Raw genomic sequence first — 69,149 nt, forward strand, 5'->3', positions numbered from 1 at the left:
AAATAAAAAAACTTGTTTTTCACCACAGATTTTTCTGTTTTATGTTGGATATCATGATAACTGCACTATATACAGTTCTGGGACCTGTTTTATTCGATTTATCATGTCAAAAAAACATAAGAAACCATCAAGTTTACCCCTTATATAATGCCTTAAAAATTTCAGTATAACCTCATTTCACTGGGGAAAATGAAATTCAGGTGGAATTTTTCACTAGCTGTAACAATAACAAAGCATTTTCGGATATATGAATTTTTTTGTTTATTTAAAACTAGAATCAATTCCCAAATTATTTCCCTTTTCTCCTGAATCATCCTATATATATATATATTTGGTTTATTGGTTTATAATATATATATATATATATATATATATATATATATTTGGTTTATTGGTTTACAATATATATATATATATATAAATTATAAACCAAACTGATCCACCTAAGTACAGAAATATACATTAAATAAGATAACACTTACCCTATTTCATATTTTACAAAAAGATGAGGGTTTCCACGAAAATGTTTTTGTAAAATATGAAATAAATTAAGTGTTATCTTATTTATGTATATTTCTGTACTTAGGTGGATCAGTTTGGTTTATAACATGCATATTGGTACAGAGGAATGTGAGTATTGACTTTAGAAAAAAAAGGTAGAGATATATATATATATGTTGAAGAGGCTAGAGAATCGATTGAGTTACTAGAGGAAATAGCCATAAGGACAGGACTACAGATATCTTACGAGAAGACGGAATACATGGAATACCGACATCACAAGGAGAAAGAAATAAAAACAAAAGGAGGGAATATCAGGAGAGTCGATCGTTTCAAATATCTTGTTGAAATTATTCAAGCTAACGGACTCGATAAGGCAGCTAACACAAAAAGGACCAGGAAATTAGAAAGAGCATACGGGATAACAAAGAATATCTACAACAAAAAGAGTATATCATACAGATAAAAAATAAGACACTACACTACCGTGCTCAAACCAGAGGCACTCTACGCATCAGAATGTTTGATACTCAGGAAAAAGAATGAACTGAAGGAAATGGAAATACGTGAAAGAAGAATCTTGAGGAAAATATTGGGACCAAGAAAACTAGAAGACGGATCTTATAGACTAAGAAGTAACGTAATCTTACAGACTAAGATTTTTTGTATAGATATTAAAATTTTTTGTTCAAAAAACTAGTTCTGAAAAACTTATTAGAAAATTAAAGGTAGTAACTTGGCAAGAAAAAATATAGTCGTTGAAGTCAGCTCCTAAAGAATAACACCTAATATTAAAGTGATTCATTTTTTTTAAATTTATTACAATAAATATATTAATAGAAAAAAAAATCTTGTTCAATTATATCTTTACTACAAATTTTCTTAGTACTGTGAGTTATCTTTTTCATTTCAGTGTGTACAATCAAATTACATAATGTGTAATGAATGTTATTGTTCTGTCTTACATTTATTACCCATTTTGCTTTATTTGAATTTCCAGTTCTGATCATCTTATTGTACTGTCCATTCTGAATTTGGATCTTTTTTAATATGAAATTTAATATGGTTTAAGTTATATAAACAATAATAAAAATTATGTGTTTATTACCCATTTAACAAAGTTTTTGTACGTCAAATGTAAAAAAGGGTTTTATTTTAACCTAATTTATTGGTTTTCATCCCAGAACTCTCAAAAACTACTGCAGATACTCCTGGGACATATTCTATTCGATTTTTCTGGTCAAAAACCATACAAAATCACTAATTCCTGCCCCATTAACTAATGTCCTAAAAATTTCAGGACGACCTCATTTCACTTGTATAGCTGAAATCCGAGCAAAATCTTTCACTACCCGTAATTTGCAAACGAAGCAATTTAGGACATATATTTATACAAACATTTTCCATTACTTTGACGCATAGAAAAGGTTATAAAAGTCCCAAATCCCGGTAGAACTTTGTGACACACTGTGTATATATAACATTACATTTAAAACTGAAACCAAATAAATGTCTTATTTTATATTTTTATTATTATATAGAAATTTTGATCACAAAAAATAAGAATATTTATTAATGGCAGTTTGCAAAAAAGATTCTCTCCTCCACCGTGCACTTTTCGTTTCATTACAATAAGTGAGCTGAAGGTTTTTACCCCGTCTTTGTCACCGACCTGTATATAAAATGCAAACAACAGTCTAGTACACTGGAGACAACAGTTGGCGAGGGGCAAACTTTCAGCTCATGTATTGCACGAGTATATTAGGTCTACTTCACATATACCCTTCTATTTAGGCAAAATATATTTTTAAGTTTCTAAAATAATATTAAATCGACTTTTAAACTTAATTTTATAACAACATAATTTTTATTATAAAAAGAATGTTTGCACAGATAGAGAAAGCTAATTTCATGATTATTTTGGGGGGATTATAATACAAAAAAAATTAAACCACTCTATTCAAATTTCTTAAAATTGCAAATATAACACAGTAGCACAAGAAATCTATTTTTTAGTACTTAACAAATACTTTTAAGTTGTACATGTACTAAGTATTATATATATATATATATATATATATATGTTCTTCATATGTGGTAGATGTCAATTTCAAAACCGTAGAAATATACGGTCATCGTCTGGTAATTTCTTTAAAGAATGTTCAAAATCAGGAGAGAATTTTTTATTTTTTTACTACCTCATGATTTTACACAATGTTTTCATGTAGTAACTTTAATTTGCTTTTCTGCAAGATGTTTATGATATTCGGCTCGTCCCCTCTATTTATCAAGTATTTGTCCTCACATTTCTCTTTTGACACCGTAACATTGAAATTTGTTTTTCAGACGTTCTCCGGTTCGTGGATTCCTTTCAACAGACCGAACGTTTCGTCTTGTCACGTTGTCGTCGTCGTCTGTCGTCTGTCAATACGCTTCGCTTTGCATCTTGAAAACATTATTGCAATTTTTAATCAGGCTATCCTCTAGCCGTAATCATCCTTTTTTTTTAATTTTTCACCATGCCTTTATTAAAATTCATTGATGAAATAATAATTCATCGAGTCTTCTTTTTACTGTTGCTTAGCATTTGACATGATAAACACCTCGTGATAATGATGTAGTTAATATATTTCACTGTTTATCCAGTATTGAAATTTTAATGCATCCGATTTGTTTGAACGGTTTATAAGGGCATACAATTCATTTTCTTGAACGATTACCGTATGTGGTTTCCAAAAATACGTCTGATTTTTGGACCATCTCTCACAGCTATTACAACATTAAACAAAGCTTTTTTCTTTTATCCAATAGTTTTATTATGGCTTATGGATTTTTGTAGTCAAGGAATGTAACTATATCGTGGTCTTAAACCAAAATACTTTCACGATTTTCTTTCCGTATAATAAATATCTAGCACTGCAATTAAATGTCATCAGGTAAAAAAGAAAAAAGATCGTTCACGTGAACGGATGAAATCATGCAACTTCTTAGGCGTATACTATCAACCACGACATCGCCGTCGCGCAGAACTTGTTTAAGCGATAAATAAAATTAAAATTTTTGTATCAATTTTACTTTGTTGGGCACAAATGGTACCCTCTCCATAATTTTTATTACATGTGTTTTTTAACAGAATCTAAAAATATGTAATATTTATACACCATTAGTATAATATAAGCTTCAGTTATGATTTGCGTTCGTATTGTAACATACCACAACTCTTTCCCATTGTAGGATTAAAAGCTTCCAGCTCCCTAGTAGGAAGAGTTCTAGTTATGTCTTTGCCTTACATTTTCCCTTAGCAAGGTGAATTTTATTTTTTGGAACAAAATTCAAGCATTGTAATGCATGCTTTACTAAGATCTTAACATTATGTATATGACTTGTTCATGGTACGTAAATAAATGTTATTAATTAAAGAGCATAAACAACATGTAGAATGTTGTATAAAACGTTGAATTAAACGTTTTTTACTTTATTACACGTTTTCTTCCAAATGTGTACTAATGTACACATTTGGTGTGCACATTTCTTCCAAATGTGTACTAATGTACACATTTGGAAGACTACTCGAAGATGTTGCCGTGATGGTTGATTTGGAAAACATTTAGCACCACGATTTATAAAAGCGATATTAGTCTATGTAGACCCAGGTAGGCTTAAAATCTAGATGTTTCAAAATCACCCAGAACCGATCATCAATCAAACTCATTAGAATTTGATCCAAAAGGCCCTTTTTTTAATAGGTGGTCACCCTGTTTATCCAAGAAATATATTTTATTTAGGATGGATACAAGATACAGAATATTGTTATATTTTTTTATTTATAATCGATACAGATACACTGTACTAACCGACCGGGTTGGTCTAGTGTTGAATTCGTCTTCGCAAATCTGCTGATTTCGAAGTCGAGAGTTCTAACGTTCAAGTCCTAGTAAAGGCAGTTACTTTTATACGGATTTAAATACTAGATTGTGGATATGAGTGTTCTTTGGTGGTTGGGTTTCAATTAACCACACATCTCATTAATGGTTGACCTGAGACTGTTCAAAACTACACTTTACCTACACTCATACATATCATCCTCTGAAGTAATACCTGACGGTGATTCCCGGAGGCTAAACAGGGAAAAAGATAAAAGTATGAAATGTATGATTAAAAATGATTGACGTACAGTACTCGGTATGTTGGTAGGATAGAATTCATAACAAGTTAATAGCAAAACAAAACAGTTGTTACGTTTCCTTGTGTCTGGTCAGTTTATATTCGTAGGTTTAACTCATTTATACAACGTATACATTATTTTGGTATAAAGACGTCACGTGACGTGTGGTACTGGTTGAACTTCACAGCTGATACGTTGAATTCTACTCTGTTTATAGTACACGTCAGTCTTGGAAGCCGAATGTGTGCGTTATCGTTGTTTTAATTAACACGATATTACACTGTAAAGATTGTTTATTTATGAATTTTAAGTTGTAACTTATATTTATTTGCAAATTTATGAATGATTTGTATTATTAAAATACATAGGTAAGTTAAGTAAAAAGACAATTATTTTAACGCTGTTATGCTTTTTAAGGTTATGTCACACACCTTTTTGAACGTATTTTATTGTTCACTTTTTATTTATTTTTTTTACGGAATTTTTACATTAGTTTTTGTTTATTCTTTTATTATGTAATTATCTTGTAAATGTTATTTAATGTTTTAATTAAAATATGTATGATAAAACAGTTCACATATGTCGTTAAATAATGATGTAAACCATTCGTAGCGTATTGTAATTCGAATATAGTTAATTTTACACTTCCAAATTATTTTAACTATATATAATATGTTCTGTTTATGAAAAGTAATTTTATATCTGTTTTTTTCTTATAATATAGTTTTATGTAATTAGCGTTCAAAAATAAAAATTGTAGGTCGTCATTATAATGTATCGCTTTGTTTTGATAGTAACATTTTTATGTATTTCAAAAAATTAAGCTTCACGTTATAAAATACACGTTAACCTGATTGTCTGTTATTAAAATTTAGATTGCTATTTAGCCTAGTTTTAAATTAATAATAAAAAATACTAACATTTCTTCCAGTCCAGATCACTTTGCCTGTTTATGCAAATTTTCTCATGTTCTCATTTATACATATTAGTATCAAAGCATTAGGCGAAAATAATACCTATAATTTTTATGAAATAAAAAAACCAATACCATTAGTAAATAACTATTGTGGAATAAAAACATAATCTTTATATGGATGGTATATTTTCAATGTATAAAATATTTAAAATTTATTTTTTTAGAAAACTCAAAATTGAATAACAGATTAAATAAATATAATGCAATAATAAATTATTATTATATAAATTATTCTCTAGCCAATAATATTAAGTAATTTCAAGTAATTTTTAACTAATTTTTCATTTTTTGAAACATATTTTGAGATATAGGGCCTGGGACTATCTCTTATGAAGGTTGGGGAGGTTTAAAATAGTGTTAGATGTGATCTCTAGTAGGAATTTTTAAAGTATCAGGTCAAAATATTTTTAAAATCTACCATCACTTCTCATCTAATAATAAAAAATAATAGTGCATCAATCTTATTTTCCAATTACGATGCATGTGAGCATCTCGCAGGTTCCTAGCCAATGAATGACCTGATTTGCAAAAAAAAAAAACTAAAGAAGCTTATACTTGGCTATATTTATGATACACATTCTGTGTGAAATGTTAACTTTGCAAAATGAGCATTTGAAGTTGTTACTTTAAAGCTTAATGTATTCCTGCTGAAGTTATTTGTGTTTGGAACACATGATTTTAGTGTGATCTAATGACACTTGTAATATAGTCCTATATAGTGATAAATCATATTCCCCTTATATATGTTATGCAGCATTGTATTGGAATTTCAAATTAGCATACGTGAATGCTGATGGAGCTGAAATTGACAAACTTGTCAGTCAGGCGTTTTCCAAAATGTAATATTATCTTTTGTTTTTCTTTACTGGTGTTATATTGCTCTTTTTCCAGTTTTATTACTGCAGTTTGTGCGTATAAACTATCACGTATTTATTTGTAATATTTTTATCTTTTATTAATAATTTAGTTTTCTGAGCAAAAGATTTTTACATCCATTTCAAGTTCTCCAGTTTGTGGGCAGTAGAGTTTCTGTTTACAATCTCATAATGAGTTTTCTATTTTTCCATATCCTACTACCTCCAAAATTTGTTTTATTTAACATTTATAGCTGTTGTTTATTTAGATTTATTTCAAAATTAAGCATACAAAACCCCAGAGTGACTGGGTTGGATGTGGGTCAGATTATCCAGTAATATATAACCTATTCTATTTATCAACAGAAAAATTTATCAAACAAGTGTATCTGTTTAATAAACAAATACATTTATTTAAAATGATTAATATTAATGAATTTAATATAACTTTAAGTACAGTTAGGTTAATTTATAAAAAAAATAGCCTACAATAGTCTTTTTATATCTGTCACATTTCTTCAAACAAGGAACGGGTGGTGAATTCAGGTTCCTCCTAGTGTTAAAATTACTTGTGCTTCTGTATAACTATATGTATCTGATGGATCTGTAATCTTTAGTCATTAATTTTTAGTGATGAATAATATGAAAAATTAAATTGTTCAAATTTAAAATACGTTCATTGCATTTACCTCATATTGTTGTACCAAATTGAACCAATATTTATGAAAGAAAACTGTCCTGAAACATAAAAAAATAAATTATAAAATATCTTGATGCTAGATTTTATTTATCCTGGATAAACAGAATTTATTTGGTCATGTGCTATCATTATATTTCAATGTAATTCTAATACAGCTTTGAGTTATGTGGTTTTTTCAAGTGATAATAACTTCCAGTTGTTCACCACAAAATACATACATTGATACGTAGCTTCCTTTATTTTTTGAATTTATACAGATTTAATTAATTAAAAAATGAATTTATCTTTGTTTTATTTATTCAGTGAGTTCGGAAAGTTGTTGTACAATGGAATTACGGAAGTATAATGACAAGATGTTTTTGATTGTTACTTTGTATTTTTATTTCATTATTTTATAGAAACGCATATTACAATAACTACATAGTTGATAAAAGGTGTTGTAAATACTTCCTCCAACAACAATGCACACGTTTCAATTTGTTTTCAATCACTTTTGGATGATGTATTGGAATGTCTCTTACATATGCCATTATTTCCATTCACCAAAAACATTTTGTAAAAAAGTCATTGACCTGTTAGCTGTGTGCATTGTGGCACCATAATGTTGGAACCAATCATGATTTATTTCCACTTCTTTTTATTGACTAACGAAGTTTGTTAAACAGCACAATAAAAAATATTGGACCTACAGTGCTTCTACTCAAACTGGCCCAGACTCCAATTTTCGCATAATGTAAAGATTATTCATGTAATTCATGGGGGTTAGTTATCAACCGCAGTCATGTATTTTGTGAATTAACATACCATCCCAGATGGTACAGCAAAATGTCAAGGATACGTATGGAAGTTTGGTCCATAAAATGTTTAAACCATTGAAAATAATTTAGTCTTTTGGCAAGATCTGTAGATTTCAGTTGTTGAAGACACATTATTTTGTAAGGGAAAAGTTTTAGTTCTTTTCCTATAACTTTATGTGCGATATCTTGCTGCTGTGCTAACTTACACAACCACTTCGATTGACTTTCGACCATAGCATCTGAAATATCGAGCGGCTTCTGTTTATTTAGTTTAGGTGGTCTTCCAACTTCAATCATTGACTTCAATAGAACCTGTTGCCTGAAATTTTTTGATTGGAGTTAGAACCGCATTGCCATGAGGAACAGGAGTATTTGGAAACTTTTCAGAAAATTTGTGCTTCACTAAATCAGTATACTTGTCACCTTCATGAAAGACATGTTCAATGAAAAATGTGTTCCTCTACCAAAAGAACCATTAAGTTTCTCATAACTATTGATTCCAATAAACGAAGCAAAACAAAGCACCCATTCAATCACAATTCAACAACTTATGTCGTGGTTTCTTATTGAGCAATGCCCAACAAACCCACCGGGCAATCAACCTACCACCGAAAGAAAAAAATGCACCACATAATTCTAAAGCATACTGCACAGTGATTTTCAGAACAATGTATAATATTTAAAAATTAAATAATAAATATATGTCTAATTTGATGTAATATCCTATGCTCTCGTATCTTCAATGTGAAATCTATCTATCTAAACACATCCAAACTTGTAAACAATGTAAATCCATCCAAAATTTGTAGGTATTTCTGGTGCTTGCATTGAATGAATACTCATTTTATGGCTACTCTGATATAACAGAATAGGTAACTCAATCGCCTGAATAAACCTTAACCGAGTTTCTTATTTTGAAATTTTATACTTTGTTTAACGTTTAACTGTATCATACATTTGCTGAAGTCCTCGATTTATAAACTAGCTCACCCAAATGATCAATTCAGCATTCGGATATTCCAATACATAAATTATTTATTTAACCTGTCTTATTTCTTTTGGAATTTTGGTACAAGTTTTCAAATTGGATAACAAGCACTATGAAAGTTTTGCAATACAATAGAACAGATCATCACAGGAGGTTAAAAGTCAGTGCATGTCTAAACAGGTCCTAACTTGCATTGTAGCCACTCTAGTCGCTGCCTCAATATTATTTGCTTTTTAGCTGTGTTAGTAATGTCGTGGTCGAAAACAATACCAGGTAATTTTGCGCACGGGTTATGTATTGATTAGTGTTTGTAGGATATGACTCCTGTGCTTGGAGAGAATTATCCTCTTTGTTTAACAGTATTTAGATGGTACCAAGAGTTTGAAATTGGAGATTTTGGTCTTGAGAATGAAAGGCAGATAAGATACAATTCTGCCATACACATATGCATAATGATAACACTGATAGACAAAAAAGGTTTAGGAACTTGTTCTAAGTACAACATATGCTCATCAATATTTGTGGAAATTATTTTCATCAATAAATTACTGAGAAAATTCTTTTTGTCGGCTTCAAAAGGCCAAAATTTTTGTATTTTTTTAAAAGTAAATTCCTACCTTGCAGTCTTGATCCTAACAGTTCAGCTTGATTTTTTGATAAAGTTAAATCCCTAAACGAATCATTTAATTCACCTTGCGATATAGGATGTGGCTTATCAGAAGATAATTCAAAATTAAAATCATTGTTGTCTTATTCAGTACTGCCTGATTATTCATCGCTGCTTTTGAAACATACATTCAGAGGCGGCTCAGGAACTGAAATAATTTCACTGTGAGGTACAGGCCTGATTGCAGATTTCAATGAAGGGTATTTTACAGTACGTTTAAATTTTTTAGAAATTCCAGACACACTTGTTAAACAAAGTAACAGTCGGTTACATGATCATTTGGTTCACGCCAAACCATAGGTACATCAAATGGCAAAATCTTCTGTGTACCTTTCAGTCATTCTCTTAAATATACAGGACAATTAGTGCATACTATATGAGGAGCCCGTGTCTTATCCTGATCACAGATTTTACACTGAAAGTACAAATGATATACTTTTTTAAATAAAGGAGTAATTTTTTTTCTATTTGATTTTAACTCGCCACATACATAACAAAATGATCCATCCACATCATTTACACAATTTCGATGCATTATGACACTGCACTGTTAACAAACTTATGACAGCAATAAGACGGAACAAAATTAATTCATTCCTTAATCCAGTGTTTAATATAAAAAACACAGCTGTGTTTTCAGCTACATGTTTTGACTTGCACAGACATGATTAATTTTGCCCGTGAAGGCTCACTCTTCAGTATTATACATGATGTCATATGTGTGACTATGATATGATTTAATTCTTTGCCTAGTATTGTTTATTTATAGCTTACAAATTACGTTGACAAAGTTAAACGATAAAACATGAGCAAAATGATAAATATATGTTGAAAAATGAAAAAAATTCTTTAATTAAAATTTAAAAATTGTTCAAAAATGGTGGGTAATAGAAAGATTCTGAGTTCATATCCATTTTCAGCATCAAAAAACAGATTAAAATCATGCGTCGCATGTTAGGAAACAAAAATTATGTTTATCAGTGTATTAGTAATATTCTGTAGCTTTTAGTGTGAGTGCACGTCTTAGATGATAAATTCGTGGGTGCAAATGAAATTAATTTAATTTGCAATAAAATCAGCTATCCGTTTTGCTTCAATAAAAGTTAAAGTTTGTTAATCAACAAACTTAATAAAGTTTGTTATTAGGTATTGATTATGTTCACTTAATAATTCAAACTTACATCTGAAATGCTATGTGAATACTACGTGAAATATTGTTGCTTGAAGGATTTTTCAAAATGAAACAAAAACAATCAAAATACCTCTTGTTTAATAAAAACCTACTATGCGGTACCATTATAGTTTTTATCATATTCCCATCTCATTTAAAAGTTCTTATTAGCTGTATATTTAAAATAAAATTAAAGTGTTAACAAGAAAATTGATATTATTTAAAAATATGACAATAAGATTTTGTAAAATATTTCTACTCGGTTGCATTTGCCAGTAATATTAATTAAAACGCTAAGTGAATAGTTATAATTCAATTCAAATCACACACTTTTCAACGATATTCTTAATACCAGACTGCCTAATCATATGTAAGTGGTGTTTCAGTAAGTTTCAGCTATATTGTATAAGTATTCTTTTATCAAAATAAGTTCATCACGGGTCTCTAGAAATTTTTTTTTGTTTCAGTCGATAAAAATGGATTTAAATTTTTTTTTTCTGTTTTTATTACATCACTTTTCTAAGAATTTTAAAATCAGATCAAATTTGTCTTGAAATTTTATTTGGTTACTGCTAGCAATTTAATAAACAAAATTTAAGATAAAAGTGAAAAAAGTGTGCTTTTAAAATCCAATTTTTTTATTTTAAAAGTTTTCTTTGAAACCAGTGGAAACAGCCGTGCATTCGATTCTTTTTCAATTCTTCTTGTAAGACTGCAAATAAAAACACTAATTTTGCTCAATAACTTGTGTCCAAAGTGTTTTAATATTGCATTATTTGATCGATCTGTAGAATAGAATCTGGGGAATCATTTGTTAACCAGAATTTGTAAGCAAACTGTTTCCAGAGCTATTTTACACAAAATCTATCTATTATTTTGATTAGAGGAATAAAGTATGGCAAAAACTTTCTGAAACATTGTGTGTGTGCACGCGCGCAATTGTCTGTCAGTAACACTCACCAAACCTGTAAGAAACAGCAATCCCTGTCACTAAGGACAGTTGCAAAGACAGTAGAAAATTATCTAGAGTAAATTTTAAAAATGTATATATTTTTATCATTTTGATTCAAATGTCATTACAAAAGTTTAAATTTTAAACGAATATAGGTATAACAACATATTTGGCGTTTATATACCTAGAAAAGGCATTCGATAACGTAGACTGGAATAAAATGTTCAGCATTTTAAAAAAAATTAGGGTTCAAATACAGAGATGGAAAAAGATTGTTAATATTTACAGGAACCAAACAGCAACAGTAATAATTGAAGAACATAAGAAAGGGAGTCCGACAAGGATGTTCCCTATCTCCGTTACTTTTTAATCTTTACATGGAACTAGCAGTTAATGATGTTAAAGAACAATTTAGATTCAGAGTAACAGTACAAGGTGAAAAGATAAAGATGCTACGATTTGCTGATATAGTAATTCTAGCCGAGAGTAAAAAGGATTTAGAAGAAACAATGAACGGCATAGATGAAGTCCTACGCAAGAATTATCGCGTGAAAATAAACAAGAACAAAACAAAAGTAATGAAATGTAGTAGAAATAACAAAGATGGACCGCTGAATGTGAAAATAGGAGGAGAAAAGATTATGGAGGTAGAAGAATTTTGTTATTTGGGAAGTAGAATTACTAAAGATGGACGAAGCAGGAGCGATATAAAATGCCGAATAGCACAAGCTAAACGAGCCTTCAGTAAGAAATATAATTTGTTTACATCAAAAATTAATTTAAACGTCAGGAAAAGATTTTTGAAAGTATATGTTTGGAGTGTCGCTTTATATGGAAGTGAAACTTAGACGATCGGAATATCTGAGAAGAAAAGATTAGAAGCTTTTGAAATGCGGTGCTATAGGAGAATGTTAAAAATCAGACGGGTGGATAAAGCGACAAATGAAGAGGTATTGCGGCAAATAGATGAAGAAAGAAGCATTTGGAAAAATATAGTTAAAAGAAGAGACAGACTTATAGGCCACATACTAAGGCATCCTGGAATAGTCGCTTTAATATTGGAAGGACAGGTAGAAGGAAAAAATTGTGTAGGCAGGCCGCGTTTGGAATATGTAAAACAAATTGTTAGGGATGTAGGATGTAGAGGGTATACTGAAATGAAACGACTAGCACTAGAAAGGGAATCTTGGAGAGCTGCATCAAACCAGTCAAATGACTGAAGACAAAAAAAAAAATAGGTTTATGGTCGTTCCACGTGGCATGAAATCAATCGGCAGTATGCCAAACCGATCCCAAAAGATCATCAGTTTGCGTCGGTCTGTTTGGTGATTGAGAATACGACATTGACTTGACTGCCGTTTTCTCTGTGACGTGTAATACGAAATCCGTGTTTCATCGCCTCTTTCTGTTTAACGCATCAAAATTCCATAGCAGATCCGGTTCGGATTTTTTTGTGACGTTCCGTTAAGACTTGCACAAACCTTTCGGTCGTGAACAATGCGACCGATAACAGCTCTTGAAACATCAGGAAAAAGAAGGGCCTGGTCGAAAATCGTTGAGAGACGATCCTTTCTGATTTCATCATCGACGCGTTTCAACAAGTCCTCTATGATTTTCGAAGGCCTCCCCGAACGTTCTTCATCGTGCACTTAATTCTAGTATTTCTAAACCTTTCACACCATTTTCTGGCGTTTCTTACATTAATTACACTATCGCCACACAGCAACCGACTGCCAATGAATTTCAGCCGGCTTAACGTTTTGAAAAACGTAGGACTCCATGTATTTCACAGTCGGCGGCAACATCGATTTTCCTATTCATTTTATAACGTAATAACTCACACGTAATGAAAGATACTACAACGCGACAACTTACAGACAACAATGCAGTGTGTACAGTACTAGCGTGGCCGTTAACGAAACAGGTTCACCGACCTTAAAGAGAGAAATTTCCCTACAGCCTTTACTTTAGAGATATACCTCGTAAAAAAACATCTGTAAGAAAACAACTTATTCACACCAGTGTTCATAATCATCATCATTTGGTGTTCTGCCTAGTGACGGGTCCCTTACTACCCGTACTTGTCTCCATCCGTTTCTGTCCCCAGCCTTCTTCATCTGCTTGCTGGTAGTTTTCAGCCTTCATCTCATCTATTAACTTAATCATTTCTTCACTTCCTTTTTCCTTCTACTGACCCTTCTGATGCAGTTGCCACCCTCTAACAAAATATCGTAACCAGTCTCCTTTCTTCCGACACAAATCCTCTTTCTTCTTTAATTCTGTTAGTTACTTCTTCACTCCTCACTTTATCCATACATCTTACTTTCTCCATATACACATCTCAAAAGTTTTAATAAAAAACTTAGTTTTTTTTTTTTTTATTCACCTGGAGAAAAGTAAGGGAAAGAAAATATTATGTAGAATATACAGACAACTGTAAAATGAGATCTGCAATTAGCAGCCGTATGGTTATCAGTGGTTGATTTATGATAAGATAGTATTTATTGATTATTAAATTGCATTTCATTTAATTATCAAATACGCAAAACAATACCCTTTGTAACTTGACTTTTTGGAATCTCATTTATTTATGTGATTATGACATAGTTACAGGCAAATATTTTACAATGTTTATGAGCAGTAAGATTTCTTGCTAATAAAGGAAGGATGTTATTCATAAAAGTTTCTGTTTCAAAACTACAGCGAGTAAAACTCTAGCCCTGATAATTTGGAAGATATTTTTTCAGGTTAATGTTTGATCCAATAAAATTTTGATTTTCAGGTGGATTGAATTTTCTGTAAACAGTTTAAGTGTCATTAATTCGGTATCTCTAAAAGTGAAGTTAAATATATAATGCTTCTGTACTATTTTACACTTTAATTTTAAAAGACCAAATATGTGTTTAAAATCTTAAGCGATCAGTCTTTTGGCTGTTTCTTTTTCTTTCATAAACAGTGGTTGATGGAGAGAAGGCTGTTCGAATAGTGTAATGATTTCTATCAGTGGTGGTTCGCATATAGGCACTATGGAACTGCAGCATCCTCTATTTCCATTTGATATTATTGATAACATTTAATATAATGAGTCCTTCTTTTATTATACTTCTACAATATGTAATCCTTAAGCTTAATGTCAATAGCAATCCCCAATTTTATGAAAACACAAAAATATTTATATGGAACTGTGCATTTCACAGTTCTAGTGGCATGGTGTTTGGCTGTTGTGTGCGTGCGTACATGGAAGCTGCATGCGAGGGAACAAAAGCACTGTCGCTCCTGCAGTGCCTACCCTGGCTTGCTAGTGGAAGGTAGTTTTTTTTTATTCCGTGTGTATATGGATTGTTTCTTTGTTCATTCCCTTTCTAGTTTAGTTGGTGAAAGGAATATGAAAGTAGTTTATTTTTTTCAGTAGTGATCAGAAGATGGGGAAAGCAAGGGCTCTTTGTTTCCAAATATGTCCAAAAACATGCTGGAAGGGTGGAAGAGAAGTTAATTAGTGAAAACTAACAATACAAATTACGTATTTGTTTCTGTATACGTAGAAATTTAAATTAAGCACCGTTTTACTATCTAGTAGTATTAAAAACTATTTTCTCTACTGACATTCTATTATTTATTCGGTTGAACCAAATACAGTTTTTAAGCACAATGTGTTTAAGAACCATTTACTATATTCTTGAATGTAATAAAGTGTAGAAATAGATTATCCCGCTTCCAACCCACCGGGTTGGTCTAGTGGTGAACGCGTCTTCCCAAATCAGCTGATTTGGAAGTCGAGAGTTCCAGTGTTCAAGTCCTCGTAAGACCGGTTATTTTTACACGGATTTGAATACTAGATCGTGGATGCTGGTGTTCTTTGGTGGTTGGGTTTCAATTAACCACACATCTCAAGAACGGTCGAACTGAGAATGTACAAGACTACACTTCATTTACACTCATACATATCATCCTCATTCATCCTCTGAAGAATTATCTAAATGGTAGTTACCAGAGGCTAAATAGGAAAGAAAGAAAGAAAGATTATCCCGCTTCCAGCTATTCTTTTTGATTCATTTTTTTTTTTTTTTTTAACTGTAAACTTTAACCATAGCGTTGAAAAGGCCCAGAAAAAAATTTCTGGAGCAGCACCCTCACTAATTTTAGCTACAAGGTTTACCACTGGTTAGCATGCTAATTTCTAGATTTTTTGATCTTGATTCAGTTCATGGCAAGGTTTTGGTATTTTTTTACCTATAATTTTATTTTCTCAACTTTTTCATTAAAATACATACAAATGAATGTGAAAGATTGTGTAGTTAAAAAAAGTATAGACTAAAGTCTTTATCACCAAATTAAAATTACTGCCGTTAGAGTGACCACGTAATCTTCCCTTCACCTTTGATGTGATTTTAGTCGCTGTGCATTTTTCTTAAACTTGTGTCTGTGTTGCTCAGTGCTTACACTGCAATCAAGAAATTAGAGTTTCATGTACCATTTTTTTTATATATTAACATTATTAATTTCTTTCTGGATACTTTCACTACATCCTCATTTGATTTTGTTAAATAAATTTTGTTGTTGAACTCGCTCAATTAAATTTTTTTTAATGTGTATGATTTTATACTTTTAACAGGATTTCTTAATCGGATATTTTCTTTTTTCTAGAAATGTCAGGTGATGAAAGGAGTTCAAATAGACATCCTGATACCAGTTATCAATTTCGTAACAGAATGAAAAATGTAGATGGATCCACCGACAGAGTATCGACTTCTCGTTTGTCACATTTACAGCACAATTCAATAAGTATGAATAATAGAAACGATGGCGCTGATAATCAAGTCAATGATGATGATGATAACCATCATGAACCATCATTTAGTGCTGATAAATGCAATATTGCATTATTATTTTTTTTATATTTATTACAAGGTATACCTCTTGGTTTATCTGCCGCCATACCTATATTATTACAGAATCGTGGAAGTTCATATGTAGAACAGGTAGGTTATTCAGATTTTGCATTTTACTTGAAACCTAGAACTAGTAAAAGTTTTTTTTAATGTTTGTACATCTTCAGCAGCAGAGTTAGAAAGTTGTATTATAGAACACTGTTATAGTATCTCAGTTCATTATTTTATTATCACCTTGTAGACTTAAATAAAAAATGTCTTCCATTTTTTTTTTAACTTTACAATTATTTTTGTATTAAATTTGTAAATATTATGTTTCATTTGTGTTTGTGTTAAATAACGTAACTGTAATGTGTAAAGATGATTTGACACTACTTCACATGCACACTCCAAAAAAATAAAAATATCCACTATCAAAAATAATAAGCATTCCATACACGACTTACCAGAGAGAAGTAGGGCAGAGAGGAAGTGGTTTTCCATTACCCTCTTCAGCGCACCAAACACATTAAAATTCAGTTCTATAATCCACACTTTCACTCTGTTCACGTGATGGTGAACATCATTACTGTAAATGAAAAGAAATCAGACCTGTCCTTTTGTGACACAGATGTTTTACTGTATTGCACCTGTAAAAATGACTTGAATTTATTATGTAGAGAAACAATTTTTTTTTATCAGTGTTGTGTTAATATAACATTGAATAACTTTGTCATCAATAGTACTTATAATGGTGAAAATTTTGATTATACAATTTAGATAAAATATTTTAATTTTTAAATAAAACAGTAATTTTTTTTTATTCTCTTTAGTCATAACATAACTAATGACAGTTGTGCTAAAAAAGATTCTTTTTGTAAATCTTAAATATTTTTTTCTTGGGGAAAAATATATTAATGTTACGTAAAATAAAAACCATTTTTCATTTATACTATGAAACTTTTAAATTCTGATGAAATTAGTACACGATTTATAGTGTTAAGTTAAAAACATTCTATAAAATACGTTTATACAGCTGCTGCATTGGGATTTTCTAACTGCCAGTTTTGGGATTCAGTTCTACTGGTAATTACCTAACGGTGCTTCAGTGTCAATATGCAGTTCTTATTGTGTTTCTTTTTTTTTTATAATAAAGAATATTTCTTATACATTGTAAACAATAGTACTCAATTTCATATTTGAGGAAAGGGTTCAACAAATCTTTAATGTAAAATGGATAGTTTATATTTTGTGTTTAGCCAGTTACCTTTTTTGTTTCTGTTGTAGGCTAATTTTTTTTAATTCCAGTGTATTTGTTATGCCTTATAAAATAAATCATAATTTCATTTTTTTTTTGTTACTTCAGTCAGGTTTTGATCTTTTATATACACTTTTATTACTATTCATAATTAACCTTGCATGACTTAATACTTGACTCGCCCATTTTATTTTCTCAAATGTAAGTCAACTTCCCCCTAATGTTTTTTTACCACCAATAAGAAATAATTTCAAAATTTATTATACATTTTATATAATACTATACGTACTTAACATTAAACTATTTTATTATACTACTTTATATTATTTTTACTTAAATTTTATATCCAAATAGCATCATAATAAAAAAAAAAAGAGTAAAATTATGTATAACTTTTTTTTTAAGAAATATTTTAAAAGAAATTATAATGATTGCAATTTTTAAATCTTATTTAAATTGTTTTTTACTTTTCTTGAAAAAATTCACTCTCAACACATGAACACACTTGAATTGACATAATTGTCATCATCACTGATGCCATCTGAAAATAATATGTTTTCATTTGATCTTCCAGTTCCATATAATGTATTGCTAATGCAACATTTAGTGTTATAGAGTTTCATGACTTAATAATCTACTCAAAAGCTCACGGAAAGTTTTTTTCTTTTTTTCTGTAAAAAATCAAATAATAAAAATAAATCATCAGGAGTTAGCGTATAACTTCCTTCGCATCCAACAATTTTTTTTTTTTAAGATTATCTTTAAAGGCTTTAAAATCTAGACTGTAATGTTATACCACCAGGTATTACAGCTAATTCAGTATTTAGTTTTTTATCTCCGATTTTATATTTTTGTTAAGTGACCCTTGAATGCATCTAATATTAATAATTGCTGTCTTCTGAGACCTAAGTTTCTGGACCAGATATCTTTGAGCACAGACTCGTCCATCCAACTTTTTTCATTTACTTGTACAGTAATGTTTTGTGGTAGTGTTTTTTTGACAATGTTTTTTCTTTAAAATCACAAACTGTGGCAGTTTTAATCTATCTACTAACACACACAGCATAACTGTTATCATTGCTTTTCATTTTTATTACTTATTTTAATTATCACAAATTTTTCACCGTCGTTCTGGAAAGCATTAAGTTTTCCTCATAATCCTCCGGTAATCGAGTTAATTTTGTACGTCTTACATTGAAAGCCTGTCCCTTTTCATCATGCACCTTCCTTTAAGATTTTCTCTGTCTTTTTCTTAAGCAATCACAGCTTTATTAATCATGATTGTGTCTCTTGCAATACGAGTACAAAAACCTTTACTTCTATTTTCTTTAATGAATTCATCAACTAATTCATCTGTTTCTTGAAAACAGCCTACGTGCGGTCTGTAAAATTTCCAGAAAGATGTTGCAGTCAGTAAAAGGTGTCTTTCTGATTCCTCCAACAATGTCTGTTTTTTTGGTTGACACCCTCTTTTCTGACTGCACTGCAATTATTATACTTTTCAGCTTCATTTATTACTTATAATTTCTGTTGAAATTTCAGCAAAAACCTTTTTTTACGTTCATTCATTTTTGGAGGGGAAAAATTACAGTAAATAATTCTTTTAAAATTGGATGATACCCTCAAACCAAATAGCTTTAAAACGAGGGTTGAGAATGAAAATAAAGTGTTGTACACAAACAAAACAATAGAAAAATTTGTATGAATTACAGTGAAACCTGTTAAACGGACACCTCTGTGTAAAGGACAATTTAAAAATTTCTAGACCTAAAGTATAGGATTTTAATACATCAGTTTTTACATAAAAGACACCTGTGTTTATCTTGCACATTCTAATCCTAACTTCTCATAACCCTTAACTGTAATATTTGGTGAGTATTTGATAATTTCTTTTCTATCCTGATATAGCAATTCAATATAAGTATTATTCCTCAGACTTATTATCTACCTGCATGTACAGTTAATAAGTTAATATTATCCAGCTGCAGGTAGATAATAAGTCTGAACCATAATAGTTATATTGAATTGCTATATCAGGATAGAAAAGAAATGATCAAATACTTACTAAAAATAAATGTTTAACTAATTAAAAAATTAGTTAGCTAACGTTTTCATGAACGAGTTAGAAAATAATAATTTACATAACATTTTTAAAAAACATCAAACTTTATTATATAAGAGATACATAGACGACATATTAATTATATATAATCAACAATACAATGATGAAGAAAACAAAAATAGCATAAGTTTTTTGTACCTAAAATTTAATAATAACAAATTAGATATTGACATTTATAGGAAATCAACCAAACAAGACACAGTAATCCATAATAACTCATTTCATCCATCCTTGGAATCATAAAATTGCTACATTTAATACATTAATTTACAGAGCATTAAAATATAATAATATAATTTTAGAAAATTAATTAAATAATATTAAATACATCGCTATAATCAGTGGATATAATGATAATTTAATAAATAAGTTATAGAATAAAATATACATAAAAGATAAAATAAGGTTAATTAATAATGTAAACTGAAATTAATATGCTGAAATCGAATATAATATGAATTGTAGAAAGATCAACAAAATTTTTAAATTATTTGGATTAAAAACTGCTTACATGACTAACAATAAAATAACAATATATATATAATGTAGATCCTTCTAAAACAATAAAAAACAATGAAATTTAATTTAGATAAACAGGGTATATACGAAATGTGGCTATTAAATAGAGACTAATAGCAACATTAGTCTCAACTGCGCATGCGCCAATTTCGTACAACCGACAGCAGTATAGCATAAAGCGTTCTCTTTCAATTGTTGCTGCTGCAGTTTCTGTAGACATATTAGTCTGGTCGGTCGTGGCCATTGTTTGGATAACATCTGTTTTTTGTTTTGTTGAAAAAATAAGTGTTTTATTAGAGCAAAGAATTGTCATGAAATTTCATATGAAACTTGGAAAAACCGCTACTGAATCTGATCTTTTATTAAAAAAAAAGTATATGGCAATGAATGTTTATCACATGCGTGGGTCTTTTAGTGGTTTAAGTGTTTCCAACATCTTCTCGGCCAAGTGGCCGAGAAGATGTTGAAGGTAATCAAAATTCAAAGCGACGATGATTGTTTTTTTCTATATTCATGGGTTCCTGAAGGTCAAGCTATTAATCAACTTGCTCATCATTAAATCAACATTCTAATCGACATTACTACCTTGAGGTCCCTGCTCAACTCCATGAAAAAATAAGAAAAACACTCGAACTGTGGAAGAACAAGTCATGGATTCTTCATCAGGACAGTGCGGCTCACACCGCATTGGCTTTCAAGACATTTCTAGCCAAGTATAACATACCAGTGTTAGACCATCTGCCTTATTCACCTGACCTGGCACATTGCGACTTTTATCTGTTCCCTTAGGTTAAATCTGCTTTAAAAGGAACAGGATTTCAGACCGTTGAAGCTGTGAAAGAAAAAGCGGTATGCGTCATGAAAGAGCTCGCTGAAGAAGACTTCCAGCATTTTTTGAACGGTGGAAAATTCACATGGAGCATCGTAGGGATAGAGGAAGGGTGTATATTGAAGTGGATAATAACTAAATATGTATAAATTAAAAATAAAGCATTTTACAGCATTAGTCTCATTATTTAATACCCACATCTCGTACAGTTTAAAATGCGCAGACTGTGATTTAAAATACGTTGGCATGATTAATCGTTAATTTTTAATCAGGATCAAAGAACATATAAATTGTATAAATAAAGGTTACATAGAAAAATTGAATTTTGCTAATCACATTTCTAAATAAAAATTGTAATTACTGCCCAGACAATTTCATTAATCTATCTACTTGATAATTCTAATAATATATATAAAACTAATATTTTGGAAAAATTTCATATATATTCAAATAATAACAAACTGATAAATGAGCAAACAGAATTTGATGACATTTTATTCAAACAATTATTGAATAATAATTATTGACTTTTAGGTTGGCCAAACTCCCCTCCCTCAACTATACATAACAATTGAGACCACCATAGGGACAAGACGTACTACATTGACATAATTTTAACATACATGATGATCAATTGTTATATACAAAAAAATTTTGTATAATTGATATGTGAAGTTTTATTTATTATTACACACATAATAACTTAGTGTGTTTTTGATAGAAATTAATTTCTGAAAGCGCTTGGACATGTTACATATATAATTGTTGATAAGCAGTTTATATATTTATCATTTAACTATTATTTAAGAAAAAAAATTAACTGGTTTTCACCAGTTATGTAAACTCATTTAATCAAACCTTTTCCTTAAAAAGTCAGTATCTTTATGAAAATAAATTCTTAATTAGATACTTATATTAATAATAGTAGGTAATAATAATAACTGAAGGTAGTTAGCTATTACTATAAATACAAAACTATAATAATAAGGCCCATCTCTAATATAGAAACTAAAATAATCCATGCAACAACTTAAAAGCCTGGTTGAATCCAAATGTAACTTGTCCCTAATATAGATCAACCCTAATTATAGGTCAGCCCTCCATTTTATGGGAGAAAATGTAGGAAACAAACTTTGACTTATATTGGGCAAATACAGTACTTTTAACCAATATTTGGAGGAATTGATCAAAAAAAGGTATTACTACATGGCACAGTATTGAATACTTGCTCTAATTGAAAATAATATCTCTGTAAACTAAATCATATTTTTTAACCAAAATATTCAGTTAAATTTTTCTGTCACCTTGGAAAACTTAAGATTTTTGTTTCCTTGCACCATAATTTTTTCAAATACGCCTCATTTTTTTCTGTTTTATGCTCTTTAGTAGTATGTATTATAGTAAAAAACTTGTCTACTACTTATTGTTCTAAACATTTAAACCTTTAAATCAGAATATATTAAAAACAATAAATTCATTACAGAGTATATTGCTGAAAATGTATTGGCCTTTGACCGGTTACGCAGTCAAAGCTCCAACTCTACAAGTGCTTGCAGTTTGCATGCACAGCACAACACAACAGTATGATATGTTTCATGAAAGGTAAAACTTCTTTTCAAAAAAATATATAAATGTAAACACTCGACGGGGAAAAAATTCAGTTTACACCATTTTATAAAACCTGTAACCGTTGTGAAAAATTGTGCATGAAAAGTGACTAATATTTTGCCAACTTTCACAGCAGTGCAATTTCACTATTCTGTTAGTTTATTTGGACTTACTTGTGAGACTATATGAAAAAATTCTGTTTTTATATTTTCCATTTACCTAAGTCAAAGGTAAAATTCAGAGGCGAGCTTTTGAAACCACTTGATATCAAAATAGGACTGCGCCAAGGTTATGGGCTGTCACCGCTATTATTGAACTGTGCTATAGAAATGGTAATGAGGGAATAGGCCGAAAAATCAAAACGGTTTCAGTTTTGCCAACAACTTGGCACCACTAGCAAATGAAATTGGCAAAGCTAAATCGCAGATAGTAGAACTTCAAGACATTACAAATAAAATTGGCTCCAAAATATCATTTGAAAAGACAGAAATTATGTCCCAAAAACCAACACGTTTTAAAGAAGTATACCTAACTGTAATAAAATCAAATAGTAACTCAATTTAAATATCTTGGTGAAATATAACAAAAAAGCTAAATGAAAAAACCTCAATCCAAACAAGAAGAAATAAACTAGCTAAAGCTCAAAAATTAACCATGTACGCTTACAATAAAAAATGCTTATCAGTAAACGGAAAAATAAGATGCTACAACACAGCTATAGAAATCAGAAGCCACTTATGCAGCAAGAGCTCTTCCACCTGAACAAACAATCAAAGACAGACAGACTGACTGACTCCAGAAAATTGAAAGAGGAACCTGCATCAATAAAAAACACCAGAAAGACTCCAAAGTCCAAACAGTCCCATCAAAGAGACTTGGATAGTGGACTGACTAAAGTGAATCCTTCCCAGTCATAAAAGATAGTAATAATAAATTATTTTATTATATTGATTTAGTTGTTACACCCCCTAGTTATTCATAATTTTAAGTATATCTGTACAGAACTAAATAGGAGGCTGCAAACTCTTGGTAAGAGAAAGCGCTTATTTTTTTCTCAATTTTGGGGATGTTTAAACAACATATTTGACATGCAAAAAACTGTTGGCTAACTTAAGTATTGTATGATTTAGTGTTTTGATATTTACTGTACAAAAATTAACATTTATATACAAAGTTTTCTGAGTTTAATTCTTACTGCTCGCCCATTGATCAAATTATCTAGATAAAACTGCACCTGAAATCTTGCTCAAAGTTTAATAAATGTAGTGAGAATAGAATTTGTGTTTCTAAGCCATCAGTGATATTAATAAACTTATAATAAAAACACAAACATGTGGAATAAAGCTGAGTTTTCACTCGAGTTAATATTTTCACATTTATTATTATTAAATTTAATATACTTCATTTCTGTTACTGCTTATTTTTAGTTATGAAACATCACATATCATGTATCACTACTTTAAGTACATACTTTTGAAGTGTTCTTGTTCACAATTATTTTTGTCAAGTTTTGAAAATGTTCGAGTATTAATTGCATTTATCACAGTAGTACTGTTTACAGTATTCTTCATTCAAGCAAATTAATTTTTTTAATTAATGCTCAAAGAAATTATGATATTCATACGTAAAAATATTTTAATACTTTATGGTGAGGCTTCAAAAAGTATATAAGATACTGTAAGATTATTTTGTGGTTGAAAAAGTTATAATAATATTGTTTTCTTATCTTAAAACTTGAATTATTTTTTATATATTTTTTTAATCACCTGTATGATTTAATTTGAGTTTTGTATTTATTTATATTTAATTGTTTATGGCTATTTTATATTACTATGTTGTAATTATTTTTCCTTTCTCTTTTCCAGGCACAATTTAGTTTAGCAATGTGGCCGTTTAGTTTGAAGTTATTATGGGCTCCGATCGTTGATTATTTATTTATACCAAGATGGGGTCGTAGGAAATCGTGGTTGATACCGACTCAGTATTTGTTGGGCTTATTTTTAATGTATTTATCCTATAACGTTAATGATTGGCTAAATGGCAGCCAAGGACCTAGTATTAAATTAATTACACTTTTATTTTTTATACTTAATTTTTTAGCCGCTACACAAGATATCGCTGTAGATGGTTGGGCATTAACTATGCTTAAAAAGTAAGTAATTTATTTTTAATATTAATTTTATTTATTTGTACCCTTTTATAATTAGAATACAGTTCTTTTTTTTCTGTGTTTTAAAAATAGTCGTTAACATCTATCTGGCCAGAACCACATTATTTTTTTTAGGAAATAAAAATCATTTGTATGAGCATGTTAATAATATTTAAAGAAATAGGGAAAGGTGAGAACAAATTTTTCCAAGCATGACACCTAAGTGGAAAGTGTCCCTAAAGGTGTGTGTATTAACATATGAAACTCTTTATAAAAATATTTTGTAACTTTTAAAAAAAAATTATTTTTTCAGCTTTTCTTCAATATTAGTTAATTATTAAAATAGTGAAATGCCACTGACACAATCAGAAAGCTGAGAAAATACTACACAATTTTGCTACTGAGCACATTTTTACAACCACTACTGAATCTACGACCAGTAGATTCAGCAGTATTTAATAAAAAAAAAGCCGTTCACTAAGTAGGAGCATGAGCATCCAACTGCTGCAGCAGCAGAATATACCTACAAGTTATGGGCGCCAAAGATAAATGCCCATAACTTTTGATTCATTAAAGATGTTTGAGAAATTCAAATTAGCAATAGTAAAGACAGTTAATAATAATAAATGAGGACAATTAATTTTAGTTTGAAAGTATTTCAAAGTTTGAATTCACAGTTTTCTTTTTTAAGTGTGAAATTTTCCAATTTGTCGATTTAAGCCTTACACTTAAGAACAAATTTTAAAAAACTGAAGTTACTGTTGTAATTTCTTCTTAAGGCCACTATCTACAAATTCTGTAAGGGATATATTTATAGGCTGTTTATTTATTTTTTTCTTATATAACAAATTTTCAGTTTTATACAAAAAACGCATTTTCCAGCCTTTTCTGATTAGAAAAACCAATCACTATTTATTTTAATTTTTTAAATTTAAAAATGATTTTGTAGGTATTGGTGAGGTAAAATACATACTTTCAGATGATGGAATTGGTTTTATTAAAACATAAATTTTCCAGTGAATTTTATTAGAAAAAAGTTAAATTATTTCCTAAATAGATGAAAATATCACTCTAAACAATTGTTATAAAAAGATAATGAAAATAGCTTTTCATTTAAAACTTAGCAAAGTTACTGCTGCAGCAATCACGTGCTCGCACATCTACTTAGTGGGCGGCTTAAAGTTTATTAAATACTGCTGAAAATACTGGTAGAAAAGAGTACTTGCTAGCAAAATTGTGTAGAATTTTCTCAGCTTTGTGTTGGCAAAGCTGTTATTTATTAAAACAGCGAAATGCTGTTTTAATAAATAACTGGTAGCAGCATTTTGCTGTTTTAATAAATAACTGGTATATTAAAGAAAACTGATAAAACTTTTTTTTTGTATAATTTCTGATAAATTACATACCAGGTGTGTAAATATGAAGCCGGAATTTGTCCATTTTCTTTCTTTGACAGCTGACAAAGATTTTCAACTCGTAACAATACAATTTTCAAACAACAGTATAGTTTTAATTAGCGTTGAACATGTCGAGTTTTGTACTTACAAACTATGATTTGCGGACAGCATTGATTTTCTATTACCATTTAAAGAAAACTGCTGCAGAATTGCATCGAATGCTTGTCAAAGCTTATGGTGACTATGCTCTTGGTAAATTACTGTGCTTTGAGTGGTTTAAAAAAAAAAATTCAAAAGTGGCGATTTTGACAGAGAAATGAAGAACGTGGAAGACCACTGAAAAAGTTTCAAGACAGCAAATTTCCAACATTGTTGGATGAGGATGACACTCAAATGCAGCAACAACTCGCAGATCAATTAAATGTTACACAAGAAGCCGTCTCCATACATTTGAAAGCCATGGAAAAGATCCAGAAGATGTGAAAATGGGTTCCACATGAACTGAATAAAAGACAGCAAGAAAACAAAAAACCACTTTCCAAATGTTGCTCGCCAGGTAGAAAAGAAAGTCATTTCTCCATCAAATAGGGACAGGTGATGAAAAGTGGTTACATTTCGAGAATCCTAAGCATAAATGATCATCGGTAACTCCAGGCGAACCATCGACATCGATTTCAAGGGCAAATCGCTAGGAAAGAAGACAGTGCTCTGTGTTTGGGAGGATCAAGGGTGCGATCTATTATGAGCTCCTAAAACCTGCCAAAACCATTAATACTGAACAGTACTGACAACAAGTGATTGATTTGAATCAAGCATTGTGTGAAAAATGACCAGAACATCAAAAAAGGCAACACAGAGTGATTTTGCTTCATGATAATGCACCAACACATATAGCAAAACCGGTCAAGGAAACAATTGAGACGTTCAGTTGGAAAATACTTTTTCATGCAGCTTACTGTTCAGAATTGGCTTCATCTGACTACTATTTGTTTGCATCGATGGGACACGCAATTGCTGAGCACTGCTTTTCTTTGTATGAAAATGTACGAAAATGGCTCGTCAACTGGTTTGCCTCAAAAAAGCAACAGTTTTTTTGGCATGGCATTAATAAATTGTCAGAGGTGGGAAAATCTATAGCTAGTGATGGACAATATTTCAAATAAAATATTTTTTATCAATTTCATACAATAAATATGTATTTTCTATACAGAAATTCGAGTTTCATATTTACACACCTGGTATGTACTGATAATTACACTGTTACAATAGTGTAAAGTCATTTTTATCCTCTTTCCCATAGTTTGCAAGATAAATGACCTGGAATATAAATATTTCAGGAATATTGTATGACCATAAAAAATATGTGACTCATATAACACTATCTCCATATAATACTATCTCTGATAGTTAGCTGTATGACCTTCAAAAATGGTCTAAGGTCATATGTGTGATCACATATTTCAATGTAAAATTTTGTACTCTTTTCATTGGTGGTGTCAAAAATAAGTTATTCCATTTGCAAAAATCATGTTAACCTTTAAATAATGGTCAAGGTCAAATCCAAGGTCACCATTAGGGGTCCCCCTCCAATCTGAGTAACTTTTGTTAGGTCATTTTTCTGTATTGTGCGTAGTTTACCAGAAAATCTCCTGGCGAGATTAAAATTAACATTATATTTATATATATGTATTATATTTGTCTATATCATCCTCTAATTATGTCAAATACAATAGATCAAAGACAGATTTTGTACTGTTAGTGGAAAGTTAAGTTTTACTTTTTCCTTTTATATATATTGTACAACAATAATTACAAAAAATGCAACCTTTGGATTAAGAGAACATAACATTAACCATGGTTGTTATTTATTATACTTAAACAGGGAATTTTATACCTGTGGATCACAATTTTAAATTATTTTCAGAAAAGAATGTACACATGTATTGTAAGGTTACCTGAACTAGAAAAAAAAGTTTCAAGATAAGAGATATCCTATTGAAAAAAAAAAGTTAAACAGCATCAGTTACTTTATTTGCTCACTAGTAGAAGTTACTATATAGCAGAAAACTTGTAAAGGTTTATTTACCTTATTCCCCTGCTCTAGTAAACGCAAAGATGCTAAATGACTATCAAAATAGATTGAAAAACAAAAAAGAAAACTTCCATCAAGAATAAATTTATATAAACAGTTTTATTTCTCATTCTATTACTTTGTATTACAAAAATGCTGTTTCACTACATTATGTTTGATTAATATCCACAGCAGTTCATTAGTGTTATGGATTTAAAAAAAAAAAAAAATGTGGTTTGCACTCATTTTTATTTAATATCTGTCTTGTTTTTATAGGCGTAATGTTGGTTATTCGTCAACATGTAACAGTGTGGGGCAGACTGTTGGCTACTTTTTAGGTTATGTTTTATTTATGGCTCTGGAGTCTGCAGATTTTTGCAATACTTATTTACGTTCCATCCCGTCTAACAATGGTCTTGTCACATTACCGTGTAAGTTATTATTTTATTAAATATTTTCATTAATTAGATTTAATAATAAATCATAGATTTCTTTTTTTTACTTCAATTTTTGAGGTCTTTGTTAAAGATTTAGAAGAAATTCAGATTATAGTGTATGTAAAAATAAATAATTATAAACAGATATAATTTTTATAAATTTTTTCACTATTATTTTGTTTTATGTAATGATTTAGTATGAAAAATATGGTCATCAATTGAAAATTAAAAGGAATAAGATATTTTTTTTAACAACTGATAACTTTCTTTCTTTTCCTGTTTAGCCTCCGGTAACTACCGTTTAGATAATACTTCAGAGGATGAATGAGGATGATATGTATGAGTGTAAATGAAGTGTAGTCTTGTACATTCTCAGTTCGACCATTCCTGAGATGTGTGGTTAATTGAAACCCAACCACCAAAGAACACCGGTATCCACTATCTATTATTCAAATCCATGTAAAAATAACTGGCTTTATTAGGACTTGAACGCTGGAACTCTCGCCTTCCAAATCAGCTGATTTGGGAAGACGCGTTCACCACTAGACCAACCCGGTGGGTCAACAACTGATAACTGAAATTATGTTTCTTTACGGTAAGATTTGGCTGTTCAATTTGTTAGAGGTCCCTGAATGATTAAAATTACTCAAGCTTTCTTTATTCATTTCTATTAACGCTAAATTATTTCCATCAAATAGTCATAATTGCCACTGTATTGCTGCTGCCATCTACAGCAAAGAATCTATAACAGTGTTAATTGAAATATTAATGACAAAAAACTATTTGTTCAGTAATCTGAAAGTAATTTTAAGAAGTGTGTATGTATGTGTGTGCATGCATGCATACATGTGTTTTACTGTTATTTTATTTGATTTTTTAACAGTTCTCCTCTTTCATGATTTTAATTTATTTGTATATTTTCTTTTTTTAGCTTACTTGTTCATGTGGTCATGCGTATTTATTGTATCGACAACATTTGTAGCTATATTTAAAAAAGAGAAGATATTGCGTACAAGGAGGAAAAGACATTCCCATGAATACGATGAAAATTTATTGATAGAAAACAACGATGTACAATATACACCTGAAAATATCAAAGAGAGTTATGAAATATTGTTATCTGTAATTAAGTTGAAACCGGTTTATGTGTTAGCTGCCATCTTATTAACTGCCAAAGTATGTTTTATTTCAGTATTCTTTCAATTTTTTAATTAATTTATTTTTATTTATTCCCTCTAAGCTAATAAAGTAGCAATTATTTTATCATTGATTATTTTATATTGTATCGTACAAGGTGGGATGACCAAGTAAAGTTGCAAAGTGGCTGTTTGATTAACTAATTTGTTTGCATGAATCTCACAACATTACTACAGCATAATCATGCAATAAATGGACAACTAAAGAATCTTTTTATACACGATACTCTTTTCATACTACTTTGTTATTTCTAATATTATGCAATATTTATTCTCATTTTTCAGAAAGAAACAGCAATATCAATTGTATTTTAATTTTGTCTATCCTTTGTTTTTTAATGCAGATACTTTATTACCATATTGTTTTAAAATCTTTCTGATAAATATAATGTCTGCTGTTATTATTGTGAAGTAGTAGCAAGTTACAATTTAATAATTTATTCGACTCTATAAGAAATAGTTATGGTATGAGTGTCATTCAATAATTAAAGAGAAAAACGACTAGAAAAATTTTTTCAATGACGATAAAACATTACATAACTTTTCAACGTAGTCCGCAGCAACATTTAGGCTTTTGTCGCACCTCTTTGTGAGCTTATTCCAGTACCAAACAATTGTCCACATTGGTATTTGAGACATTCTTGTATCGCATTCTTAACCTGCTCATTGTTGCCAAAATCAGAGCCATATAAAGAATCTTCGAAGGACCAAATAAAAAAGATCATTGGTGTAAGATTGGAACTGTAAGTGGATGCTGCAACACCAGGCTCAACTTTTGAACAGTATGGGGGCAGGCATTATCATTATGCTGAAGAATTACCACTTATAAGATAGAATTGGAATGTTTCCTCCTTATTTCGGTTTCAGTTTGTTTTCTAGCATCTCACATTAGTACTCGTTTATTGCAGGTTCTTCCAAATAATCGCAATAAACTGGCCTTTATAATCCTAAAATACCGATAGCATCAGTTCATCACTGGGTGACATGTAGGTTTTGAATTTTTCTCAACAGGCAAACTCAGATGTTTCCATTCCATACTCTTGATATTTGGATTCCAGCTCAAAATGATGAATTCAGAATTCATTAAAGGTTATTATGTAATGTAAGAAACCATTACCTTCCCTAAAATCATTCGTTTAAATTCTGTACAAATGTAAATTTAGGTGTCTGTAATTTTGAGTACCATCTCGCAACTCACCTTTAACACATCATTGATAATGGAATGGATATTGCTGACACTCGCGCTACAAATTTCAGCTATTTTTCAAATTTTTATGTATCTGCCTTTACAAATAAGATTGTTAATGCAATTTTGCAAAGCATCAGTCAAAACCTCTAGTGGTCTTAGTCTGTGATGAAAATCGGTGGCTGATTTAGACTATTTGATTCACTTATAAAAGTTCATGCAGTTATTTTACTGTATATTTTAACATCTGTGAGTGAATTTTGGTCGGTTTTACACCTTCAAAAAATAAAAATCCTATCACAGTACGCTTTTCTTCCACAGTACAAATTTCCAACAGAAGTGACATTTTGAAATAAACTAAAGAGGTTATAAGAATGGAAATAATTTTTAAATAGCTGATATTTTCTATGTAAGGGGTGCTGACTTGAATATCAGACAGTTTAAGTTTTTACTATTAAATAATTTTTCTACAATTGACATTTGTGTCTAATTATTGAATGACTATCATATATCATGTAAATAGATTTTTATGATTTTTTTTTAAGACTATCTCTTCAATGCAAATAAACGATTTGTTAGGTTATGTATATATTATTATAAATTATACATGATTTATCAAACTTTGATTTGTATATTTATAATTGTTCTGTTAAAAAATTCAGTACTTTCAAGAAACCATTGAAGATTTTGATATAATCAAATATACTTGGGGGATTAATCATAAACTGTCTGCTTGATTCAGTAATTTATGATTATTAATATTTAACTTTTAGCTAAAAAAAATAAAATTGTTTAATTATTTAAACAAGTAAAAATTAGTACTTGTTTAGTAATTAAACAAGTAAATAAGTAAACCTGAAGGTAATAAAGGAAATTGAGACCAAAGTAAACTTCTTTATGCAATTAAAGGAAACAGTACACGAAGAAAATAGATGTAAAAAGATTAATAATAATTGTCATTAAAAAATTGCTACCTGTTTTTTTATTATTATTATAATTATTATAATAAAACATATTTACAATTTGTTAATTATTTTGAAACTAAAGATTACCAAAGGACAGACCACATGGAATATTTTATTAAATCTTAAAAAAATAATAATGTATTAGTAATTCTGTTTTCTTTACAGATAGGATTTGCAGCTTGCGATGGTGTAACGCATTTGAAGTTGATGGAAGGTGGTATTCCTAAAGAAAAAATGGCTATAATGGCTGTGCCTATTGTACCGTTACAAATTTTACTGCCGATAATCATCAGTAAATATACTACAGGCAGGACCCCTATGAATGTTTATATCCGTGCATATCCTTACAGGTATTTAAAAAAATATATATATATACATATTATTTTTATAATATTAGGTTCTCGTTTCAGCTGTTTTAAGGTAATATAATAGGCTTTAAAATATTTTTCTTATCTTTATCTTTAGAAAAACGTCTGGGTTATCAAGAACTTATTTTGACACCAAATCCCTCCTCATGACCGTATTACAGCCAGTCGGCCTGACACAAACATCACCAAATGATTATGGTATTTGACAGGTATAATCCTTTTGATGGCAGGCTGCAAAGTTTCAGAACTGTGCCTTTAGTTGCTTGTTTGTGGTGATTGAGTAAAGCAAACAAGTTTTGACAATTTCTGAAAAAAAAATTGGGTAAAATTGAAGTTTAAGCTGTTATAAAATACTTTAAAAGATTTAACATGGATGGACTTACAAAATGTTAGATTCGATTTTAAAAGTCTTCCTTTGTTTTCAACATTAAAAAAGAGCGGGCTGATGAATTTAAACGTAATTATGGGTGCCACAGTCATTAACATTTGACCAAAAACAAATTGAATTGAACATTATTTAAATGCAGTTCTGCTGAGTTTCTTTGATGTTTTATAACAGCAAATGACATATGGATTCATTATTACTCACCAGAGATCAAACTGCAGTCCAAACAGTGGGAGGAAGCAGATGAAAGTGCACTCAAGAAATCAACAAGTGATGGTTACAGCTTTTTGGGAATCTTTTGGTGCGGTGCTTATAGAGTACCTGGGAAAAGCCAGTACCATCACAGAGAGTGTTATGCTAAACTATTGGACCGTTTGAAATGTATTCAGGCTAAACATCCACATCTGGCCAAAAAAGAGTACTTTGTTGTCAACATAATGTGTGTGCACACATTTCTCAGGTTGTTGCTGTAGAATTTCATGACCCACACTTTCAAATGCTTCTACACATGCTGGATTTGGCTCCTAGTGATGATTCCTTCCTCTTCTTAAACCAGAAAAAATGATTCTCTGGACAAAGATTAACTTAAATGATGGACTTATTAAGTGTTTAAGTTGAGGCAATCGCTTACAGGGTTTAACAAATCACATTTTTTTAAGGATATTAAAAAGTTGGATAGTTGTTTGTCTAAATTTATTGCATTGCTTTTTGAAAAATATAAAAAAAATTTATGTATTCTTTGTTAAACTGAGAACTTTCTGAACAGCACGCAGATAATGATTGAGCCAAATTACACTGGTAAAAATTTGGTTATATAATTTGCATTTGTTTTTGTTTAAACTTTGTTATGAGAAGGGAATCTTTTCGTAGTTAAATTGTGCTTCTTTCTTAAATTTTTGCTGTTTCTTTAACTCAATTTATAAAGAGATGAACTGGACTGTTGGGCAGCAACGATGAAGGGTTGATCAAAAATAAAAACTGTGGAAGAAAGTAAAGGTCAGAATTTGTAAAATATACAATTGAGGATACAGTTGAGTTTAAATTTAAAATATAAACACAAAATCAGAAGTGAATGAAGAAAAACTTCTAATCTGTTAAGTGAATGTTGATTCATCCTGAATTTGACTTCCTATTGGCTGGAAAAAAGGAAATAATATTAAGATATGCATAAGTAGTAGTTAGTCGGTAGCCAGTGAGATTATAATGTATCGATCAACATGAAGAAACCAACTATGTGACAAGTTTCATTGTTGAAGGCTTGTTCCCATATTAACTACGAAAAAAGCCTGTGTGTTATGTCCAGTATGTTGCTGTACATTATGTTATGGAAGAACTATGTCTCATATCAGCACCATTGTGTTCTTATGTTTTGGATTGATTTCCAAAGCTTCTATAACATTTCACAGTAAAATTATAACATATAATCATAGGTTACATTGAATTCTGTTTACAAAATACTGCACTGATCATTTTTTAGTTTGATAATGCTTGTTTTGATTTTTTTTTGCTTGTTTGCTGAACAAGTACATTGGCCGATGTCATTGTTCCTGTGGGTCTAGTTTCTTGAACTCGATCTGCATCTTACCCTTGGTCATACTTCTTTATTCAAGATTTTCATCTCTCATTTTATTAAAATACTCAAAGAACTTCAAGTTAATTCCATTCTTTGAGACGCCGGAATCGTTATCCGCCATCAAAAAACCAAGAAGTTTAAGTAAATGGTCTCGGCTTAGAAAGCCTGGTGATTCACGTCTGGGATCAAGAAGGTCGATTCTTCGTTGAATTTAATCAAAAGGAGACAAAATGATTACCGAGTATTTTTTTGTGGAATACTAAAGAAATTACAAAGATAATTAAGAATTTCGGAAAAAGCTGACATGATCCTTCTCTTTGACAACATCTGGTCGCATAGTGACTTAATTCTGAATGATGAGTCTTTTTATGAGTCTGAAGGGATGATTGTCCTCATCTTCATGACCTCATGATTGTCAAAGGAAGCAGTCACAGTATTTCTTAATAGACTTAACAGTAGATACTATAAGGAGGATCTACAAAAAACTCGTTCCCTATTACGTTAGGTTTCTGTATGTTGAAGATAATTACATAAAAAAATTACATAAAATATATATTTATAAAGTAAAATTTTCCGTTAAGAAATTTTTGTCAATTAGTTTCTTATTGTTAAAAAGATACTATTTCTAATATGATCCTTATTTTGAAATAATCAGTTTAATATTATTTAATGATGATGATAGAAAATAAAATCATTACCGGCAACAATAATTTAAAATAATTTTGTTTGTATTGATTTTCCTTTAAGTTATTAGTTGTCTTTTTTTTTCAGATTATTAATGAATGTAATAATAGGAATTCTTGTCTGGGTTACACCAAATTTTGTTGGTGAAAATCATAGTATACCATATTATTACTATACTATATTAATTGCTGTCTACTGTTTGGAACAGGTATGCCAATTTATTATAATTATTGTTATTTTTTTTGTACTTAAAATTTTAACTTATTGAAATTAATATTTCACATTTTTCTGTGAATTTATGTTCTCATGAGTATTTATAATGTGTAGTATGATGAGATATTTTCATAATTGTTAATATTATTTATTTATATTTTCATTTAGTATAGTGTTTAAAGCTGGTTTTGAGTAAAAAGAAATTTCAATAAAACTAAGATTAAATAATTAAATAAACTAAGTATTAAAACTAACAAAATAAGTATTAAAAAAATATCTGTCTGTGTATGAATAAATCCGTAAATTAAGTTTTTTAAGAAGCATGGAGTATAGAAATTTCCAATAAAGGTATAAAATAGTGGTTAGATCTCGATCTCTCTCCCCCTCCCTCCATCGCTTTTGGTCTACTATGTTTTCTTTTCTCCAGATTTGATTAAATTAACTTGGCAGATTATTTATGACTAGGTTAGCATTGAAAATAGTATCGGTTGTATTATTGAAATTTATCTTTATAATAAAATTCATTTTTTTCATGTCATATTAAATAAACTATTAAGTATTATTTGTATTATTTCAGATTACAGTATATTCAATGTTTGTTGCAACAATGGCGTTCTTTGCCAGAATTAGTGATCCGAGTATCGGTGGTACTTATATGACTCTGTTAAATACTTTGTCAAATTTGGGTGCTTCTTGGTCTACTACCACTGCTTTATGGCTTGTGGATATGTTGACGTATAGAACGTGTACTGTAAATAAAACCGCTTGTAATACTCCTGAAAGTGTTAAGGTACGTATTTAATTAATTTTCATTCATTATTAGATATGTGAAGGGCATGTACAATTATCACATATAGAAAAATTCAGATTTCAAGTGTATTTTTGCATAAATTTCTGCCTCTTCAAAATGGATTATTTGCAAAACATTATTTTTTTTTAAATTAAAAACATAATTTTTAAATGACTGAGGTTGATATTTTGCTGTATTAGTCATTGAAATAAAATTGATTATTCTGTAGCTGTTACAGTTTGCCAATAAATGACAAAACTATTGATAACATATCTAAATGAATTTTAAAATGAAGATTTTTGAATTATTTAAATTATTTCTCTAAGCCATTTGTAAAAATTGTATTTGTTTAATTATGTTTTTGTTGATGTTTTTTATTTTGTGTATTTTTCAAGTTTGAGACTTTTTGAAGTATAATTAGTAATTAATTGTAAGTGAAAAAAATAAATTTTATAAAACTTTTCTAAAAATAAATTACTATAATTTAAACCTGTAAACATTATATCACATGGATAAATTTTTTTTTGTTTCAATAATTTTTGATTTATTTGAAGATAATCTTGGTTGCTAGTGTAAGTCAAGTAGCATACAAAAAATAAGCACTAAAAATATCAATCCAGTTTGTGACAATGATTAACAAAACATACTGTAGCCAGCAAGTCGGGCAATATCTCTGCAACTGTGGGATTAATTTGAAGTTTTAAATCAATAAGATCGGCAGGCAAAGTCATACATAAACCCAATTTTTAATGAAACCCCACATGAAAAAATTAAAAAATACATAGTCTAAAAATTTATCGTTGACTGCAATTCTATCCATAACTTCCACACAAAACTGCAGTCGAGCAACTTTGTCATCATCTGTAATGTGTTGGACCATGGTAATTCGTATAGCTTCAAGTGTAATCGTTTACATTATGTGCACCAAACTGTTTGTGGAGTTTCAGTCACTCTTGATGCACTTCAAGTTGATTTCTTTGGATTAGTGTAGGGTAAAGCTTTCTCTGAGTCTCAACAAAGGTTTGATGATGCCTAGAGTAAATTGTATGGCTACTTGGAGGCTCCCTATCGTATTCTCTATGAAAATTACAATGACTGCAGTTGTTAACTGCAAATTCAAAACATACAGTGAGCATGTTCCACACCAGTAAATGAATCTGTTTTTAACAACACCGGTGACAGTGCTGGTGGCTGAATTCCAGCACTTGTGAACTAACGCGAGTCAAAACCCTAGGTGTGTTTTGCTATGAAGTGAGACCTCAACTGAAACTGTAAGTTATTTAAATAAATTTTTATGTGCTTTTTAATTTGTGAATTTCTTTTTTAATCATCCAGTATATTTATTTGATTATGTTCTTCAACATTCATTTCTGTTCAATCTTTTGGTCTTACCATACACTTGCAGATTTCTTTTATACGTAAACCAATATTTCTTTAAGAATCGCTCATTGAACAGAATGACAAAATTTGATAACATTTCAAAATCATGAAATATTAAAAATCTCATTTCAAATTAGTCAAATTTTCAAACAAAAGCTTTTTGGAGTGAACTATCTGCTTTTTGTTGCGATGTTATCGTATAATCTGCTGAAGAAGGGCCAGAAAATTAGCTCTAAAAGGCTGTTGAGAAAAAAATTACTATTAGTTTGATAAGAAAACACGTTTTTTTTCCTGATATACTATTTAAAAGTCATATGCAAAGTGTGCGTGTGCGTGCGTGCGCGCGCGTCCGAAATTTGGATTCATTGTTTTATATAGACTTAGAAGTATTGACTTTTCTCATAATGGGAAACTAAGCATCTTTAAATATTTACATTCAATGGATACTTTTTTCTTTAGTATGATATTAGATTAACTGCCCAAAGTTTGTTTAGGCCTTTTGTAAACACTATTAATATTGTATTTTGTTTACAAAAACTGAAAAAAGTGGAATAAATATTTGATTGTATGTTATAAAAGTGCTACATGCATAATTTAAACATATTATTTTACTTTACAATATTATTACACTCAGCAAATCTGCTAAAAATTTAAAGATATATTATATTTTGTTTACAATTGTCATATGAATTAATTAATATTTTTAGTGTCTCCTATTTGACTTACACTAGCAACCAAGATTGATCTTCATAAGTCATGTTGTTGTTAAGTATGTAATACATTGTGTACCTGTTTCTCTTTGTATTAGTTATCTTCATTTATCTTAAATGTCACCAGAAAAGGAAAATGGTGTGACATCACTATGCAGGAGAAAGCAAATGCTATTTTTCAGATTGATGTAGGTGAGACTATTGTTTCCAATTATAGGATTGGAATTTTACAATCTGTAAATAGAAGAAAAAATGAAAAGATATCAAAACTTTTTCATGCTAAAATGATATCTAAAGACAATTTAATAACCCTGTGTGACTTTCATGCATTCTTGTACTGTTTTTCTAAATAAATTGTTACATTTTACCTTTTTGGATTGTCTCTGTAGTTTTTTGACTTAATAGGAATTTACTGTACTGTTTTCATTACTGGAATGTTGTATAGCTTGCCTATTAGAATATTGTGAACACACAAGAAAATCACACAGTAGTAGTGGATTTTTTTTCATCTTAAAATATTATTTCTAAAAACACTTCCAATCTTATCAGATTCTGATAAATTGATTTCTGTTGTAATGATATTTTGAATTTTTATTGTAAATATTCAGCTCATTCAGGCTCATGTTTATTTAGCTCATCTATGTTTAAAATCTAGGGTGGGCTTATTGGTTGCTATATGTGATTAGGAATATATATTGTACGAGGGTAAGTCAATTATTATCTGCAATTTAGTTTTTTTTTGTTTATGCTGGTAGTACTGTCATGTTGTGTAGATGACACATGCGTGGTTTAATTGTTGTTACGTCTGTGCAGGTTTGATGCTGCTAGGTTAGTTCCATTATTGCTGCCCTGCCATTAACCATGGCTGCTCTGCTTTCTGTTTGCACCAAAGAAAAGCAACGTTCATTGATCCATTTTTTGTGGTGGGAAGGTGTATGAGGGGCCGAAATTCATCAAAGACTTTCGGTAAAGTATGGGAACAGTGTGTTGCCACAACGGAGTGCCTACGAATGGATTGAAAAATTAAAAAATGGTCGCACAAGTGTTACTCACGATGAAGGAGCCAGACGACCGTTTACCGCCACAAATGAGGAAAACATGTGTGCTCGTGACATGGTTTTCTTAGACAGACGAGTAACTGTTGATGAAGTGGCACGTCGTCTGCAAATTAATTACAGTTCTGCCTACGAAATCATCCACAACAGACTTGGGTTTCATAAAGTCTGTGCAAGATGGGTCCCAAAACAACTCGCACAGTTGCACAAACAAACGTGCTTGGACATTGCCAAAAACATTTGGATCGCTATGTTAACAAACAGGGGACCTCTTCTTCGACAGAATCATCACTGGTGATGAAACATGGATCCATCATTATGAGCTGGAGAGTAAATGACAGAGTATGGAATAAAAACATCCAAATTTTCCGTCACCCTGCAAAAAATGTTCAAGACCCAACCATCCGCAGGAAGACTGATGGTTACGGTTTTTAGGGACTCACAAGACCCAGTAGTGGAACATTATGAGGAAAGGGGCACGACAATAAACAGTGCGCATTACAATGAGATGCTTACTGCCAAGCTGAAGCCTGCAACTTGAAGCAAACACCAAGGTCTACTGTTGAAAGGTGTTGTGTTGTTGCACGACAGTTCTTGTCCACATACTGCTGCCCACACTGCTGAAACGCTCCAGAAACTCAACTTTAAAGTACCAGCTAATCCTCAATACAGTCCTGATCAGGAAGCTTGTGCAACGATGGTCCAAATGCGTTGAAACGCAAGGGGAACTATGTTGAAAAATTATGTACATGTAAGTTTCCTATCTGTATTGCAATAAAATTTATAACTGCATTGCGGATAATAATTGACTTACCCTCGTATTTATAGTGGCTAAGTCTTCTGCTGTTGTTGCTGTCAGTCCTGATTCTTTTAAATGGACATAATGCCATGCCAGACCAATTTACAAGTCAGGATTAATTTGAAATTTATTTTTGTAGTTTCCTTTATATTTTATGAAAGATTTTGAGGATTCTTTTTAGTATTCATTTTTTTCTTTAAATCAAGAAAGCTGTTTTCCAAAATAAGATCTTCATTCAGCTTAGCTATTCATTTAGAAATATATTCATACTATTTAAAATAATCTATACTTAAAATTTAATTTTAAAAATGAATGCAGTATTTAAAATGATAATTTAATTAATCAATTTTGTTTTATTTCATTTTTGTAGGTCTGTACAAATAATGAGGGTAAGTGTGTTACATCAATAGATGGTTATTTTGTTGAGATGATCGTGTGTACTGTTTTTGGTACGCTGTGGTTCATATGGGCGAAAAAACGTGTGTTACGGTTACAAGCGCTAGGAGAATCCGCTTGGCTGAGACGGAGAATATCACTGGGCAGTAGGTAGCAGTCACATAGACGTTATATTATTGAAATGGTTTAATCTGTAATTTTATTCAAAAGTATGTTGAAAAAAAATTAAATATTTGTTGTTAACTTACATTTTGTTATGTTTTGTTGATATCTGAGTAATTATATGGGTTTTTAAATTCATAAAAAGTATGTAGTTAGCGACGCTGTTGTTTTAATTTTTCTAGAATTTTTTTTAAATCTCTTTCTTGTTGAACAGGAGTTGTTTCAAAGTTTATTTTTAAAAAAGTTATAATTTTTATTTATTTTTGAAATTGCTCATTTTGTTTATAATCTAGCCTTTCATTATGATTATGAGTCTTATACTATGAGTGAATCTTATACCATATTGCTTTGAATATGTATCTTGCCTAATGATTATGAATATGCACCTATTGCTTACGATGTACCTTATATCTTAAAACATAGTAAACCCGATTACAGTTTTGCAGTGTTTGGAACATCTCAAGGGTAGCATCTAAAATATTGAAAGGTACAAAGTAAAAATCAACTGCATACATTTTAAAACTGCCATGAACCTGTTTTATAAACAGATTCTTACATATCACCAAAATTAAACTCTGATGAATACAGATTCATTGTATGCTATTTTTTTTTAAATAAGAAATAAGCTTTGCCATAATTTTTGCAGCATGCCTTTGATTTTTTTTATATAGTTGTGATTCTCGTAACCTTTTCAATTTGTTTATACACCAGGTGTCCGAAAAAGAACTCTGTGATTTTAAATTAAATTATATTTATTATATATAGAATTACAAATGAATTTGTTGTATTACATGAAAGTGTAAAGTCTAAAGTTTTTTTTACCCCTTACATTAACTCAATATGAGCACTGTTTACAGTCCTGCAGTTGTCAAACCACATCAAACCTATAATCCCATCCCATTCCACACTGGTGAGCACATGCGTGCAGGAATCGCTTCCATGGCTGATTTTATTCTTTAGCACAGGTGGTCAAGTGACTGAATTTTTTTCTTGGTTTACAAAATCTTATGTAACTTTAAAAATAGAAATCCATCGGCGTCAAATCGGCAATTCACAGAGGTCGATCGATGGGAGTTTTTCAGCCTATTCGGCTTGCTGGAAACCTGTTGTTGAATGTAGTCTGCACAACTTGTTCTATTCTGTTGGGAAATTAGGCCTTCATATTTTCAAAGTCTGTTTTCTTTATGATTGTTATTAAGCTGTCTTTGGAACCCATATCAGACATGTTTTAACTTATCTCAATTTGTTACGAATAATTAAGTAAACTATCAATGCTGGCATTGTAGTTTTCAGCAACCCAATCCTATTGAATAACTATCTATGCAATAATATCCATGAATAAGTTTTTGATTGAGTAAAAGTAAGTATATTTGATTCCTTTGAATCAGAATTCTGTAGAAAAATGTACATTTGCCGTTGTTGAATGATTGATAACACTTATGCATCTTAATATACTTCTCAATAGCCTTAAAAAAAAAAATTATAACAGGGATGCCAACTTACGATTTTAAAAGTATCATACTTTTCATTAAGATTTTTTTAAACTATAGATGTTGCTTTCTTTACTCATTGAATAAGGCTGTGTGCACTTAAAAACTGGTTTACACAAATACTGATTACAATGTAAAAAATTAACAATTTTTTTTTTGATAACTGAATATGTGGAGCATAATTACACAATTCTGCTGTGGTAACCGTGTTAGATCTTCAGTATGAAGTAACATAAGATATGTAAATGCGAGCGTAATATTACGTTAGAAGGTAGTAATGTAATGTAAAAAATATTTAGTCAAATTGATATTTTCTTACCGATTATCACATTGTACTTTCATTATAAAACTAAGTAAATAACTTCTCACATAAATCATACATCTATTTTTAAATAAAAAAATGTTGGTCAAAAAAGTGAGTGAATTATGTAAATAAATGCAGTAATATTATCAGGAATTAAGTGATTGTGGTTGATAAAATGGTTAACACTGCTACATCCTAAACTGTATAACATACTTGTCAGGTGGTAAACCAGTAATTTTTTTGCAATATTTAGTTAAAATGTATAAAATATATTACTAAGTTTAGCCAATGTGTTAACATGTGAAATAAACATTTTTTAAGGTTATTAAATTTATAATTTGTTATTACCATTATTTTTCATTATCAGTTTCTTGAAAAAAAAAAAAATGTATAATTATACTTCTGATATTGTTTTTAGTTGTACAATACTATTATAAAAAAAATATGAACAAGAACACACTTACTAGAAACATGCTTGTAAACAAGGGGAACTGACAAAAAACAGAAATAAACATCATGGAATACCATGTTTATTCAAGCAAGGAGAAATAGAAACATTCCTTGTTGCATTATAGTTTGTAGAAATTATTAAAAAACAGAACATTCGTTGAACAGAAACAGATTGTGCTTTAATATACAGTGGCGGCTCTAGTACATGTCACATGGATGAACCAAGGCTGGGTCGGTTATAAAACGGGTAGGTCTAACCTTGATTTTGCTGGTATAAATTTGGAGTTTAAAATGTAGTTTTTTAAATGGCAGAGCCAAATTTGGACTGTAATTCCCATTGAGTTTATATATTTGTAATGTGTAAGTATAGAATATATATTTTGTTATTTTATTAGATCAACCTAAGTACAGAATAAATGAATAAAGTAGGATGACCTTATGCCACCATATATTTTATATTTTTAAATTTTGTTTTTAATTTAACTGAATAAAAGTTTTCATTCTTAAAATAAAAAGATTAATGGTTTTTAAATTTTAAATAAAATAAATAAATGAATGATATGTTAATATATTGTGTCAAGTTTGTAATGTAAGTTGAGATGATTATACGAATATGTGATGCAGCTGATGATGAGAGTAAATCGCGAAAGCGCTCTTGCATATATGGTGGAATAAGGTAGGTAAGTCATCCTACTTTATTCATTTATTCTGTACTTAGGTTGATCTAATAAAATAAATATATTTCCATTTAATACAGAGGAGTATGGTTCTTAAAGAATTGAATTTAAAAATAAATGTATATATATATATATATATATATATATATATAAAATGACAATATATTAACTGTAGAGCGTTTAAATCGGTGCTGACAAAACTGAATTTTGTAAATAACTCTGCATGTTGCATACGTGAAAATGTTCTCTCACATGATGCTGAAGAAGCTGGAATAGTCACTCCTATTTGAGTCAATTTGTCTAAGTTGTTTAATGCTAGTTTGTATTGGTCAATACAACTTGAGCGAAGCAAGCAGATTCGTAGTTCCCACTACAGTTTGTTATTCATACCTTAGAATGAAATTTGTTTATATTTTTATTTCTGCCTTCAACAAATCAGTGTTGCGTGAATAATGTTGTACCAACGGCATTAACATTATCCAGCAACATTTTATCTTTAGGATTCAGACAAGTGATTCTTTTAATTATTCCAGAGTTTGAAATAAAATATCTTTCAAGTTCGTTGTCTATAATAGGCTATATAGAATTCTATCAGATACCAGAGATTTGAAATTGGTTGGACATACAGGTTTCAAGTTCAAGCTGTCTTTATTTGTCAAATCTCAAATGTATTCCGCATGATATTTTGGTAACTTTTGAATTCTATTGAGAGTAGAGGAATCTGTGAGAATATCAGTGCCTATTTTTATAGTTAAATCTACACTTTCGTCCCATACAGAAGTGAAACCTGTATCGGATTCACGCATTTGTTTGAAAACATTCCTCCTTGGTAGTTTCAACCAGATTCCACAGCAGCAATATCACGATCTTTGTCCTGGAGGAAATCCAGGACTTACTGCATTCTTTCAACAAACATGTGAATAGACATAAATGAAAATTAAAAGAAAAGTTCTGATTGCCATTCGATCCTGACGCTTCTGCAACTCGTTCTGAATTTTCACTCTAGATTTAGTGTTATAATAATAGCTTCAATTGTCTTCTTCACAGCTGAACACGAAGCATACAGACAGGCCCATCAATTGTCACTTAATTTCAATTCTACTTTTCGTTGCTTCATTTTTATTTTCGTATCTATAAACATTTGATTGACTGCCGACTCGTTCATAAAAATGTACAGTTCCTGCTGTATCATCAATAAAAATCTGTAGCTGACTTGATCCCTCTACATGTTGCCTCTATAATGAGATTTACTTTATAAGTTCATACAGCGTGTGTAGTTGGCTTGTGAAACTTCCATACATAAAAGAGCTTGAATACCTGCACAAGACCACTCATAACTACAGCTTCATCATACGTTTGTGTAACAATAGTTTAAATCAACTCCAGGGTTTACTAGTTTTGTTTAATATAAGTTAATAAAGAATATGCATTCAATTTTTTTGCTGGTTCAATGCCTGAGGAAATCTTTTATTGATGTTCCCCATCTAAATAGTAACAAATCAATTTTGATTTCAGTTTTTGAACAATTTTTTAACTCATCAGCAATTAGGCTGACCTTTTTTTTACTTTTATCTGTTTTGTCTAGTACAATATTGCTCGTGATGTTAAGAATTTCATTTTGAATATCACAATGACTGTATTTTCCTATTTTAGATTAATGTTTTTTGACTCTTGAATATTTTTTCCCATAAGTTTCATTAATTATAAAAAAAACTTCCTTCATTTTCGTTCTGTTTTGATTCATCATGACCTTTTTAGCTATTGCTTGTACGGCTTTAATCGAAGTGTATCGGCAATTATTTCAATGTATCTTCTATTTTCTTGAACTTCAAGAGCATATGTTTCATATGTTGGTGAATTTTGTACCAACCTGGCTAGAAATTCATTTTTCTATCTTCAAATTGGCAAAAAGGAAAATGTTGTAATAGTCGTTGTTTTGGTTGATCAGTTAGTTTCAGAGCTATATCACTAATTGAACCAGATTTATTAGTGCTGCTGGTACTACTGTTAATAATAGAAAATAGATCAGTCCCTTTATTTTCACAGTTTTTCATTCTCTGACTGTTTTCTTTCTTTTCCTACTTCCAAATCATTATCATCATCATCATCATAACACAATTTTTTCAGGTTTATTTTTGGGACCATGAAAACTAACCTAACGTAACAGATGTTGTAATGTCCTCTTTGTTTGGTTAACAATTTTTTGTTGCCAACTGAAGAAGTGGTCTGAAACGCTAGCATGTTTTGCCATTTTTTTTATCAAATTTCACATTCACTTTCATAAGATGCATGATATTCAACACAAAACAAAGGCCAATTTCACAACAGCTCTTATTTTTTATGTGCAAACTAACCTAAGTTTGTTTAAAAAGCAAGTTTAGTTTTGTTCTAAACAAAGTAGTTATGCCAGGATACGATGTCTTGCTATTTGTATTGTCACTTTCGATAAATTGCACAATTTTCTACATAAATGATCAAGCATAAAATACAGATCACTGTCATCACATCTTTTATTGTTTATATCTTATATGCAAATTAACCTTAAATTCATTAAAAAGTATATATCATAAAAATCAAAAGAATGTTTAGCAAACATGTGAAAAACACCTGTCCATATTAATATAGAATTAGTAGTTTATTCTTTAACGCATAATTAACACATTAACTCTTTTTACTCAACCACAGATACAAAAATGAAATCGTTGACTTAACGAAAACAAAATGGTACTTTCTTCATTTCTCAAGGAACTGAATTTAGGTGTCAAAATTGTTCCATGTTAATCTGGGTGGAGCAAGAAAATTTTTGGAGGACTGGGCCCACCCTGGTCTACCCTTAGCACTGTCACTGATAATATAGCCTAGCAGTTATTTACAGTGAAATATGATTCATGTTGAAGTTATATTTCTGTAAGCTTGGACATAAAGAAGGGATTGTACTGAAATTTTTAAGAGAAGTCTTAACATCTGTTATTTAACATTAAAGGTTAGCTAATAATAAAAGTATAATTTTTAAAACATTAGTTTCAAATCTTTGGCAACTTAAAATGCATAAATGTCGTAATTTAAATTCTGAAATGTGAAAAATGGCTGTTTACATATGAAGCAATGTGGTAATAATATTTATATATTTTTTATTTTCTTTATATATAGATTTAATATAGTTTAATAAGGAAAGTTTTTAATTTATTAAAATCTCTTTCAGATGTTAAATTTAGTGGCATAAAGCTGATTGATCTTTAAATAAATTTAATATTTAAAGGAAAGATAAGTAAAATTCATCAAAATTATAAAAATTGGTGCATATTACAGTGTAAATTGCATTAAGTGCTTTTGCAAATTAACATTTTCCTGTAAAGTCATTTTGGCTCCAACTTTAGTCACAGTATGAATTACTTTTAGATTTATATTGTACTTGTATTTTTTTCAAGCTTTTCTAAGAGAAAAATATCTGAGATTTTGAGGTAAACATTATTTATTTGCATCCTATCAAAATATGATATTTCCAAAGTTCGGTGCTCAAAATATTTTAGTTTTCCTACATTTGTTTTACCATTTTCTTCAATTTATCCATTGTAATAATTAGCAATTATGGGAGTACACTATCTTGTTCCAGATCGTTATATTGAACCTTTTTTTCTTTTCTTTACAGAATGTAAACACTTCATCTTCTTTATTTTTCCTCTACTCCTGTTTTGTTTAATGCCTTATGTCTTTCAATTTCCAGAAAGGTTATTACAAATCCTTACTGTACTTATTGTGCTTTTCTTGAAATTACCACTAAAATACAAGAACAACCACCAGTCGTCTCGGTCAGAAACCATATCAATATCTCTTCCTACTGTATTTATTCAAATTTCCCGTATTTTTTTTCTTTTCCAGGTCATTTTCAGTACTTTTTTCAAACTAATAAAACACAAAAACAATTAACCCATTTCACTGAAAAATACTACTGACATTTTATTATTGAGGTTTTGAAAAAAATTTGTTTTCCTTTATTAAATATGTAGTTTATTGACTAAAATTTACACACCGTATACATCCATAAGAAATGTTTTAACTTGCAGTTACAAGGAATGTTTAATTAGTTTATGCAAAAATAAACAATACACTATTTTTCTGGAAACATTTTTTTTCTCATCATCTCCTTTCAGGTCTAGTGCGCTTCAACGTTAGTGTTCAACTCAACTTCTATTCTATCGAGTAGATAGTTGCATTTTTAATTTGTGTTCCTTCATGTCTCTCAGTCTTATTAAGACTCGACATAGATGTGTTTTATTTAAAGAGTTCATTTCCTAGCAATACATCGATGGTAATACCATATGTGCTATTTGCATCGGTGATTGAGGCATCCTGACTGAGGCAAGAACAAGGCTGAGAGTTGCCTTTTGCCAAGGTTGTGAAGATGACCTCCGGTAAAGCCCATAAGGGCTCTGCACGGTGACCAAAACTGTCACATGGAGGGTGTCTTTCCATACAGGATCAAGTGCTGAAAGTGTTAAGTACATCTAATAAGGGAAGATGGAGAAGAATTTCTTAGCGAAATTCAAATTATTTTGCTGTTGCATTGTCTTGTTAAAAAAGAACCTTTTTTTTTTAGCAAAAATGGTTTATTTCTTTATTTCCTCTTTTAGACAGTCCAACAAAGACACATATAGTATTTCTCTGTTATTATTCTACCCTTCAGAATGTCAATAATAACAATTCATGAATTTTTATTGAAATTTATAATTAAAGATGTAATAAATAAGGTACAATATTGTTCTTGTATGATGATCATTTTTAAAGATAAATGTACCTATTGCTTAATAATGTATAAATGACTCAAATTATATTAATCCTTCACGGGCGGCAATGTTTTCTGTTACGGGCGTAAGACATTTTCAAAAAAAAAAGTTAATGTAAAAACTATTTAAAGTAACTGAAAACATGCATTTGTGCATAAAAACAACATATACCTTGTGTTTTTGCTGAATTCTGCCTTTAATCTGGTTAAGGAACTTGTTTAATTATCTCATGAGAAAACACGAAAACGTTACAAGTCTCACTGAGCGCACTAGAATTTTCAAACTACAGGTGATGATTTTGGTTATGTGTAACATTGAGTTCTTTTCATGTAAAAAACACTGAATGATAATAGTAACAGTAGTAACATGGATGGTAATATAATAACAATAGCTATTTTGAAGTAGTGCACTTACGCAGGGAATAGTATAATATGGTTTTATAATAATAACAATAATATTTTTATTCATTTCCTTTTGAATTTTTGTCTCAAAAATTTTGTTTGAATTCAAATGAAGCAAGCCGAAAATCAAGTTTTGAAAGGAAGAGTTTGTAAACAAATTACTTAAAAATGAGCAAAAAATAGAAAAAAATAATGCACGCGTCTTGTTACATACGCACAGTCATTAAACTCATCTACTAAACAAAGATTGATAATGTCATTATATTCTGCTTTGTGATGTGTTACTTCGTTGTTTATTGTTTATCCCTAGGTAGACAAACCGTCAACTATGCTTCCAAGTATCAGAATTGTTTTAAAAAATTCTCAGCCGTTGTAGGTTGATGTCTTAAGATACTATGTTTAAATAATTGATTTTGATTTTGTAGTAAATAATGCAGCCTGTAATGTTCATGTGGGATGTGACCATATCATATATGCTGTCATTTAGTCATCCCATACATATGAATTATCTTTCCTTATTTCATATACTACACTTAACTTATTGTCCTCTTTCTTTTCAAACTAATGATAAAAATTTTAATTTAAATGCATCGATCAGCTCTCTGCCAATCAAGAAGTTACTTTTATATTTAAATGAATTTTTGCTATGATTAGTATATAAATTTTTTGAACATCATGTATCTATAAAATTGTAAACTATATTTATTTAGGAATATTCTTAGTTAAAATTAATGCTTTTTAATGTAAACACTGGCTAGCAGCATGTATATAAATTAATTAGGTTTTTCCTTCTAAGTACACTCATTGAAGTATAATCAACAACCTTCATTTTAATCATACTGGATGTGTGTAATATTTTCAAGAAAAAATATTTTAAGTGTCAGTTGTATAATTTATATAATAAAATGATCCAAAAAGCAAAAGCTCTCGGATTTAATACATTTAAAATAAATAATAATTTAAAAAATATTTATTTGATATTAATAATAAAACTTTTTTGTTGTATATAGTTGTCAACTTAATTAAAGAACGTATCTTGTTTCTAAATTTATTCTATCACCAAGGTCGTTCTTTCATTACATAAGGAAAATAATTAGACAGGGGTTTAAATTCCCTCGTCCATCATCAGGGTCGTTCTTTAATTGCGTAAGGAAAATAATCATATAGGGGTTTAAATTCCCTCGTCCATCATCAGGGTCGTTCTTTAATTACATAAGGAAAATAATTAGATAGGGGTTTAAATTCCCCCGTCCATCATCAGGGTCGTTCTTTAATTACATAAGGAAAATAATTAGATAGGGGTTTAAATTCCCCCATACGAGATTCCATCAGATTTTAGAAGACCTCTCACCCTTTGCCATTTCTTGGAAAACTTAGTTGAAAAATAATATTAAATTACTAAAGTAGCAAAGAAACATTTTTCACAAAAAATTTTTATTTTTTTAGATTCTCAACTATTAATGATAATTTTCAGAAAGCCATTGTGTTAGACAATGATGAGGAGTGAGATTACAATCACAAAATTAATAATAAATACTTTTAACAATGAATAATATCAACCAGGCCCTTGTTCCTGGTTCACAATGAACTCGCAAAATCTAGTGTTGGCCCAAAAATGTACAGTTCATCAGGATTCAAAGAAAATTTATTTTTACACTAAATCAAGTTTACAGCTCATCAAAGTAGTTCCTCCTGTGTGTAATACATGCTTGGCAACATACTAGCAGCTACTGAATTCCCATCAGGAGACAATCTTTGTTGAGGTGTTTAATTTCCTGGATTATGGCAGGAAATCCAATTGTGTGATTATAACACTTTCAAACTACTAAAACAAAATTTCTCAAAGGGGTTCTTTCAGCTTTGGAAAGAGATCAAAATCCGGCAGACCCAAAACAGTGCTTTATGGTGGATGGCAAAGCATTTCCCAAGGATAATCATCAAAAAAGTGCCAGTTGCGATGAACTCACATATTTGAACATGCATTCTCATGCAAAATTGACTTACCATGTTGATTTTATTTCTGAACTTTCAGTCCCCCAAAACCTTTCATTAAAGTGCAGTGTTCTTTAGTTTTTGATTTCTCTCATTGTTATACGATGGTCTTCTTCAGTTACCAGGGCAATAATATCGATGCTTGTGTTGTCTGGTAGTAGGCAGTTGGCCAGAACACGGCTCATCTGCTATACTCCTGCCCTCCCTAAACTTATTATAATAATGCTGTAAGGTTCTGCACTCTACAGTATCATTATCACACACTTCTCTTAATGATTGATAGATTGATTATTGGTGCAGTACACCTCTTGTAGTTTCAGTTTTGATGTATGCACATCACTCAAATTTTGTTATGCGACTCAAGTTCATTTCTGCTTTGCCTTCGGATTGCATTGATATCATACACGTTTAATAAATCTCAAAAACTGGTCTGCTTTGGGACAACTCATGCTACACGGTTACCATGACTTGTTCTGTGACTTCATTTTTGCATATGCACAGCGCATTACTTTTGGGACAACCCTCCTAATTATCATGAAAAAGTTATAAACTAATTTACATGTTTATAGAATGGAATAATGTGTTATAAAATAAATATCACTGTAATAATTATTTGTTATTATTTTAAAATGCTTTTTTTTTGTAGCAAAAAGAAAATTGTATCTTTTTGATTTTGATTTTTTAAGAATTATACTCAAGGGTGTATATTCCTGGTATGAATTAAATATATTATCTAATCTTTATTGATTAAAATCAGATTATACCACTTTTAAATGACACTTTTTACTTTGACAATTTAGCTTACATATATAAAGGGACGTCAAGTAATTAATTAGAGAAATTGACATACCCTACTTTTCAACATAGTCTCCAGCAACATTTAAACACTTGTTCAACCGTTTTGTGAGCTTTCTGATTCCTGCTGCGTAGAAGTCTTTACCTTGCTGTTTTAACCATTTTTGTACCGCTTTTTTGACCACTTTGTTGTCATCCAATTTCTTGCCATGTAAAAGGTCTTCGAGTGGGCTGAGCAAATGAAAATCAGATAGGGCAAGATGCAGGCTCTAAGGAGGATGACCTTCTTCTTCAAACTGTTCTTTGAGCTCACAACAAATGCGACTCCAGGTGTCTTTATTGGCTTGAATCGCCCATCTCGAACATATTTTGCAATAATTCAGGGTATCAAGAACAATAGAATGCACGGTAACAACACTAATATTACACAAATTAACAATTTGAAAAATTTTGACTTGTCTGTCTTGGCGAATAAGATCATTTATATGCAATTTTGCAGCATGGTAATCAAGACTTCAACTGGTCTTTCACAGCTATGAAGATTAGTCACTTTTGTTCTGCCCGAATTAAACTGTTCCATCCACTTATACACATTACTGCAGTTTAATCACTTTTCAGCGTACTGTTTCAATAAACAGTCATCTTGAGTAAATTTCCGCTGCTTCATACCTTCTGATAGCAAAAATGGTATCCCTGAATGTTGCTCTTCTGGCCTACACGGTTCAAATAGAGCTGAAATTCTCAAATCAACAAAAGAGGATATGTTTAGATTAATTATGATCTAACAGCTGATTAAATGTGTTCCCAAGATTGCCAACTTGACCCTCAAAAAGTTTCATTGTCATTGAATGAACCATTTTTTTGTCTCCTTAATTATTGAACGTCCCTCGTATATATGAGTACAAGATTGGTATAAAGTCTATTACCTAACAAAGGTGGTAAATCTACATTCTTTTCCAGGAATCTTGTACAAAAATATTATAGACTGACAACATTTTAAAAATCATCACTAGTTTTTAAACTTGTGAGTTAGTTTTTTGTTATCAGCCATTCAGTAATATTAGAAAATTATCACTATATTTTAGTTTTAGAAGTAAATAAAAATTATTATAGATCATACCAAATTTCATATTTTGTGATATTTTTAATTTTATTATATTAAACAGAGACAAGTATTAGTAACATAATAGCCAGTTTCACTCGTATTGAACTAATATAACTATTACTAACTGTGATTCGTTGGTGGGAGGTCTCCTGAATGAACACTATACACAACTGATGTTTGCTACTTTGTGGATTGCCCCATATATGTTTAATTAATTTTTATTATTAACATTCCAAATAAATAAAAATAAAATGAAATTAAATAGCTTCATAAAATGAAGGTTGGTATGTTTCTAATATATTTTAGGTGCTATAAAAAATATTGTTTAACTTTAAAGATTATTTTATTAGAGATGTGTATGTGTGTGTGTTTGTGCCCTTATTACTTGTAAAAAAAATATTGCCATTATGTTAAAGTAGGTATTATTTCTAATTACCATAAAATTGGTTACAAAAAAAAATTGAAGGGACCAATTAATTTTGCTTCTTAGGTTTTATATTGCAGTGCGATATACATATATATGTGTTTATTTTGATTAAACTTGCCGTGTAAATTATACATTCCAAACAATAATTAGAATATTTCAATCTTAATTAGCGTAAGCATAATTTTAATTAATTATGTTACTCTCAAATATTATACAAACATAACAAAATTGTCTATACTAGGAATTACAAAAGTTAAATTTGTTATCAAGAATGGTAAAAAAGCATAATTTTTAGAATGTGTAATTACAAAAAAAAATATCAAATTCTTTATATACGTCGATTATACAGAGTAAGTGAAAAGTTATATAACCCAGGTAATATTAATAACAATATTATCAAGGAATTGGTTAAGATAGGATTGCCATAATTTATTTCCTTTAGAGCCTTAGAGGTTGTTTTAACATTTGTTCTAACATAACATAAGGTTGTTTTCAGTTTTATCTACATATCTGCTGCTTCCAGTTTCTTGTACCATAGACCACTCATATATAAGTAGCATCTTTAACTACATAATTCTTTAAAAATTCTTGTACTTTGATCTCATTTTAGAAAGTAATAAAACTGATAGAAATATTTTCCTGTAATATAGTTTGGTTATAAACTTTTGATGTTACTTCAAAAGTTCAATCGGTTGAATCAAATAAGATCAATATGAAAAACCGAAAATGTGTGACAGCTTGAGGAAAGTGTTTACAAATATTTATTTTTTAGAAATAACTTTTGTTGATAATCCTTAACAGTGTAGCAACCTATATCAATGTGCTTGTCTCCTATGTATCTTAATGCATATTTTATACTGGTAGAAATTTTTTTATACTGCTTTTGAAATTATGAAAAAATGGAATTTTTATTTTTATTTTGTTTTTTCATCCAGAGATTATTTGATGAACAATTTTATGTTTTTCATTTTCTTATTTTTTTTAACTTGCACAAATAAGTCACAAGGAGAAAGATCCAAAAATAGAGAGAACCACGGACCACGATTAAATTAGTTTGTTCTTGAAGAAATAGCATAGCAACATTTATTATTACTTAATAATATACATAAGCATTCCTTGGTTCACTATAAGAAAGACATTTGAAAGAATTTTGTTTGAATGTAATTTTTTTAATATTAAACATAAAACACAGTATACAGTAACGCCTAATGACTGCATTGACCTTATCATGAAAATCATAAATTTTATGGGCGTAATCACAATTTTTTTAACACGTTTTATAAAAGGAGCAAAAAAGTAATATGAATTTATAAATTATTAATAAGTAAAATGTGTATTACTTTTTTTTTATTTTATAACTTACTAGATTCTTGAAATAATAAAAAAAGCAAATTTTGTTAATTTGTAATTTTCTCAAATCTGTTTGAATAGCCTTGATACGTAGAAGAAAAGTAATAGAACTGTATTTACCGATCAGTTAATCATAAATTACAAATCATATTGCCCTTTTTCCGAGCTGAAGATTTGCTCCCAATTTCCAATAAGTCCTTGAAATTCTCTAGTGGGTGTTACTCTACATGGTCTGTTATAGTTTTTTTTTGGATGTAGTCTTCTGTTCTAAAATGAAGACCTTTCAGATAGGAAAAAGTCACAAGAATTCCGGTGAGGTTAGTCGGGAGCTGTGGAATCCCCTTCTCCGTAAAAAATTCTGTGATGGACAGAGGTATATGACACAAAGGTTATTAATGTTTACAAGACCTTGGCCGCATATGAAGAACCCTTTCCTTGAGCCTTTTAAGAACTTAACATTAATTTTGTTTTCATAAAATTCCATCTCAATAATTCCATGATTGTATTTTTATGTATATTTATATAATAGGATTTTTGATTTCACCCTTCTTGCATTCTTTAGAATGCGATGAGGTACTAAGGGATCATTTTTTACATTGATGTTAATTTCAGAATCCTAATTAGAAATCCATTATCATATGTTCACAGAATTTCTTTTTCTGCATATATTTCAAAAAGCCTACAGCCTTTCAATTCTTTTTGCTTAATTATGAAATTTTTTGATCTGAATTTGCGTGCATTATTCCTGCGTTAAAATCTAGTGAATGTTAAAATAAAATTCAATTCACAACTTGTTCATAATTATTAAGCAGTGATTTGACCACATAAATCTTTCCTTTTTTGCAGTTTAGCTATTTTATTATTTTTTTTTTTTATAAATGATTTTTTATAAGGTAGGCTCATCTTTCGTAGTTTTGCAACCCTTTAAAAATGCTGTATTTCTTCTGAAAACTTGTATCTTCAGTCGGTTCATTTTACTTTCTGAGAATTTTTTGTTGTACTTTCAAAGTTTTATGAAATATTTCAATACATATCAATCTAAATCTCAGTTTACCACTTTTGTAATCGGTCAACATGCTTTGATATTATGTACTATCTTGCATAATAATAGAGTGATGTTGAAACTTGTAATGAAAGTCAATTTATACTTCCAGTTCTGCTGACAAAATCAGTTTGTTATTTACTTAGAGCAAGTCGTCTCATTAATTTTCTTCTACAACTCATACATATAAAAAATAATATGAAGTTTTTAGTGTGATTTTTAAGTATTCAAAAATAAATATGATATAGGTAGTTGAAAGCAGATTTTATAACTTTTTTTTTTAATCGTTAAAAAATAAAATTCTGGCAATATTTTTGAATACTGTTGCTTGTTGTAAATCATGCTAAGCATAACAAAAGAAAAAGCTTTTGTGTCTATAGTTATATTTTGTAAACCATTCGATGTTAAAAATCTTTTCTGCATTATCGGTTTGGATTTCAAATTTGTTGAAAACCTGTACTAGTAGCAGAATATTTCACAGAAAACGTGTCATTTCATTCTATAATTATGTAAATTTTTATTTTTCTCTGACAAGTTTTCCCAGCTACTACCAGGTTCGGATGCATGTGTGTGTATAGGCAAGTGCAACTACTGCTGCCAACTTGCCAGGCCTGACATAGCTGCAATGTATGTAAATTTACCGGTAAACATGTAGTCTTGAACAGACTCAGGCCAACCACTCCTGAGAGGTGTGATTAATTGAAACCCAACCGTCAAAGAACATCGGTATCCACAGTCTAACATTCAAATTCATATAAAAAACAACTGCCTTTACAAGGTCTCAAAGCTTCGAACTCTCGACTCTGAAAATCAACTGATTTAGCTATGGCAAGTTTAACCACTATATTAACCTGGCCGGTTAGTTTTATTATTAATATATTTAAGAATAAAATTTTTATCTGTTCTTTTTTTTTAAATTGTATTTAGGATTGCCTAATTGTCAGTGTCAGTGTGATTTGCAGTTCTTAGAAGTGCATTTCAGCTCTTAATTATAGAAAAATATTTTATATACACTGAAGTACAAGATTTAATTACATTATTTTATACGCAAATAGGTTCACGATTTCTAATTAAAATTAGGTTGCTTATACATCTATTTTACAATAGAGAACTATGAATTGACTATCTTTTCTCTATAGGTGGCTAAGCTTTTAATAAAAATGTTTTGCTTCATTAACTTTTATCCGTCCTGCTAATTTTAATTATGAAACTGTATTATATATTCTAATAACCACTACCTTAACTGTTAGTTTGATATTTTGTGTGCGACATACAATTAGGAAACGGTTCTACAGGCTCCGAAAAAAAAAAATAAAGAAAGTGATTACCCTGTAATTTATTAGAGAAGGTGCTGACATCACGTGACAGATGGTACCAGAGTTCCAACTGAGAGCTCTCTCGATTCCTGTGTCACCATCAAAGGGGAAAAAATTAGAAAGCGGAAAGATTTTTTACAAAGAAATTGTCTCTGATCAGAGTAGTAGCAGCTGCCTTTACTTAAAGGTGAAGTATATTTGGAAAATGGCCAACATATTCAAATCTATTTCAAAAAATGTTAAATATAATTTTTTTTTAAATTGTAGAATTATGTTCTTAAATACTTTTAAATGCTAATTTTTATGCCTACTTTTTCCATAATTTCTATTTATTATCTTGGCTTGAATTGTAACTCGCTGCGGTACAGAAAAACATGTTTTAATGTGCTGTAATATACAAATCTTTTCCTTCAAGTGGTTTACAAGATATATAACTATTCAAAGAAAAACATTTGCTTTTGCAATGCACAGTTCATTGTGAAGATTGCTTTATTATTACTTGTTTATAATAAATAGTATGCTATGCTGTAAGAAACAATAGATTTCTGTTAGAACTGTAAATAAAGACCTTGCTGTTATTATAGATCCAAACTCTTGCTGTGAATAATTATCATTATTTTAGGTTAAAGTACAACTTTTAAACGCACATAATAATTTAATTAATTTTTTTATGGTTGTAACAAATTAAATAAAAAGTTTTGTTTGTTCCATTATATGAATAAGTATTTATTTAGTTAGTGAAATGGCTAATGGTTTTTTTATTATCCTTTTATGTTATTGTTTTAAATTATAAAACTTACAGCTTTCTGTATTATATAGAAAATTTTCTGTGGTTGTACTATATCCATTTAAGAACATACGTAAAATGGAATTGTTTTTACTTATTATTTCTGGTAAAGACATTTTTTTATAGATACATAAGAGGTAACACTACATTTTTTGATGTTAAGTTTTGTAATATGGATTGACTGAAAAGTAGGTATACAGTACTATTCAATTTATTTTTAATATTAACTGACCGAAATTACATCAATCCTAATGTTATTGATTTCTGTTAGGAATATTGTGATCTATAAATTCCAGTTTGTTTTTCTTATAACCCCTCTCCTGTATTACGTTAGTATAGGTCTCAGGTGTATCAAATCGATATTGTTATATCACCTAACACACTTCTACGATAAGGTGATATCAAAGCGGTAAGGAACTCGGTCTTTGTAAAAGAACAGTCATTTTTAACCACGAGTTATAGCCCTTCAAAATTTTATTGTAATTGTTAAAACAAACAATCGGTTCCACGCTAGCAACATTGAACAGTCCACCACACGTGTAGTGTCACTGGATTGTTTAGTACTGTGTGCTTACTTTTCATCTGTACTTGCAGTAATTCCTCATTTTATGTGGAATCTTTATTAACTGTTTTTGTGTGGGTCTCAAGATTTTTTTTTGTGAAATAAAAAAGATTGTTGTTTAAATGTTTATTGTTGTACTAATTTATATTTACAGGTGTGGTAGAAAGTATTAGATGATTTTAAAGTGCAAAATTAGTCATTTATTTCAGTTTTCGTAATGAAGCATTGTCTTTTAAACAAATCTCTCAGGTGAGCTCCATTATTCTTAAAAACACTCCTTTTCATACTGTCCAGTACATCACTTCACGGTATGGTATTCCTGATCTCTTCAATTTTTTATGATGTGAGATCGTTTCTATCATATAGACCTTATATTCAAATACCCCCATTAAAAAATTAATCACGTGGAAAAAAATAGAAGTGGTGGAAGCTGCTATGCTACAAAAGATGATCTTTTTAGAAATGTTTCTTAAACAATTCGGTTTAAAATTTGTGCAATATAAGATCTGGAAATATCTTTTAGAACAATACTCAACTATCATTAGCATGGCACTGATAATATTTTAAAAGAGTAAAATCATTCCACATGACTACCTCAAAATACAAAATTAATATTATGCATCATATCACTACATTTTTGCTTTGCTGGAGTTACCGATGCGATGAGTTAGGATTCTTTGATGCTCAGCATCTAAAATTGTATATATTTAACTGTCTATTGCTTTCTATTTAACTTTCCAATAATAAATGGACCTAATTTGATCAAATTTTTAGAAGTTGTGCGTGTATCATTTTTAACAACGTAATACAAAATATTCTGCTGTATAATTTTCCAAGATAGTAGTTCATGAAATATTTAAATTGATAAGATTGTAAACCCCAAGTTTATAACCGTTATTACGCCAACCTACAAAATTTCATCAAGCAGGTAGACTACAATGTTCATTCCCTTTAATTCTTAACATATTTTCTGGAATTTGAACAGTACATGGACTGTCAAAATATTTCTAATATACACCATAAGCACTTATTGTAATTTTTTTTTATTTGATTAAGAAAGATTTAATTTGTCGCAATCTTCCGATTTTAACATGGTATTTGAACTTGTTAAATCATAGTTGTTATTTTTAAGAAAGCATTCAGTAATAAACACATGATGCTCATTTGACTGCTGCTCCATAATGAGCAGCAAAAAATTTTAGTGCCTCTTTCAAATCATCTAATTCTGTCACACTCTGTATAAATAAAATTCCTAACCGTCATTAATATCCTACTTCCTGATCTAGCTAGGAAGTTGAAATTCAACATAATTCCTTTGAAAAACTTAACTGTCAGAAAATCACAATTTTATTATAACTAAACTCCTTAAAAGTTAACTGTGATGATTTTGTACCTGTTTTTTTTTTTTTTTTTTATTAATGAAAAGTATTTTTAATTCAATTAGTGAAAGAAGTAAAAACAGGCACAAAATTGTCAAACCGCATAATCCACTTCAAGAATTTCAGTCATACCTAAGCTGTTTATTAACAGATTTGAACGAATGAAATATCATTTTGTTCACAATAAAAAGCTTAACATTTGATATAAAAATAAAACCTTAATTCAATAAAACTAATAATATTTATGGAGCTATTTAACGATTAAAAAATTTAGTAAACGATTAAAAAGTTAATAAATCTTTATTGGTTACATACTTTTTTGTTTTATTTTGATGTCGTGAATCGGTTCCTTAAGTTTGACCAATGCATCCTGAAATAAATAATCTTTATATATAGTCCTCGGTGAGATAGTCAAATATCCTCCTTAACTTCCAAAAGATTTACGCTCCACCGTGGGTTAATTTTTTGTTATTCTTTTCTTTAATCTATTTATTCCTAAATGAGTAATATAAGAATTGATTTTCTTTATTTACTAATTAATGAGTTTATCCGCTTTGTTGAAAAGATTGTAAAAAATTCACCTGCTACTTCCATTGTGGGAATTACACCATTCCTTGTCGATGCTTGTCATTTGCTGAAAATGTACAGTTTGTTACAATTACAAATAACAGCTGAGATTCATATAACGTGAATTTAGATTTTTTACATTATAAAACTACAGTAAGTAAAAAGTCCAGAAACTTTCTATTTAAATATGTTGTAAAAGAGTAATATTTTTTTTTTATTTCACTGTACCTTTTTAATTCATTTCAACGAAAAGTAGGTCCTTAACTCAAGTTAAACGTTAAAGATTTACGTTTTATGAAATGCAATGATTGTACTTCATTTTTAATTTTGTTGTGGAATTTACTCTTGTTTTTCTGCAGAAAATCCTTCCAAAAATTAATGTTAATACAACGTATTAAATGTTAATATTCTGTAGACCATCTGATGATGATTCTCATTTATTTTTCATCACCGTTGATTTGTTATAAATTACGGATATGTTTCTGATACTTTTAGCAATCTCATGAATTATCTAAAAAATTGATTGGAAAATTTGTTGCAATATTTTTTCCCAAACGGAAGAAGTAAATTATAAACTTTTAATATTTTATATGGATTCTAGTTAACAAAAAGTCATTCCTCATATGCTGATTGTTCAGTAATATTTTAAATGTTTTGTGGAGGAGCATCCTAGAAGTTGAAGAGTTTGAAGTAAGAAAATGATAACTAAAACTGGTTCCCATGCTAGTGAATGTAAAATAAAATATTTATATAAGCTAAAAATAAAAAGTAATACCGTAGTCTTGCAATCCACAGCATCTCAGCTCATGGTGAAAGTAGTCTATTTATGTTTTGTGTGCATTCATTTTATTTATTAGTTTGAAATTTTAACAGTTTTAACAAAACACTGAACTAAATTTTATAATTAGCAGCCGACTCCAAAACGCATCTAGTCATCTTTGCAACCATCTTCAGCGACTGATGCTGCTATTTTCACACTGGCATCAGCTAATACTGGTAACTGTTTTTTTTTTTATCAGGCAGATACATATATGTTAAGTTTATGATAGGAATAATCCCACCATGATTTAAATTACAAATTTTCATTTTGTTTATCTTTGCATGTTATATGTTTATATATTTCCTGACGTACAAGTGTATTAAAATATTATTATTTTTACTAAAAAAAGTGTATGTATAGCTGTGGAAAAGAGTTGTGAATTGTGATTAATATTTATGAGACGGTTAGCAAATGTTGACTCTCTGTTACTTATACTACACATAGACATAAAAGAACTACATCTTAATACTATAAAAATTATGAAAATTCACAATATACCAATTGACATTAAAAATTTTTAACCGTACTTTATACATGTTTTTCTTATTTTACTTTTCCTGGGTGCTGGATTTCCTTTATTACAAATACAGCCCTAAGGGAAAAATCAGGAGGTATTCATCCCTGCACTTCTACACCATCTTAGTCTAGATGACTAACATTAAATATCTGTCCTGCTCATTTTGCAGCGTAATTCTTATGATGTTGTCAGAGGATTGGCATGCTGAATTTTCTTAAGCATGCATCCCTGTTCTGTAAGAACCTGTTGTATTCAAACACGGTGTGTTCTATGGTATCCTCTCTTCCAAACATCATATAATCACAGTTGCTGGATGAACTCAATGCCCCTACGCACAGATATGCTTTAAAGCAACCGGTCAAAAACTGGGGTAACTCGTTCCCCATGCTTGAGGTTCAGCCATTTATGGAGGTCTTTCATCAGTCTATGGGTCCATCTAGCCTTTATCAACTGATCCTATCTCTGCTGCCACCTGCGAATAAGCGATGATCTCGCCTTATTTACTCCCCCTGGTACATCGCCTCCCTCTTCTGAACTAGCAGGTCCAGCGGTTTAATACATGTCTGCAACTCGCAATAACCTCCTGCAGTAATATCAGTTGATGCGTAGATGAAGATTGCAACATTTGTTGAGGATGATCCGAAAGATAACTGCTATAATTTTTTTAATTAATAAATTTTTTGTGAATGATTTTTGTTTCATTTTATCTTCCTTATATTTTTGTTAGCCTGTCTGCATTTTAAATGGTTTCAAAATAAAAATCTAAATAGCCAAAAATATTAAAATAATTTTTTAATTCATTAAATTTCAATATCAACTTTAAATTAAAGTTAATAAGTTGTTTGATTTAGTACTGATTTTATCAGGTTTTAATTTCTTAAAGGTGGATTCCATACTGTTTAAAGTTTGTTATGTTTTTTAAAACTTTTTTTAACATTAGTACCACCTAGTTATTTTCATTATTACCTCATTTTGCTGCTACGTAACATTTCTTTTGAATGAATATACATACAGAATGATGTAAACATTTTATACAATTTTTTTTCTTCTTTTTTTAAGGTTTGGTACTTGCATTATTGAAACCTCTCCGACATTTCAAGACATTACTAACATCATAAGTATAACTAATGTGCGTATCCCAATTAATCTGACTGCATACCATGCCAACAGTATAACTTGATAAAATAATGTAAAGATGCGTTGTTTAAGTAGCATTATTTAAACATGAAACATTCCTTGATGACTTGCTTACACTATGTGGCGTTCCTGTCATCTTGAAGTCTTAATTTTTATTCTAAGAAAAGTGGAATTCATTAGTTGATTGTAATATTTTTCATTAAAAACTGATATATCGATCTTTAATGTATTTTCATTTTTTAAATATTTTACACTATATGTATAGTATATTAATATTTAACTTTTATATAATGAGTTGGGGAAAATGTTTCTTCATATTTTAAGCGTAGGTAAAAAAGGTTTTTATAGATGAAGTTTATTATAAACAAATGTGCCATTTTAATCGACCAGTTTTTTTCATTTTTGATTTTGAGATAAAATTGTAGCCCCATCTCTGTAGAACTTTTGTTTTCTGAATGAAAAACCTATAAGTGATTTTAACAAACCTCTTTTGAAGACAACTTTATACTCTTATGAGAGTTTTGTAGAGGCGAAAACAAGCGGTAGACTTGACAGTGTAAGGTCAGATCCATTAAAACATCCCAGTAAAGCCATTTCTCAATTTTCAACAGGTCACCAAAAGTGTTTAAAGTTGTGGTGGAAGATGAACCTTCATTATTGATCATTTTATCTCGATCGCTCGTCAGTCTTTCCAGTTGTTGACAGTAGAGAGAATCATCAGTTGTTTAACCGGACGGCAGCAGCTCATAATGAACATAATGTGATGCGCAAACTTAGGAGGATTGCTCAGAAGGACTATTGGTTGTCAGGCTGTCAAATGTGCATGGTGTACCGAGGTGTCTTTGAAAGCACGACCTCTTACGCGACGCTCGTTTGGGTACATAGATTAGATATGAATAGAGTACTTATTCAAAATTTAAGGGGTATCCAGAGTAGAGCTTTAATTGTATGCACTGGTGTTTTTAAAACAACCACCCGCTAGGATACTACCATATGTTCGGGCAGCCATGTGAAGATTGCTGTTTCGACCCGGACCAGTATCGGAACGGAACAATGATCAGAATGCACCGGATACAAATTTCCAACGGTCTCCCGTCTGCGGAAGAGGCTGCAGAGCCTCGCGATGGAAGCATGGCAGCTGGAATGGCACACCACACCTAAGAAAAGACACTTGTATAAATTTTAGGATCTGGAGCGATGAGTTGAGTTCGTTTTTAAGGGCAATCGGTGACCAGGTGTTCACCAACCACGTTAATTTGAATCGACAACGGGTTCCGCCTGGTACCCGATGAGCTGTGAGTCTGCGGGGAGGTCCAATCGAACGGACACCTGATGTTTGACTGCCCCGCTCTTGGGGGGTCCAGAGATCGGGCCACCCTGAAACTTAGAGGGAAAATTGGCCACTCACAAGCGGCAAGTCAGTGTGGCGACAGCCGCATTGTCGGACCGTATAGGAGTTCCTTGATGCGGTTGTGATGTTCACTCGGCATCAGTAGTTTTATCAAACTAAGAAGACTTTTACCGCACTGCTGTGGGAAGCCAACTCTGAGAATAACCGACCACCATCCAATTATGTCTCCAAGCGCTGTAAAATAGTGAACATTTACTTGCTTGTATGCAGCGACCTAGGCGTGACAGCGAATTGCTGTCCTTGACAATATAAATTTTATATTTATTGATGTCATCTATTTCAGTATTTTAGACGGGGTGCGCCTACCCGATTCAATTTAATAATATATGATTGGGGAGCGGTGTAACACGCAAGCGAGTGATGTATTGCACCACTCTTATTCCGCTCACGCTGTTAGGTAAGCTCCAAGAGCTATTTAGGATACTGGTCGCTAAATAATTCTAGGCTCAGTAGCCGTTTGTGGCGTAGACATTCGGTGTTTGCGTTAGGGCAACCGAATGGGGTGGGGGCGGGAAAAATGCCAGCAAACCAAATTATCCAAATATTTCACGAGGAAAATTGAAATTTTGAATTACTGTACTTCAAGATAACGTACTATTATTTTAATATTTTTCTTAAATTTTATATTGAGCCTGTAAAACTTGAGGAGTTACGGTGTTTTCATGCCGCAATGTCTTCTAAACGGAATAATGTGTATCATCATTTTAAAATAATAAATAGTGAAAAAGCTCGGTGTAATTTCTTTCCTTCAAGTAACGGTTAAAAATGGTATAAAATCAAATTTAACGCAACATCCCACAATTTATCTCTCGAGAAAAAGATTACTATAGTGGCGGCTCGTGTTTGGGTACTGTGCACCACCACCTATTTCCACTTGATATTATCGATAACATTTAATATAATGAGTCCTTTCTTTAATTTTCTCTTTATACTTGTACGATATATTATTCTTAAACTTAATGTCAGTAGCCATCCCCCGATTTATGAAAAAGATACAAAACTCTTTGTATGGAACTGTGCGTTTCTCAGTTCCAGTGGCGTAGTGTTTGGCTGTTGTGCGCATGCGCACATAGGAAGCTACACGCGAGGAAGAGAGAGCGCTGTCGCTCCCGCAGTGCCCACCCTGGCGTGCTGGTGAAAGGTAGTTTATTTTTTACTCTGCGTGTGTATGGAACGTTCCTTGTTCGTTCCCTTTTCCAGTTTAGTCGGTGGAAGGAATACGAAAGCGATTTAGTTGATTTTTCAGTAGCGATCAGAAGATTGCGGAAAGCAAGGGTTCTTGATCGTCAAATCTGTCCAAAAACACTTTGGAAAGGGGAAAGACAAGGTTATTAGTAAAAACTAATTACATGTTTGATTTTGTGTACATAGAAATTTAAATTTAGCACCGTTGGACTATAGTGTTTTTAGGCGGACATTTTATTAAGCTATTATCTAATAATACTAAAAGACATCTTATTTATTCGGTTAAACCGAATATTTTGCAGTAACAGCACATTATGTCAAAGATGATTGAGCTCTTTAATCAAATTTACTCTCCACATTTAAATTTCACTATTAGCATACCAAACTGAAATGAAAAACGTTATACAAGAATGGGAAATCTGTAAAAAAATTGTTGCATGTGTAACTGATAATGCTAACAATATGGTAAAAGCTGTACATCTTTTTCAGTGTTGACATATTTCATGTGTCGTCAACTGCCTTAATTTGGTCATACAGTCCAGTTTAGACGTCATTAATGAAACAAAAAGCTAAGGTTAAAAGTTATGTTTCGCTCTATAGGTAAACGTATGAAGATAAATGATGCTCCACAGCGATCTTCTAGTTCAAATCCAGTGCGCCAGGAGAATGAAAAAAACTTGTCAATGTGGATGCATGATTTTGACGAAGCTGTTAGTAGTACGGAAATAGGCATACTAGCGCCAAATCCAAGATGGCGGATGGTCCGCCACTTTGCATTTCAAGATGTCGTCCGCCATCTTGGATTGACGTCACGAATACAAGATGGCGGAGTCCGCCATCTTGTATAGTGACGTCAGTGGTGCTAATAGCCTATTAGTGATGCCAACATGACCTGTTTTGTGTCAGTGTTGCCAACGTGGATGTATGTTTTGTATTAAATGATTGAGGTGATATTTTTTAAGGTTGGTAGCAGTGTTGTGTGGCGGTTGTTTTGAATTAAATGAATAATATTTGAAGTGAAAAAAAAAATGTGAATGGTGTAGGTTTCGAACGGGGGACGGTTGGTTGTTTTTTGTTGTTGAATGACGCCGTAGACCGTTCGGCTACGGCGGATGAGTGAAATTTGTTCTATGTTAAGTCGTTGAATTTTTGTAATGAAGATGTTGGAGTGTGTGATTGTCGCAGCGGTCGCCGCAGTCGTATTTTTTTATGATACGATTGTGTGTGTGTGTGTGTGTGAATAAAATTTTAGACTTACCTCGAGGATGTTCCTGGTCGTTGTGGTGGTAGCACCGGGAGGCGTCGCCGCGATAGAGAGAGGTTCTCGTCGTAGATTGTGCACCGGGAGGTAGTGTGTTTGCGTGCGTGCGTCAGCGGAGTGACGCAGAGGTGTTTACCGTGCGAGATGCGGCGCTCGACTGAAGAATTGTGGGTCCGACGTGGTTTAAAGTTGTCCGATTGACCAATCGCAGCGTTGGAATTCGAATCGGCGCATGCGCACTAGCCGTTAGTTCGTACGTGCGAACTATATCGTCGTTTCTAATAAGAGCGGATGCGATAAGGAAAATGTTTTTTTCTTTTTTTGATTATTATCGGGTCACTAATACAAAAGTGTGTGAGTTGTAACCGGTTAAATCCAGTTGTGTTTGGATCTGTAAAAGAAAAGAGTAATGAAATGCATTTGTGTGTTAAACACTTTCCTCACCATTCTCGAGTGTAATTCGACAACAGATGATGAATCTGACGTTGGAATACACCGCAAGCCTTGGAACCTTCATCCAGTAATGCCGATTGACTAAATTTTATTTCTAAAAAATAGTCTTACATTACTGTATGGGGGTTTAGAGTGTTGTTGCATTTCGACACCACCCAAGAGGTAGCAACCGTGGTGCGTTGAGATTTTTTTTAGAGTGAAATCTCTTCCCAGTAGGCCTACAAAACACTCGTACAAATGATTTAAAATATAAACTAAAAATTTAGTTGGATACTATAAAAATTACTGTGAACAAAAATAAAGAGAGATTTGTATTCTGTGTATAAAAAATGTACGTAAATAAATAGTCGCATTTCCATACCACCCAAAAGGTAGCAACCGCGGCCCATTGAGATTTTTTTTAACGACTGATATCTCTCCCCAGTAGGTCTACAAAACACTCGAATAAGAAAAAAAACATCTTCATGATATGTCTTTACAAGACCGCGATACGATAAACATCAAACGCAGATGATGGATACCGATAACTTGCACATCTATCAGAAAAAAAACCGTTAATGTTCATGTATGTATGCGAAACAATTGCAAGTTTACCAGTATCCATCATCTACGTTTGATGTTTATCGCATCATGGTCTTGTAAAGAAATACCATGAAGTAACATGAAAAAAAAATGTTTCGCATACATAAGTTGTGTAAAATATTTAAACACTCTCCTCACCATTTGCTACATAATCCGATAGTAGATAAATCTATTACCATATCATGTCGTGGGCCTTCGAACCACTGCATTCAATAAACGTATTAAATATCGTTTTTTTTTTAAAAAAACAATAGTTAGTTACAATTTATTGTATGGGGGTTTAAAGTGTTTTCGGTATGTGTGTAGTTTTGTGTTGATTGTGTAATGTGTTGTAGTCCTTAAAAGGACTTATTTAATCATCGTAGAAATTAAAAAATTCGTGCAGACGATCGTTGACGGTTTTCTTTATCCTCTTCTTTGCGTTTCGTATCCTTGTATAAAATAAAATAAAGAGAAGCTATATGACGTCCTTTCATATATCGATTGGTTTTAACGTAATCGAATTCTGAATTTTCATTCGTGTCGTATGCCACCAACAGCGGTTGGGTATCATCATCACCGTCTTTGTTAGAACAATCTACCTCATCGCGGGTCTTGAAGAAAAGTCCTCCGTCCGTCGCTACATTAGCAGTTACTCTTCTTTTTTCATTTGCAGCAAACACGTTTACAGCGAGTACGTTATTTTTTCTATGCGACGTATTGAGATTTTTTAACATCGTCGCATTCAACTTCATATTCGACGAACGATTTAATTTGAACGCCTTTACGTTACCGTCGTCACCGCAGAATCCAGAAAACAGTACTTCTTTGCTGTGAATAAGTGCGATAGCTTGTTCACGCATTCAAATTCGCAATAATATTTTCGTCCATATCCGAAATCATCATCATTGAAAACCACTCTTATGGTCAAGTTATCACCGTTTTTATCGAAATCATGTTCAGATAAATCGACAATATATACGTAACTGTGTTTTAATTTAAAACACATAGGCGTCAGGTGTATGCGTCAGATGATGGTTACCGACCATCATCTGACGCATACATCTTCACTAAACTGATTCATGTTTACACCTCGAACGTTTCTCAACGAATAAACTGATTCACTTAGTTACACTTAGTTTCTTCGATGCGGTTTTGTTGATATCATCGTTCAACGTTACGTTTGGTAACACTATTGCTTTTTCTGAAGGTGACGATATAGTGATGTTGCTGATATAATGTTGTAAAAAATGGACAACACCTTCACGGACGATGAATTACATCATACAAACGGTATGTTAACCGGCGATTGTGCAGAAAAATTCACTGTACACCGTATCGGGTTCACTGTTGTACAAGATTCATGCGAAAAGTCGCACAGTAATAGTGTTACGATTATACCAACTGCAATGTCCGTTTTAAATACACTAAATGTTAGCAGCCATCTCGTAAACCGTCGCCATGTTGACAATATTTGCTTTTTAC

General features: G+C 30.7%; 1 protein-coding gene across 1 annotated transcript; it reads left to right on the top strand.

The window, feature by feature from the left end:
• Window positions 1-4,859: 4,859 nt before the first annotated feature.
• LOC142333708 (acetyl-coenzyme A transporter 1) lies at window positions 4,860-58,500 on the top strand. Its single transcript, XM_075381138.1, has 9 exons — window positions 4,860-5,034; window positions 16,416-16,750; window positions 24,841-25,127; window positions 28,869-29,023; window positions 29,961-30,205; window positions 32,542-32,726; window positions 35,474-35,594; window positions 36,177-36,389; window positions 40,704-58,500. Exons 2-9 carry the CDS (start codon window positions 16,418-16,420, stop codon window positions 40,881-40,883), a joined length of 1,719 nt encoding a protein of 572 aa, XP_075237253.1. The 5' UTR covers window positions 4,860-5,034; window positions 16,416-16,417; the 3' UTR covers window positions 40,884-58,500.
• The last annotated feature ends 10,649 nt before the right edge of the window (window positions 58,501-69,149 follow it).

The sequence above is a fragment of the Lycorma delicatula genome, chromosome 13 (genome assembly GCF_047948215.1).
Source record: "Lycorma delicatula isolate Av1 chromosome 13, ASM4794821v1, whole genome shotgun sequence".
In the NCBI taxonomy this organism is placed as follows: Eukaryota; Metazoa; Arthropoda; class Insecta; order Hemiptera; family Fulgoridae; genus Lycorma; species Lycorma delicatula.

Excerpts from the sequence above, each read along its gene's own strand:
- LOC142333708 (XM_075381138.1), top strand. The coding sequence starts at position 16,418 with ATGTCAGGTGATGAAAGGAGTTCAAATAGACATCCTGATACCAGTTAT. Across the intron at positions 16,751-24,840 it reads GAAGTTCATATGTAGAACAG|GCACAATTTAGTTTAGCAAT; the intron begins GTAGGTTATTCA and ends TCTCTTTTCCAG. Across the intron at positions 25,128-28,868 it reads GCATTAACTATGCTTAAAAA|GCGTAATGTTGGTTATTCGT; the intron begins GTAAGTAATTTA and ends TTGTTTTTATAG.